Raw genomic sequence first — 60,948 nt, forward strand, 5'->3', positions numbered from 1 at the left:
TGTATGAGTGGATTATTCATGTGTTATAAATTATAGCATTTCGTAATGTATTATAATAGTTAGTAGATAACTTAGTACATGTCTTATTAAGGATTCATGTGGTGTCACGGCCGTCAAAAGAACTGGACCGCGCAGAGTGGTGAGCGTACATTTTTCCTTTAGTAAAAATGACGCCAACAAAACAATAAATAAATACAAAACGACCGTGAAGCTTAAGGGCTATAGTGCCACAAACAAAGACAACTTCCCACACAGAAAGGAGGGGAAAGGGCTACCTAAATAGGTGTCCCAATCAGAGACAACGATAGACAGCTGTCCCTGATTGAGAACCATACCCGGCCAAAACAAAGAAATACATTAACATAGAACATAGAATGCCCACCAAATCACACCCTGACCAAACCCAAAATAGAGACATAAAAAGGTCTAAGGTGACATGTGGTTAATTCATGGTTTTATACATTGAATATGTACTGTACAATACTACCACAATCCATGATACCATTGGGACTACACTGTATCTGAAGGCTATGCAGTTAATTAATTCACAAACAAGTAAAAACTATTTCGAAAAGTGAAATTAAAAAGAAAAATACTTTTTTCAGTGTGTTCATTTGTTGTTTTTTAAAATGATGACGATATACATGAATAAAAGTAATAAAAAAACAAAATAGTGAAGAATCTACAAGGTACCATTTCAATCATTCAAAGAATATATTAATCAAAAGATACAGTCACACAGGCACTTCTGACTGGAGCCTTTCTCAAGTACCATAATCACTACCTCATTTCATTAACCATGAGTATACAAGGACTTGCCTGAGTTGTTTCTAGTAGCATCAACACCTTGTATAATAGTCATTATACACTTCTTCTCAATGAGAAGAATAATGTGGAACATTTTCATTGAAACTCCCATGAACTTTGACACTGCCATGTAAACGCTGGGAAAATGAGTGTCTCCACAGCCGTTACCCCGGGATACCACGCCATAGACATAGACAAATAGGACATTTTACATTCAAAAGTAATTGTTTGGTTTCATCAGGTTGGATAAGGCAGAGGTTTTCAAACCTCTCCTTGAGGACTCCCAGCCATTCCATGTACACTGAACCAAAATATAAATGCAACATGTAAAGTATTGGTCCCATGTTTCATGAGCTGAAATAAAAGATCCCCAAAATGTTCCATACAAAAAACGTATTTCTCTTTCATTTTGTGCAAAAATGTGTTTACATCCCTGTCAGTGAGAATTTCTCCTTTGCCAAGATAATTCATCCACCTGACAGGTGTGACATACGAAGAAGCTGATTAAACAGTGTAATAATTACACAGGTGTACCTTGTGCTGTGGACAATAAAAGGCCACTCTAAAAGGTGCAGCTTTGTCACACAACAAAATGCCACAGATGTCTTAAGATTTGAGGGAGCGTGCAATTGGCATGCTGACTGCAGGAATGTCCACCAGAGCTGTTGCCAGAGAATTTAATATTACATTTCTCTACCATAAGCAATGTCGTTTTAGAGAATTTGGCAGTATGTCCAACCGTCCTCACAATCGCAGACCATGTGTATGGCGTGGTATGGGCAAGCGGTTGTGAACAGAGTGCCCCATGGTGGTGGTGGGGTTATGGTTAAAACAGGCAAAGAACACAATTGCATTTTATCTATGGCAAATTGAATGCACAGAGATACCGTGACGAGATCCTGAGGCCCATTGTCATGCCATCACCTCATGTTTCAGCATAATAAAGCATGGCCCCATGTCGCAAGGATCTGTACACAATTCTTGGAAGCTGAAAATGTCCCAGTTCTCCCATGGCCTGCATACTCACCAGACATGTCACCGATTGAGCACAGACATTGAAGAGGAGTGGGAAAACATTCCACAGGCCACAGTCTACAGCCTGATCAACTCTATGTGAAGGATATGTGTCGTGCTGCATAAGACAAATGTGGGTCACACCAGATACTGACTGGTTTTCTGATCCATGCCTTTACCTTTTTTTAAGGTATGCATGTCTGTACTCCCAATCATGTGAAATCCATAGATTAGGGCCTAATTAATTTATTTCAATTGGCTCATCCTCTTATATGAACTGGAACTCAGCAAAATCTTTGAAATTGATGCATGTTTTGTTTATATTTTTGTTCAGTATACTGCATTTGAACTCTCTAGAACTAGCACACCTGAACCTGAACTAATTATCAAGCCCTTGACTTGGTGAGCTATACTGAACAAAAATATAAATGCAACATGCAAAAATGTCAAAGATTATACTGAGTTACAGTTCACATAAAGGAACTCAATCAATTGAATGACATTTTTAAAAAGTGGCCTTTTATTGTCCCCCAGCACAAGGTGCAACTGTGTAATGATCATGCATTTCAATCAGCTTCTTGATATGCCACACCTGTCAGATGGATGGATTATCTTGGCAACGGAGAAATGCTCACTAACAGGAACGTAAACAAATTTGTCCACAGAATTTGCAAGTCATTTTGGGGACTTTTTTCCCCCAGCTCATGAAACATGGGGCCAACACTTTACATGTTGCGTTTATAGTTTTGTTCAGTGTAGTTCAGGGCTACAACAAAAACAAAATTGTGAAACATCTGAGGAGAGGTTTGTAAAACCACAAGGTTTAGGGATATTTGTATGAGGCATTAGCAGAGGCCTATCATATACAGGCCAAGTTCCATTTCGATCCCTACAAGCCCCTTCCATGCACCCCTACCAGTTCAATAACTCACTGTAGTTCTCTTTCATAAAACATGGTGTCAGCTCTATCAGGTCCAGTACCCCCCAGCATTGTAGTCAGCACAGATCATGTTGGAGTTGTTGTTCCAGTTGAGCGACTTTCTGCTGTTGCACCTGGCCGACTACACTATGGACAGTTTGACCATCCGCAGAGTGGGGGTGATCTCTGAGAGAGGGTTACCCCCACCCCGACACCCGCCCTGCCATCACCCTGTACCCTGTCGAGGGATGGGGGCCAGGGCCAAGTAGCTACCCATCGCCATTGGTAACCCTCAGCTGCACAGGGAAGGAGAAAAGAGATAGAGCGGGGAGTTGAATTAATTTAGTTAAGTTTTGTTGATTTGACTTGAATTCATCTTAATTGAATTGAATTGACCTGAAATGCATGTACTTATTAAGTTATTACAAGGTAATTACAAGTTTACTACTGTTCGGTTCTAAATAAACAGTCAAACTCATGGATGACTAGTAAAGCTCAAACCAAGTTCATTCACCCACTGGGTCACACAGCTGCGTAAGACAAAGACATGTTTACACAAGCACTGGTATTTATACCTTCCTCCCATGCTAAGTCTCCCCCTTACACATCTGGACAGCCAGTACATATCTGTTGCTAGACAGGACTTTAGTGATGCCTGTTCTTTCTCACTTCATCTTACCCGACCTCGTCACAAATTCCTCACTCCTCCTCAACTCACGGCTGTCCTGTTGATTTGTACCAGACTGTGGCCGTTCTCCTCTCCATGGGATACTTGAGATTTAACAATGACATGTTCTGACAGAACGTACACTTTCTGCATTCCCCTCTCTCCCTCGGTAACATGAATAAGGACATTTCATATTTCAAGTTTAGAAGTCAGTAACCATGACTACACAGATACACTACCGTTCAAAAATGTGGGGTCACTTAGAAATATCCTTGTTTTTGAAAGAAAAGCTCATTTTTTGCCCATTAAAATTGATCAGGAATACAGTGTAGACATTGTTAATGTTCTAAATGACTACTGTAGCTGGAAATGGCAGATTTTTTAAATGGAATATCTACATAGGCGTACAGAGGCCCATTATCAGCAACCATAACTCCTGTGTTCCAATGGCACATTGTGTCAGCTAATCCAAGTTGATAATTTTAAAAGCCAGTTTGCGCTGTTCTGTGAAGGGAGTAGTACACAGCGTTGTACGAGATCTTCAGTTTATTGGCAATTTCTCGCATGGAATAGCCTTCATTTCTCAGAACAAGAATAGACTGACAAGTTTCAGAAGAAAGTGCTTTGATCTGGCCATTTTGAGCCTGTAATCGACCCCACAAATGCTGATGCTCCAGATACTCAATTAGTCTAAAGAAGGCCAGTTTCATTGCTTCTTTAATCAGCACTACAGTTTTCAGCTGTGCTAACATACTGTAATTGCAAAAGTTTTTTCTAATGATCAATTAGCCATTTAAAATTAGCAACTTGGATTAGCTAATACAATGTGCAATTGTGACACAGGAGTGATGGTTGCGGTAATTGGCCTCTGTACGCCTATGTAGATATCAGACAATGTGTACACTGTATTTCTAATCAATTTGATGTTATTTTAATGGGCAAAACATTTGCTTTTCTTTAAAAAACAAGGACGTTTCTATGTGACCCCAAACTTTTGAATGGTAGTGTAATGCCATACATCCCCCAGCTCAGTATCCCTGCCTATTATAGAGCAAAAGTGTCTCCATGCATTTCTCTTGACTTAATGACCCAACCTACTGAAGCTCTCTTCCTTTGGAAATCAACTAGATTCTCAGGAGTGATAGCCGCAGTGCACTCTTCAGTCCGCCAAGGAATCACCTTCCTTTTCTCACCCACTTCACTCACTGGTACATATACATTTGCAGCACTCAAAATCAAGAGAGGTCACAGAGGCAGCACATACATCAATCAACCTCTCGGAAGACAACTGTCGAACAGACTTTAAGCAGTGATCACCAAACTTTTACCAGTCTGCTTTGTGAAAGCCCCATCTTCTGAATGGTACTCTATCTGGAATCGTACATCACAGTTCATGGTACACCAAATCAGGAAATGATCACTTCCAACAGTAGAATCATTCCTTCCATCATTCACACATAGACACAATAGAGTCAGAAGCCATTGTGAGGTCCAGGCAGGATCTAACCCCTCTAACAGCATCAACTCCTGTACCACGTCCGTCGTTAATTAAGACATACTAATGCTTTTGTTTCCATCCTATCTTCCACAATAGTACCATCAGCATCTGTATGTGTGCTTCCCCAGAAACTACTATGTGCATTAAAGTCGCAGCAAGAGAGCCCAATTCTCCTGATATTTCATCAAACATCTCTACAGATAGTGGACGACAAGGGTTGTACAAATTGTGTAACTAAATATTACCTCTGGCACTGTAGATTTCCGCCATCACACATTCATATTCAGATGGGACAGTTATACTATGATATACAAGGCCTTCTCTTATGAACGTAGCACAGCCACCACCCTGTCCAATTGATCTATCAGTTCTGATTGAACAACAAACAGGAATAATAAAATCAAGATGTGGTCTAAGCCATGTTTCTTGAACACATATCACATCAGGTTTGTTCTGTAAATCTATTTACATATTTCTTAAACTCCTGACCGTAAGCAATAAGGCTTTTGGCATTCCACTGAAGGATGACAAAAACCATGACTCTAATTATCATACTGAGACATTCCATCATTAGCATTATTAGGAGTCGACATACCAACAATCATGGTGACAGTAACATCTGTTACTCCTAAAAACTCTGTTGCTGCTTCCACAGTGATCTTCAACTAGACAGTTGTTCTTTCCACAAACGCAGTCAGGTTGATAACCTTTCCAATGAAGGCTACAAAGTAAATTTGATTAACTATTAAGGTGTCTTTGAAACAACACATTCGTGAGAGCAAGATTTCTGAACAGGTCTCGTAACCATGTCAGGACTAGCATAAGCAACCTTTCCTACAGTAGATCCACTTATTCCAGGAGTAATCCTATTATCTACATCATTCTGCCTAATAGTTCCACCAATCTGCCTGGCAGCCTCTGCATAAGAGACATTATGAGTGATTTTCTATCTTTGGGCCTCTCTAGCTTCTTTCTGCACCTGGCATCTACCAAATGCTGCACTGTGTTCCCCCCACGATTACAACATTTACCGTTGACATTGTTCCCACATTCACCACAATCATGTTCCCCTACACATTTGGCACGTCTTTTCCTTCCTTTGCACAGAGCCGCTACATGTCCCATTCTTTGGAATTTAAAACACCTTAATGGAGGTGGGACAAACTCTTTAACAGTGAAACCCAGGAAGCCCATCCAACAAATTTACAAAACTTAGTGACAGAACTCCGAGCTCCCACAGATTGAACATCTACACGTGTATTTTTGATCCACAGCAGAATACTCATAGTTGTAAATGGACTTCCAATAATTCTGAAAATAAATTATGCTTGCAAATATTATAGAATGTATTAAAATGTCAAGTTACAAGTTTGCAACCGTTGTTAAATCTTTCACAAATCACAAGATTGCAAAATTAAATTACACAGTTGCAAACCTGAAAGTGCGACCACGAAATTCAAAATACAAACTCACATAGTTTTGCAGTCATTATAATCCAATCATTTTCTCGTCTGGATCCTCTAATGTCTAGAAAACACAATTTTTACAAGCCCCATGTTATGGAATAGGGGCACACTTAACAATGGCAGAAAGAGGAGATTGAGCTGCAGCAACTGCAACAAACGGTAAGTCTAGCATAAACACACTGCGAGCTATTAAGTATTCAAAATTAATATTGCACTGGTGCATCAATCAACTCTACAGGGAACTGACCCTCTGGGATCACTCCCTCAGGACTTCCTGGATCCACAGCACCAAGCCTGAGTTGACATTTAGGTCACTAAGGCATTTCAGTATCAGGAAAGGTTGCACTGAGGAAATGGCAGAGGAAAAGTCCATGAATAAGACAATATACATGTTTATAACGTTTTAAGGCAACAATATTCATGTTTCGGAGAAGATCTATTGACAGCATGGAAGATATTTGTCAATTCGTCTATTCTAAGATTTTTTTTGTTTGTTATCGGAATTACATGAGGGGAATCACAGCTTTCTTAATATTGAGCGTTGAGACGCTTTTTTTAAACCAGAGTAGGCCTATGTAGCATTGGTTTATTAACAGTCCCATTCATCAACTGCTTGTCAGGCATTAGCGTTACCAGCCTCAGAAATTGCAACCCAAATAAATGCTTCACAGAGTTCAAGTAACAGACACATATCTGAATCACATCTGATTCACGCAGTCTCCTATTCAGAGAAGACTGCGTGAATCAGGCCTTCATGGTCGAATTGCTGCAAAGAAACCACTACTAAAGGACACCAATAATAAGAAGAGACTTGCTTGGGCCAAGAAACACGAGCAATGGACATTAGGCCAGTGGAAATCTGTCCTTTGGTCTGATGAGTCAAAATTTGAGATTTTTGTAGGTGAATGGATGAGCTCTGCATGTGTGGTTCCCACCGTGAAGCATGAAGGAGGAGGTGTGATGGTGTTCAGGGTGCATTGCTGGTGACATTGCCAGGGAATTATTTTGAATTCAAGGCACACTTAGCCAGCATCGCTACCACAGCATTCTGCAGCTATACACCCTCCCATCTGGTTTGCACTTAGTGGGACTATAATTAGTTTTTTAACAGGACAATGACCCAACACACCTCCTGGCTGTGTAAGGGCTATTTGACCAAGAAGGTGCTCAGCATATGTGGGAACTCCATCAAAGACTGTTGGAAAAGCATTCCAGGTGAATCTGGTTGAGAGGATGCCAAGCGTTTGCAACTCTGTGGCTCATTTTTAAGAATCTCAAATATAAAATATATTTTGATTTGTTAAACACTTTTTTGGTTACAATGTGTGTTTTTGTGTTGTTGTTTTTTTCAGAGTTTTCACAATTGTTTTTATAAAGAAAAACCCTTGAATGAGTAGGTGTGTCCAAACTTTTGACTGGTACTGTATGTGAAAGTTGTGTGATTATGTGATATGATGTATCAAGCTGATTGAAATTTGGATAATAAGATGATTGATTGAAATTTGGATATTAAGTATTATGCATAATGGGTTACTAGAGATAAAGTAAGACAAAATTGAGTATAATGGGTTACTAGAGATCTGATGAAGTAACAATAGAAAAAAGTATAATAATACACACTTTGCCCACCCACACTTAGAGTGGTGTAAAAAGTATTCTGAGAAATGTTCAGAGTGGTCTCTTTATGGATCCTTTGTATGATAAGGTTAAAGCATTTTACGGGACTTGACTTACCCCTAACCAATAAAAACTATAAATTCTTATGAGATTGCCTCCACCCTGTTATTAGATTTGGAAATCATCCCCATACCGTGTTAAAAATCCGCAATAATGTTCTGTGTTCACCTACTCAACTGTTTAACTTTCTAGGTAGAGACTTATTATGGACAGAGCACCATGCCATCTACAGGAGACTGATAGAAGTGCCAGCCCAGTTAAAAGATATTGATCCCTCCAAGGCATTACATATGAATCTTAAAATAATAGACATTCAATAAGTGTGAAGTAACAAAATGAATGATAATTGGCTTTCAGATAGCACTCTAATAATGCAATGTCTTAGTAATTTGAATAATTACATGTTTCAATACTAGGTCACATGATGAACAGAGGGATTGAGCATTGGGACTGATATTAAATGAGGCCGCCATCTGGTGTTTGGGTCAGAGATAAGCTTCCTGTGGAACAATAGATAGCCGCCAGTACACACTAAACTCAAACAGGCAGTGGGGGAATTTGGGACAGAGGTATGAATAATTGAAAAAGACACGTTTTTGACAATTTACTACTCAATTATATAGTTTGGGTAGCACCGGTGATTTAAGTAAGAATGTCATGTCATCTAAAACAATAATCTGTTTCCATTACATGGAACTGTGTCCAGAATAAGTACATCCAAGTAAATGTTTTAATACTGAATATTGAGCTGATAAGCCAGCACCAACTCTTTGAAGGTCCTAGCAGATTTGTTAAACAACATGTTTCCTATTTTGACTAGTTTATGTCCCCGGGACAGTTTGTACAGAACTGTATGTCAATGGAACAGGTCAAAATGACAATGATTACAAGAGAGGGGCTCTGGGTTTGTTTACTTTAGAAGGTGCATATTCAGCTTGACGGGTAAGGCCTGGCCATTTTATTAGTTTTTTTACCCTGGGATTTTTACCACACACATGCCAGCACCCACACACAACCCACCTGTTAAGGAATATTTGTTAGTGGTTAATACTCTGTTTGATTTATTGTGTGGGATCTTTTTATTTTTGTTTCAGTGGGTTTTTTACAGTTTAGAATGGATGCAACTTAAAAGGGTACACAAATGAAATTCTCTGAAGTTTGTCAGAGTTTTGGTTGCACATATATACATTCTCGTGATAAGACATGTACTGAAAAAACCCATGTAACCCTGATACACAAAATGTTTGAAATATATTTAAATAATGTCTGGGGTACAGGGAAAGAAACACTCACTTAATAGGGCTGACTGACCTCTGTTCTGACTTTCTGGTGAGGCCTGATCACCCTCACTAGAAAGACTAGAGACACTGAGTGAGATTTAAATGGGCTATGTAAACACTAATAATTGGAAGAAGTTTATAATGTATCAATAGTCCTATTTGTGATTCTGAGAGAGAGAATGAGGGACACCTGTCTCTAGTCCATTCTGGGAATGGTGCAGGATACCCAGCCAGCACATAACGTTCCGAGAACCATATGTTTCTTAGGTGGGAATTTAGTACATCAGCATAAGGTTTCCTACAGGTTTCCTTGTGGTTCTTTTTAAAGTTATGTTGTTCTGTGGAAATTTCAATACTTCGGCAAACTTTACAATATTATTCATGATACATACAGTTGAAGTAAGAAGTTTACATACACCTTCGCCAAATACAGTTTTTCACAATTCCTGACATTTTATCCTAGTAAAAATTCCCTGTCTTAGGTCAGTTAGGATCACCACTTTATTTTAAGAATGTGAAATGTCAGAATAAACCATTATTCATTATAATCATTATATCATAGAGAATGATTTATTTCAGCTTTAATTTCTTTCATTACATTTCCAGTGTGTCAGAAGTTTACATACGCTCAATTAGTATTTGGTAGCATTGCCTTTAAATTGTTTAACTTGGGTCAAACATTTTGGGTACCCATCCACAAGCTTCCCACAATAAGTTAGGTGAATTTTGTCCCATTCCTCCTGACAGAGCTGGTGTAACTGAATCAGGTTTGTAGGCCTCCTTGCTCGCACACGATTTGTCAGTTCTGCCACACACATTTTCTATAGGATTTAGGTCAGGGTTTGTGATGGCCACTCCAATACCTTGACTTTGTTGTCCTTAAGCCATTTTGCCACAACTTTGGAAGTATGCTTGGGGTCATTGTTCATTTGGAAGACCCATTTGCGACCAAGCTTCCACTGATGTCTTGAGAGGTTGCTTCAATATATCCACATAATTGTCCTCCCTCATGTTACCATCTATTTTGTGAAGTGCACCAGTCCCTCATGCAGCAAAGCACTCCCACAACATAATGTTGCCACCCCGTGTTTCACGGTTGGGATGGTGTTCTTCGGCTTGCAAGCCTCCGCCTTTTTCCTCCAAACATAATGATAGTCATTATGGCCAAACAGTTCTATTTTTGACCAGAGGACATTTCTCCATTTCCCCATGTGCAGTTGCAGTTGCAACCCGTAGTCTGTCTTTTTTTTAATGGCGGTTTTGGAACAGTGGCTTCTTACTTGCTGAGCGGCCTTTCAGGTTATGTTGATATAGGACTCGTTTTACTGTGGATATAGATACTTTTGTACCTGTTTCCTCCAGCATCTTCAAAAAGGTCCTTTGCTGTTGTTCTGGGATTGATTCCGCACCAAAGTACGTTCATCTCTAGGAGACCGAACGCGTCTCCTCCCTGAGCGGAATGACGGCTGCGTGGTCCCATGATGTTTATACTTGCGTACTACTGTTTGTACAGATGAACATGGTACCTTCAGCCGTTTGAAAATTGCTCCAAAGGATGAACCAGACTTGTGGAGGTCTACAATTATTTTTCTGAGGTCTTGGCTGATTTCTTTTGATTTTCCCATGATGTTAAGCAAAGAGGCACTGCGTTTGAAGGTAGGCCTTGAAATACATCCACAGGTACTCCTCCAATTGACTCAAATTATGATGTCAAATTAGCCTATCAGAAGCTTCTAAAGGCATGACATACTTTTCTGGAATTTTCCAAGCTGTTTAAAGGCACAGTCAACTTAGTGTGTGTAAACTTCTGACCCACTGGAATTGTGATACAGTGAATTATAAGTGAAATAATCTGTCTAAACAATTGTTGGAAAAATTACTTATGTCATGCACAAAGTAGATGTCCTAACCGACTTGCCAAAACTATAGTTTGATAAGAAATTTGTGGAGTGGTTGAAAAACGAGTTAATGACTCCAACCTAAGTGTATGTAAACTTCCGACTTCAACTGTATGTTGATGTTGGGGATGGTGCTGGAGATGATAAACAGCTTTGTACGAGTAATAAAAACATAGCTAGCTCCATCCTGGTGGTGCACTGGACTAATTCCATGGATAGAGAACAGAAGATCCTGTATTCTAAATCTCATTGATGCCATGCCACAAAAAAATATATACATATATTTGCATGGTTAATGTCGAAGCAAATTTGTTTCCATGTGTCATATCTGTGCTTGGAGTTCTAAACAGTTAAAATAAGCTAACAGTGTTCCTGAAAGTCTTATAGAAACATGGTTTTAGAAAGTTATTTAAATTACCTTCAAAGAACCTAAATGTTTTGCTCTCAGAATGCTAATAAAACGTTGCAGGAAAACCTTCAGGGAACTGTAGTAAAATGAACCTCCCTGCAACCTAAACATGTACTTTCCCAGAACAGGTGAAATGTTCACTTCTGTTCTCAGAAAACTTATGGCTTTGTTCCCAGAACTAATGGGAAACCAAAAACATTCATTCCCACAACATCCAAGGAACCAAATGTGGTAGATTGGACCATTCAGTTTCTTCAGAAAGTATTCATACACCTTGACTTATTCCAGATCATTTTTTTTCTCTCACCCATTTACACACAATATCCCAAGACAACCAAGTTACATGTTCTTAGACATTTTGGCAAATATATTGAAAATGAAATCCAGAAAAATACATTTACATAAGTCAATACTTTGTAGAAGCACCTTTGACAGCGATCACAGCTGTGCATTGTTCTGGGTAAGTCACCAGCTTTCCACACCTGGATTGTGCAACATTTACACATTATTCTTTTCAAAATTCATCCAGCTCTGTCGAATTGGTTGTTGATCACTGCTTGACAACCATTTCCAGATCTTGCCATAGATTTTCAAGTAGATTTAAGTCAAAACTGTAACTCAGACACTCAGGAACATTCACTGTTTTCACAGTAAGCAACTCCAGTGTAGATTTGGCCTTGTGTTTTAGGTTATGAATGGTGAATTCATCTCCCAGTGTTTGGTGGAAAGCAGACTGAACCAGGTTTTCCTCTAGGGTTTTGCCTGTGCTTAGCTCCATTCCGTTTATTTTTTTTATCCTGAAAAACTCCCCAGTCCTTAACGATTACAAGCATACCCATATGCAGTCATCTATGCTTGAAAGTATGGAGAGCGGTACTCAGTAATGTGTTGTATTGGATTGGATTTGCCCTGAACATAACTTTTTGTCCTGACCACAAAGTGTTAACTGCTTAGCCCCATTTTATTGCAGTATTACTTTAGTGCCTTGTTACAAACAGGATGCATATTTTGGAAGATTTTTATTCTGTACAGGCTTAATTATTTTCACTGTCAATTACATTAGTATTGTGAAGTAACTACAATGCTGATCCATCCTAATTTTTCTCCAATCACATCCATTGAACTCTGTTTAAACTTTTTAAAGTCACCCTTGGCCTCATGGTGAAATCCCTGAGTGGTTTCCTTCCTCTCTGGCAAATGAGTTAGGAAGGATGCCTGTATCTTTGTAGTGACTGGGTGTATTGGTACACCATCCAAAGTGTAATTATTAACTTCACCCTGCTCAAAGGGATGTACCCTTCTTCGAGAGGCACTGGAAAACCTCCCTGGTCTTTCTGGTTGAATCTGTTTGAAATTCACTGCTCGACTGAGGGACCTTACAGATGTGTCGGGTACAGAGATGATATAGCCATTCATGTTAAATCATGTTAACCCACTTAGGTCGATGTCCGCGCCCCCACGGAAATCTACTTAGCATAATAAATAAAAAATCCCTGAAGAAGACCGAAGTGTCGAAATGTTGTTATAAATATCACCTGGGAGCATGAGCAGCAGTGCACAGCGTGTGAATACTTTCTGAAGGCACTACAGTGGGGAGAACAAGTATTTGATACACTGCCGATTTGGCAGGTTTTCCTACTTACAAAGCATGTAGAGGTCTGTAATTTTTATCATAGGTACACTTCAACTGTGAGAGACGTAATCTAAATAAAAAATCCAGAAAATCATATTGTATGATTTTTAATTAATTAATTTTCATTTTATTGCATGACATAAGTATTTGATCACCTACCAACTAGTAAGAATTCCGGCTCTCACAGACCTGTTAGTTTTTCTTTAAGAAACCCTCCTGTTCTCCACTCATTACCTGTATTAACTGCACCTGTTTGAACTCGTTACCTGTATAAAAGACACCTGTCCACACACTCAATCAAACAGACTCTAACCTCTCCACAATGGCCAAGACCAAAGAGCTGTGTAAGGACATCAGGGTTAAATTGTAGACCTGCACAAGGCTGGGATGGGCTACAGGACAATAGGCAAGCAGCTTGGTGAGAAGGCACCAACTGTTGGTGCAATTATTAGAAAATGGAAGAAGTTCAAGATGATGGTCAATCACCCTCGGTCTGGGGCTCCATGCAAGATCTCACCTCGTGGAGCATCAATGATCATGAGGAAGGTGAGGGATCAGCCCAGAACTACACGGCAGGACCTGGTCAATGACCTGAAGAAAGCTGGGACCACAGTCTCAAAGAAAACCATTAGTAACACACTACGCAGTCATGGATTAAAATCCTGCAGCGCAAACAAGGTCCCCCTGCTCAAGCCAGCGCATGTCCAGGCCTGTCTGAAGTTTGCCAATGACCATCTGGATGATCCAGAGGAGGAATGGGAGAAGGTCATGTGGTCTGATGAGACAAAAAAATTGCTTTTTGGTTTAAACTCCACTCGTCGTGTTTGGAGGAAGAAGAAGGATGAGTACAACCCCAAGAACACCATCCCAACCGTGAAGCATGGAGGTGGAAACATCATTCTTTGGGGATGCTTTTCTGCAAAGGGGACAGGACGACTGCACCGTATTGAGGGGAGGATGGATGGGGCCATGTATCGCGAGATCTTGGCCAATAACCTCCTTCCTTCAGTAAGAGCATTGGCTGGGTCTTCCAGCATGACAACAACCCGAAACACACAGCCAGTGCAACTAAGGAGTGGCTCCGTAAGAAGCATCTCAAGGTCCTGGAGTGGCCTAGCTAGTCTCCAGACCTGAACCCAATAGAAAATCTTTGGAGGGAGCTGAAAGTCCGTATTGCCCAGCGACACCCCCGAAACCTGAAGGATCTGGAGAACTACAGGAAACGTATGATCTCTGTAATTGCAAACCAAGGTTTCTGTACCAAATATTAGGTTATACTTTTCTGATGTATCAAATACTTATGTCATGCAATAAAATGCAAATGAATTACTTAATCATACAATGTGATTTTCTGGACTTTTGTTTTAGATTCCGTCTCTCGCAGTTGAAGTGTACCTATGATAAAAATTACAGACCTCTACATGCTTTGTAAGTAGAAAAACCTGCAAAATCGGGCAGTGTATCAAATACTTGTTCTCCCCACTGTATATATTTGTCTTAACATCGTTGTTTTTCTTTTATACACATTTTGGGATTATGTGGATATTGTATTGAGATATTGCTGCATTGTTTGAGCTAGAAACATAAGCATTTCCCTGCACCTGTGATATCTTCAAAACTGTGTAAGTAACCAACAAAAGTTTGATTTGAAATAGTGTTGGACACACGTACGCATCCCAGGCCACCACACAGACAAGGTTAAAGGTTCAAGGCTATTCAAAGATTTTTAATTTATAAAATATCAGGTTCACAACATTCACCCACACACTCCACACTGTCCAAACGCTCAGTCCCAGTGATAAGTTCATGCTGCTGGAGGTCCACCACCCATCAGTCGCTCATTGGCCATCCAACATTCACCCATTGGTAGTCGGTGGCCAGTCGTTCCTCGCCATCTGTTGTCCTCAACAGTCGGTTGGCTCCCAGCTCATGGTCTGGTCCAGTGAAGGCGACAGAGGACGAGAGGAAAACATGTATTGAGCAGTGTAGAGGCTGCTGGGAGGAGCTATAGGAGGACATGCTCATTGTAATAGCTGGAATGCCATAAATAGAACGAAGTCAAAGACATCAAACACATGGAAACCACATAAGACTCTGTTCCAATTATTCCATTCCATTTATTACAATGAGCCCGTCCTCCTATAGTTCCTCCCACCAGCCTCCTCTAGAGCAGGGAACCATTCTGAACAGACGTATTCGACCAGACTCGCACACGTTTGGTCCCCCTCTGGCTGCAAGGTCATCGTCGGCTGGTTGTGATGTGGTGTGGTCCCAGTGACGGTAGCGGCAGTAGTGTGGTGAGGTAATCTTTGATATGTACACCTCACATGCAACTCGTAATAAGACTACGCAATTAGCCTATTAAAATGTTTATCTAACTCCATAAAGATGATTTAGCAACATGCAAGAGACTAGTTGAGTTACAAGAAGTTGGAAGGTCAAGAAATGTCTGAGTGGAATTCTAAAAAGTGTATTTAATTACTTTGTAAAATGAAGCATTAACAAGCATTACAAGGGGGAGGAGAGAGACAGAAAGTGAGAGATGCATCTGATTTCAGCAGGTCAGGAACAAAGAGAAACAGACAATGAGGCCCTTTATAATATCTGAATATTCCAAATCTGAGTTGCTGACCAATAGCATTACTTTAAAGTGAACCTCTAATCAGATATCAGACCTACAGGATGCAATGACAACAGAACCTCTGCTACCCAGAGGCGAGACAGTGAGGGTGGTGAGATGAGGCATTCCTAAGACAACACAAAGGAATCCTTGCATGCAGCTGATGAGTGACTTCGGGGACGGGGCTACAGTAGCAGCATGAGGGGTTCGGAGTTGGTGTTATCCCTACAGCAGCAGACCAAGAGTCTTCTTTTTCGTTGGGGTTTTATGGCGGACGACATCCCAACTGTGCAGGATGAAAATAGGATAAGGATAAATAAGGATAAAAATACTAATTAACTATCTGAAAACACACTAATCAAAATGCTCCCCTACTTCCTCGGTTAAAACAATACTCCATGAATGATCCCTACACAGACTCAGGAGCCTGGGAGGGCGTCACATCTTCCGTGGCCAATATCCCTTGCAAATCTTCCGGTCTGAATTCCTGAGAGCCCCAGATGCTTTTCTGCCGCAGCCAAAACGATGACCAATTTTGTTGCACTTCCTTGATACTTGAGCCGTGCAGTTAATCGCAGTTGCAATGAACACCACAAAATCCACTTTCTTTACATACAGCTTGTCCTGTTCTTTTGGTTGACACATTCACTAAAGGCTGTGGTGCATCCCTGACCATTATCTTCAACACGAGTGTCACTAGCTCCCTCAACTCTGTTAATTGTCTCCGCATAAGAGATCCGATGGACCGCCCTCACTTTTGCCACCCTTTATTCATTTTATTTAACTAGACAAGTCAGTTAAGAACAAATTCTTATTTACAATGACGGCCTACCCCGGCCAAACCCTAACGACGCTGGGCCAATTGTGCGCTGCCCCAGCTCAACCCCCGTCATCCTTACAGGGCACTCCCACAAAGACTGGGTCATGGTCCCCACTACAATTACAACACGGCCACTCTTCACTCTTATCTTCAGTATACGCCTTCCGTCTGCACACATTTGAAACATGGCCAAATTCTTTACAGTTTTTTGCATTGCAGTGGTTTGGGGATAAATCCTCATACTTAGTACCTCATATATCCTATCTTTACATGCATAGGGAGGTGTTCACTATATATATATATTTTTAAATAGCCCAGACAAACTTTCTTATTTTTCTCCATGCAGGTCATGCGACGGGCACTAACCACACCTGGGACTCTCGTCACAGGAAATCTCTTCTTCATTTCCACCAACAACCCACAGATGACTCCCTTAGCAGGTGCCTTAGTCCAGAGTTGGAAACACAATACTTTGGATGACACGATTCTCGTGATGCCCACTGCCTTCTTCCTCTTTCCCTCAGACACACAATTGAATCAACTCAAGTCCACTCTTGGTCACTCTGATTGATCCCACTTTTCCCAGCACAAGATTCACCTCCAAACAGATCTCCCTGGTAAACATCCTTATCCAAACGTATCCTTGGTCCGACACACACGAGACTCTTTTCGCCCTCGACATCAACTTCCGCCATGATCTCTCGCTAGTTCAGCTTCTCAGGCCAAGAGTGAACTGGATGCTCCATTTTAAGATTCTCAGGCAGACCTGGGCAAACTCCCGTCTTCAAGCCAAGACGGAGGAGTCTACAAAAAATCTATTAGAAAACACAAAAGGAGGAAGAGGCACAGCACACCATAGAAATTCATGCAAATTAGAATAAGGTAGACATAATAAAAGATCACTGAAAACTCGAAATAAGTAATAAACACACAAAAAGGGGTCTCGTTTCCGATTGGGGGAAAAACAAGGGAGGGTAGCACGTGAGGGGGACACACTGTCACCTTTCACCTTCACTGTAAGGAAGACACTTGGGACACGACACGGCTTGCACACAGTCAGCTAGTTTGTATTGTGGTCCCTGTCCACGTCTTTCCAGATTTGTGACAACTCAACCTCCTCCTTGGATCAAAATGAGGGGCGTGCAAACGTGATAACAGCAATTAATTAACCCAATAATGCCACTGTCCTTTTCCCCTCCTCTCTCTCACACTGACACTCATACATCCGACCAAACAACACAATAAACAAACAAGCCTGGAGACTGAGGCGACATATTCAGTTCCACCTCTCTAAAGAATCTATTTTTCTCCTCACTAATAGCAGACAATGAATGACAGAACACAAACAATCAAAGGTGAGTTCCTAGAAAGGACAGGGAGGAATAATAAAAGGAGAATATGGCTGTCTTTGTGATGTACTAGGTCAGTCTCCGTTTTGTGCCTGTCACATAACCATCTCAGACCCAGGGGCATTTTCATTAGGCACCAAACGGGAGAAAACAGACTGAAACAGGGAGGACCTACCTGCACTTGTCTAATAGGAAACAAAAACGTTTGTTTATCGCTGCAAAACATTTTGCTACGGTGTGCCCCGATGAACAGAACAGGTAGATAGATACGGTGTAAGGTAGGTAGATATGGTGTAAGGTGGACAAAAGCACTAACAATAGGGGGGAGCAGGTGTGGTTACAATATAAAAGGCGGTGGAGGTTTTTCAGGTGTTGTGTCTGGGGTGTGAGAGGAGTGTGCATGAACCTGTCTGCAGTGCTTGGCTTAATCTCGTAAAGGTGAGTAGGCTTGAAGACAATATAACTTCTGTTGTTTGGTCTTGGGTGAAATCTTACAGAATTGTAGAATACTGAACACATTATTGATATAATATTGAATGCACCACAGATAGATCCCAATTACTGTATTTTCTAGATGCACGGAGTCTGAGCATGCCCAGAATGTTCTATTATCTCCCAAATGTGATACTTTATGGATGTGGTCGTATGGTTTTATGGATATGAGAATTGCAGGTAGCACACTGTAATAACTCCATGTAATAAACCATTTATAATGTAAATACTTTATTGCTCATTACTCCATTCATAATATGTTTAATATAGGTCCTTATGAACAATTGACTACTCATTAAGTCGTGTTGCGTGGCCTCATCTAAAGTGTGGGCTATTTATGCTTCAGAAATGTTTTGAGCGACCCGGGTGTCATTTCTCACAAAAGAAAGATGGACATGCCATTGGTAGACATTCCAGCAGCACCTGATGCTCGTTAAGGTCTCAGAATAGTCATGATGATGTTGTGAACCTCGAAGGCAAACTGATCATAAAAAAAGGAAGATGTAGCCGACACAAAACAGATGATAGAAATGTTACATGGGTAACATTTAGACGCTTCCAGGGCTTCAGTCGTTTAACCACAGACTATTTTCACACGTGGCTTTGTTTGGCAGCACATTTACTGGACCTTTATAAAGGTACAAGCTCTTTAAACATACCAGGAAAGCAGTATATGGACTGCTCTTAATGTCTTGTGGACAGATTGTGCATATTCTCCTCTTATTCTGCTTTGTTTTAAATGCAGGTTGGCAACCAAAATTTGCATTACTGCCACCAACTGGACTGGAGTGTAAATCTATTACACTTTGTGATACAAAAAAACAAATAAATGGAAAAACAATTACCCTGCCAGCTAACCTTTCACGTATTAACCTTTCTACACCTGCATTGCTTGCTGTTTGTGGTTTTAGGCTGGGTTTCTGTACAGCACTTTGAGATATCAGCTGATGTACGAAGGGCTATATAAATAATTTGATTTGATTTGATATTAAATAAACTAAATAAAACCCACCACCTCATTCCACTATTTTGACCCTTTCTGATCCAACAGCCTGGGAGGACGGGATACTACAATTCAACACTCCTTGTAACTCCTCTGCAGTAAAATCTCGTAATCCCAAGTACCTCTCACAGCTGCCGCCACCACCACACCTATTTCCTGTGATTTATGTTCCATTTCGGTGTTACAGTTCATAGCCATGGCAATGAACACTAATATTTCATCAACCACTCTGCCACCGGGCCTGCATCGCACCAAATGGCAGGCGTCACTGACACCGAGAATCTTCAACTTGAGTTGCTCAACCTCCACCCACACCCCAGTAAATCACTCCTTCCAATAGCGCCCTTTTGCTGAAAGCAAAGTAAGTAACAGGTATTTTCACAGTTTACGTGGCGCAGAGCACCTGCTTCCTCTGGGTGGAAGAAACAGTCCCCTTCGGGTTACCTTCACCGATTCAACAGTGCCCAAATCCCTTTTCACCCAACCTGAAACCACGTATGGGTCCACTTGAAAAAAAAAAAAACTCCTGCCGGACCAGATTCTTCACAGCACCTCAAGTACTTCATCCTCATTCTCTTCTAATTCACCTCCAGAGCTACTGGAGAAGAGCTCATTCTGTTTGGGCTTGAAGTCTATCTTCCTTCGATGCCCCACATCTCTGTCATTACTGCTAGCTTCATCTGAAAACACGTAACCTACTTCCAGCCATCTCTTCATTAACCCCAAACCTGGGTTTATCATCACTGATTAATTGGATATATTAATTGGCGAGGGAGGTGCTTCGCATGTGTGGTGAAATTAGCGAAAGTGGGGGGCGGCTTTGACAGAGTTCCCTTTTGCGAGGGTGGAGACGCCAACTCCCAACCAGTGTTGGGAAGTAGTGAATGACATGTTGTTCAACTAGCAATTAAACTTTATTTTGCAGAAGCTTAGTGGTAGTTGAACTTAATTCAAATCTTGGTAGTGTTTTCAGTAGTTAATAGTTGTTTTTGTTACTATGTAGCGGGGAAGCTAACTACTGGAACTACACACTAAGAGAAGGGTGAATAGGCAAGAATTTCCTTTCTTTTTCGGCATTTCTCTTTTTCGGCATTTCTCTTTTTCGGCATGCCTAATCCTCACTGGAACATAGTTTTTGTGTTTAATAGACACATTTTCTTAACATCTGACTCTAGAGTGATCTGTTCATTCAATATGCAGTCTGACATTTCTGACTAAGATATGATACATTTTTCACAGGAGGTTGGTGGCACCTTAATTGGGGAGGACTGGCTCGTGGTAACGACTAGAGCAGAATAGGTGGAATGGTATCAAATACATCAAACACATGGTTTACATGTGTTTTGATGCCATTCTGTTTGCTCAGTTCCAGTCATTACTACGAGCCGTCCTCCCTTCAGCAGCCTCCACTGAATTTTTCGGATGTAGTATGCTACTTTTTTTTTTTAAGTAGCTCTAACTATATTTTTCTTAAGAGTCGCTTTGGTGTATCTTAATTAACTTCTTCTAGTGTGAAGTAATTGGTAGTTTGAAAAACTATGATTTCACTTATGGACTCTGAACTTTACACACAATTTTAGTTCTGGGTTAACCAAGATTACACTGCTCTAAAGAGTGACTGCTTATGTTAGCCTTTTCGGACAAAAAACCCCGCTATTTTACTCAGCAAAGAGGGTGTCTGAAGTTACACATCCCACTATTACAACAGCGTGACTATTTTGGAGAAAAAAAAGTTCAATATATTTTCTTGAAACATCCTCTGTATTGTGTGCTTATTGTTTAACCATTGATAAGTTCTAGGAGCATAAAGTACTGCTGGAATGTTTAGCAATGGAATGTCCATCTTTTTGTAAGAAATTACATTATAAATTATTTTGTGACCAAAGTGACCAAAGTATAAATAGCCCACACTTTAGATGAGGCTACCCAAAAGTACTTTACTAATGATTAGCAAATGTTTTATAAGGACCTATATTAAACATCTTATGAATGAACTTGTGAATCAATATTAAATACTTTAAAAGCTGTTTATACTATAAATGTGTGAATAAGGTTACTAACGTTTACAATTAAATGGTCCATAAATAAATAAACTATTTACTAACCAAATATAAATGCTTTAATACGTGGAGTTTTTATTATGTGCTACCGAATTGCACAAATATGTTATGTCTACATTAGTGGTACATTTAGAAATATATAGTCTTTAATGTGGCATGTTCCTGAATGTTTAATGGCAGTAAAAATATGGAGTAAAATATTTCCCAGTGTGCTTTTCTGTCTGCTTTAGAACCGACCAATCCAGTCCAAATAGACCAGACAAGCCAGATCAGACCAGATAACCATGGCAGAATCATGTCATGTATCACTGATCCTACTGGTCATCCTCACAATCAGAGGTATAGAACCAATGTATGATACTGGGCATAGAAATTGTTCGGCAGATGTCAATCTTACCTTTAAGAACCTCCTCTCTCTCTCCCCTCCTACCGTTCTTCATCTCCCACTCTCGCTCCACCTCTCTTCCCTCCTCACACCCTATCCTCTCTTCCTCCCTCCCCCCACCTCTCCTTCTGACCACCTACCCCTCCCTCACTACCCCCCCTCCCCACCACCACTCTCTCTTGCCCCCTTTCCTTTGTCCCTCCTCCACCATCCCTCCCCCTCTCCTTTTAGGAGTACTGGGCCAGAGGATCATTGGGGGTCTGGAGGTAACACCCTACTCTATAACCTACCAAGCATCCATCCAGTACAACAAATTACACTACTGTGGAGGGACCCTCATACACCCTCAGTGGGTGGTGTCTGCTGCCCACTGCTGGAGACCGTGAGTAATTCAACTTCTATTTCACCTTGTACAGTTTCTTTGATGGACAGTAGCTTCCCACAGCCACTGTGTCTCGAGCTCTGTGAGTCTGGCTAATCTGGTCCACCAGCTGGCTCTCTCTCCGAACCTATGCGGTAACAATTGAGCCTGGGGACGGGGTTAGAGTCCTCTGGCAAGTGAGACAACCACTTGTACTACACCCACTAGATTTGGGGTTATGATGGGATAGAGTAGGGCATTTCTAATGTATATTCTTCAAGAATCAATAGATATACTATTTATTGAAATAACCATTGAACAGCAGGACATCTTACAGAGTGTGTATTTAGAATTAAGTGGAATGATTCATGCTAGTTGCCAGATTGGAGTCCTAACTTCCGCTTCTCTCGATCCACAGGGCATACCTGATCAAAGTGGTACTGAGTGAGCACAGTCTATCCAGAGTGGAAGGCCTTGAGCAGGAGTTCAACGTCTCCAATGTGCTGGTCAACTACATGTATAACTACAGGACGTTCGACAACGACATCATGCTGCTCAAAGTAAGATGATACGATGGACAGTAGCTTTGGTTTCCCTGTACTCCCTCTCTGTATATTATCTATTGGTCTGATTAATTGATGGATAAATTAATGAACAAGTGAATCAATTCTCTCTCCCTCTCCATCCCTCCATCAGCTGGAGAGGCCCGTGAATCTCAACGCCAACATCAAGCCCGCCATCCTGCCCAGAGTGGACATGCCCCCGTTACAACAGGGAATGACCTGTACGGTAAGCGGCTGGGGGGTCACCAATATCTTCAGCTACTACCTGTCCCCAGTGCTCCAAGCTGTGGATGTTGACGTTATCACCAACTGCCAGAACTACTACTACTTCAGGATCACAGACAACATGCTCTGTGCCGGCTCTCCCTTCGGAGGGAAGGACTCCTGTCAGGTGAGAGAGAAGAGATCTGTGGCTCTATTTCAGTGTCCATAATACAGACTACTATACTACTTAGAATTAAGTAATGTATCGACATACTGTACATTCTAAGTATAATGCTAGTATGGAGACAGGAATGTGTAGCCTGTCTCTGAATGTCAGACTGTAAGGTACTTTATGTCGTGACGTATGCAGACCTGGGTTCAAATACTATCATCAAATGTATTTATATAGCCCTTCGTACATCAGCTGATATCTGTGTGCTGTACAGAAACCCAGCCTAAAACTCCAAACAGCAAACAATGCAGGTGTAAAAGCACATATTTCAATAATTAAGTAGTTGAATATTGGAATGTATTTGAAAATACACTTGGAAAGTATTTGAAAATACTCAAATACACTCTCATGCAATTAATACAGGTAATTGAAAATAGTATTTAAAAAAAACATTAAAAAGTTACCCTTTAAGATAAAACTATAGTAAATATTTTCACGGGACCAAATAAATCATTTATTAAAACACACTGTTTTGCAATGGTCTACAGCAGCCTTAGCAGCACTCTGTAGCATAGCACCATGGTGTAGCCGGAGGATAGCTAGCAGTCTGTCCTCCTCTGGGTACACTCCTCTGGGTACATTGACTTTAATAAAAAACCTAGGAGGCTCATGGTTCTCACCCCCTTCCATATTTACACAGTAATTACGACAACTTCCGGAGGACATCCTCCAACCCATCAGATCTCTTGCAGCATGAACTGACATGTTGTCCACCCAATCAAAGGATCAGAGAATTAATGTAGTACTGAAAGCATAAGTTACAGCTAGCTAGCACTGCATAAAATGTGGTGAGTAAACTCAGCAATAAAAGAAACATCCCTTTTTCAGTACCCAGTTTTTCAAAGATAATTTGTAAAAAAAAATAATAACTTCACAGATCATTGTAAAGGGTTTAAACACTGTTTCCCATGCTTGTTCTATGAACCATAAACAATTAATGAACATGCACCTGTGGAACGGTCGTTAAGACACAGCTTACAGACAGTAGGCAATTAAGGTCACAGTTATGAAAACTTAGGACACTAAAAGAGGCCTTTCTACTGACTCTGAAAAACACCAAAATAAAGATGCCCAGGGTCCCTGCTCATCTGCGTGAACGTACCTTAGGCATGCTGCAAGGAGGCATGAGGACTGCAGATGTGGCCAGGGCAATAAATGGCAATGTCCGTACTGTGAGACCCCTAAAACAGCGCTACAGGGAGAGAGGACGGACAGCTGATCGCCCTCGCAGTGGCAGACCACGTGTAACAACACCTGCACAGGATCGATACATCCGAACAGCACACCAGCGGGACAGGTACAGGATGGCAACAACAACAACTTCCCGAGTTACACCAGGAATGCACAATCCTTCTATCAGTGCTCAGACTGTCCGCAATAGGCTGAGAGATGCTGGACTGAGGGCTTGTAGGCCTGTTGTAAGCCAGGTCCTACCAGACAACACCGGCAACAACGTCGCATATGGGCACAAACCCACCGTCGCTGAACCAGACAGGACTGGCAAAAACTGCTCTTCTCTGACGTGTCACGGTTTTGTCTCACCAGGGGTGATGGTCGGATTGCGTTTATCGTCGAAGGAATGAGCGTTGTACCGAGGCCTGTACTCCGGAGCAGGATCGATTTGGAGGTGGAGGGTCCGTCATGGTCTGGGGCAGTGTGTCACAGCATCATCGGACTGAGCTTGTCGTCATTGCAGGCTATCTCAACGCTGTGCGTTACAGGGAAGATATCCCCCTACCTCATGTAGTACCCTTCCTGCAGGGTCATCCTGACATGACCCTCCAGCATGACAATGCCACCAGCCATACTGCTTGTTCTGTGCGTGATTTCCTGCAAGACAGGAATGTCAGTGTTCTGCCATGGCCAGCGAAGAGCACGGATCTCAATCCCATTGAGCACGTCTGGGACCTGTTGGATCGGAGGGTGAGGGCTAGGGCCATTCCCCCCAGAAATGTCCGGGAACTCGCAGGTGCCTTGGTGGAAGAGTGGGGTAATATCTCACAGCAAGAACTGGCAAATCTGGTGCAGTCCATGAGGAGGAGATGCACTGCAGTAATTAATGCAGCTGGTGGCCACACCAGATACTAATTGTTACTTTTGATTTTGACCCACCCTTTGTTCAGGGACACATTATTCCATTTCTGTTAGTCACATGTCTGTGGAAATGGTTTGGTTTATGTCTCAGTTGCTGAATCTTATGTTACTACAAATATTTACACATGTTAAGTTTGATGAAAATAAACAGTTGACAGTGAGGACATTTATTTTTTTGCTGAGTTTAATTGAATCAAAGAGAAAGACAATAATTGAACAGATTTGAACAAGTTAATTTCTTCCAAAATTAAGGAGAAGCAAGATAGAGAGAATGCTAGCTATATTTCGTAGTATATTTGTTTTCCACCTTCACTTAGCTAGCATCAATGCAGCTAGCTAGTATAGCCTACTCAAAGAGAGCTTAAACAGAGAGGGATGCTATGTTAACTAGGTTGCTATACAACACTGGAACTCTTCCGAGTCAGCTTTTGGTTTAATCCATTTTTTGCTACTGGGACTCGACAGAGTAACTGCTAAACTGCTTTCTGACTGTAGAGGGTTTACTAACGTGTTAGTTTTAGTAGCTATGTTGACTATGAGATGACTAATGGTTACACCCTTGACCAGCTAGACGCAGGTAAGTGTGCAAAGTTTTATTGAATGTGTTACTGTCTGACACCTTGATTACTCAACCTGTGCACTCATGTAAACTTTCATTCATCGGCTAGGTTGTAGCAACCTCATGATGGATAGAGGGAAAATACGAGTATCATGTAGTAGCCTGAACCTATCGATGTTACATTGAGCTGGGTGAATGGAATATGAATGACAGTCATCCAATATGGTGTTATAGAAATAAGGCCATGTTCATGTTCCTCCCTCATAGTAAACGGCACCGACCGCCCCTATCCACTAACCCTAGCTCTACCCCTAGCCTTAACCCTTGCCCTTATTCTAACCCTAAGCCTAACCCTCACCTGAACCTTAACCCTTATTCTAAAGCTAACCCTAACCTTAGCAAGCAGTTGCTTATCAACAGATAGTTTGTTGATAGTATGACCATCTGTAGTGCATCTACAGACAAAAATCCAGACTATCCAAATAAAGTGTGACCATAAATAATTATATAAAAACACATGTATTTGAACCCAGGTCTGGACATATGTTGTGATGTGCTTATGCCAAGTATATCTGTACGGCAAGCAAATTTCTTGATGCGGATATTAAAGCACATCAATTCCATCAGGGTGACTCAGGCGGCCCTCTGATCTGTAATGGGCACTTTGAGGGCATCGTGTCCTGGGGCATCAGCTGTGCCAACCCCTACTTCCCTGGCGTTTACACCAAGGTCAGGAAGTACATCAGCTGGATCAAGTGGATCATGCAGAACAACAGCTAGCGACGCTGTCTCCTCCTTTGTAAGGTTCACAATGGGATACCATGTACAGAAACTGTTAGTGTATCGATATGGGACATAGATACCGAACTACCCACTGTAAACCATTACCACCAGTTTTCTTTACTACATAGAAAACACGGAAAAAAAAAATACACTCAGGTCTATCATCTCTCTTATGGCTACTGAATGCTGTACTGAATATGTCAAAAGTGAGTGATAGTCTTTTTGCTGATCAAAAGCATCTAGGTAATAGTGTTATCAGCAGACAGATGGATTTACTGTATAGATGTGATCAACCTTACAGCCCATGTAATCATTTGTTGAATAAGAAAAACCCACGTACACTTTACAGCCATTGAAAAACATGGTTTCTTTTGTCCGGTCACCAAAACAGAAAGAGAGTTTAAGACACACTAAAGCATCTGTGTCTGCACTGTTAGTTGACATATTTCCCTCTATATCATATTTGCATTAATATGTTATTTTGTATGTCTTGTCAAACACATACAGTGAGGGGAAAAAAAGTATTTGATCCCCTGCTGATTTTGTACGTTTGCCCACTGACAGAGAAATGATCAGTCTATCATTTTCATGGTAGGTTTATTTGAACAGTGAGAGACAGAATAACAAAAAAATCCAGAAAAACGCATGTCAAAAATGTTATAAATTGATTTGCATTTTAATGAAGGAAATAAGTATTTGACCCCATCTCAATCAGAAAGATTTCTGGCTCCCAGGTGTCTTTTCTACAGGTAATGAGCTGAGATTAGGAGCACACTCTTAAAGGGAGTGCTCCTAATATCAGTTTGTTACCTGTATAAAAGACACCTGTCCACAGAAGCAATCAATCAATCAGATTCCAAACTCTCCACCATGGCCAAGACCAAAGAGCTCTCCAAGGATGTCAGGGACAAGATTGCAGACCTACACAAGGCTGGAATGGGCTACAAGACCATCGCCAAGCAGCTTGGTGAGAAGGTGACAACAGTTGGTGCAATTATTCGCAATGGAAGAAACACAAAATAACTGTCAATCTTCCTCGGCCTGGGGGCTCCATGCAAGATCTCACCTCGTGGAGTTGCAATGATCATGAGAACGGTTAGGAATCAGCCCAGAACTACACGGGAGGATCTTGTCAATGATCTCAAGGCAGCTGGGACCATAGTCACCAAGAAAACAACCGGCCTCGACCGGGAGGTCCGTGGGGCGATGCACAATTGGCCTAGCGAGGTCCGGGTTAGAGAGGGCTTGGCCGGTAGGGATATCCTTGTCTCATCGCGCACCAGCGACTCCTGTGGCGGGCCGGGCGCAGTGCACGCTAAACTAAGGTTGCCAGGTGCACGGTGTTTCCTCCGACACATTGGTGCGGCCGGCTTCCGGGTTGGATGCGCGCTGTGTTAAGAATCAGTGCGGCATGGTTGGGTTGTGTATCGGAGGACGCATGACTTTCAACCTTAGTCTCTCCCGAGCCCGTCCGGGAGTTGTAGCGATGAGACAAGATAGTACCTATTAACAATTGGATACCACAAAATTGGGGAGAAAAAGGGGTAAAATTCAAACAAAAAAAACAACCCCAAAACAAAAAAAAATCCTCCTGAACTACAAGAAACGTCTGACCTCTGATTGCCAACAAGGGTTTTGCCACCAAGTACTGAGTCATGTTTTGCAGAGGGAGGGTCAAATACTTATTTCCCTCATTAAAATGCAAATCAATTTATAACATTTTTGACATGCGTTTTTCTGGATTTTTGTTGTTGTTATTCTGTTTAAATAAACCTACCAGTAACATTATAGACTCATCATTTCTTTGTCAGTGGGCAAATGTACAAAATCAACAGGGGATCCAATTTTTTTCCCCCCTCACTGTCCTTCTTATCCATTTCATCTGTGGATAAATAACGTTTGTAAGGTTATTTGTGGTTTTCTCTGTGTTTTCCCAGTAAAACAATAAAGATAATTATTTTTACCAAGCGGTCTCTTCACTAATCACTAGCTACTCATCTACAAAAAAATATATATTTTACCAGCACAACAAACCTCCTTCTGTGAACTTTATACACTGCCACAAAGAAAACATTTACAGTAAGCTAAGGCAACAATATGCAACATCCTACTGGTTGTGCAACAAGCTCACTCAGCTCAGCACGCAGCTGACTCACCCCCTTACCTCTACACACACACCCTACCCACCCAGATTCATCAGAGAGGGGGAGGATATACAAGTAACAGGGATTGGCTATAAAGAAATAAACCACCCCCCAGCTACCCTCCCCCAATTTATTACAGTACAAGACATACTCATACCTCCACAGAAAGTCAGAGAAACTCAACAAGAACAGACACAGGCACCAACACCCACAGATTCACACCACAGACAGACTCAGAGCCAGTATGGGAGACCTGCAGATCGAGATGCTCCATGGTAAGGACCAGGGATCGCAGCTCCTCCACCACCCAGACAGGGTAACGGTAGAAGGGCTTATCCATCAGTCTCTGGAGGCCAAGGAGTTTTCCTACTGTCCCTACAGCAATTTCAGGGTCGGGGCTGCCCTCCTGGCCCACGATGACAGAGTGTTCACAGGTGAGATATCATCCATCACTTCAAATCTATTGATTGAGTTTACTTGATCTTCTTAAAAGAAAATACCTACAGCTGACAATCAGTATACGTTTAGTTCGATCTATTTGACCAGGTAAGTTGACTGGGAACGCGTTGTCGTTTAGCTACAACATTGAACTGGGAAGACTTAGTGGAGAAGGATCCAACGTTAGATGTACGTGTTACAGTAAAGTAAAAAATGTACAGATCGTCTACATTTTAATCAAGAATTTTAGAATAGACCAGGAAATAGGCATATCCCACACTCTGAAAAATACATTATTACCCTGTAACATTTACACTGTAAAATGTGTGACAAAGATTGCTTCTAATCACGAGCAGGAATATGTACGTGTGTAAAATCCAATGTTTCAACGTTCCTGAACCAAGGAATAACCACATATGAAGCAGGCCTGTGATGTTCAGAATTATGTAACTGTCTGTGTTCTACAGTTCTGTAGATTATTCACACTTGTTCCCTCAGCGTTGGAATTTACTCAGTCAGAAATTAATCAGTTAATCCGTTAGAATCTAGTCAGAAAGGAATTTAGCTCAAGTGGGCAAGAAGCCTTTTTGTGCACAAGCATAACTAGGTTATTTAACAATACATGAACAGTCAGTAAATTCAAAGGACTTCAATAACTTTGTTGAGTACACTGTGCTCTCGACTGACTGGTTTTGCATAACCTATTAATGATTAATTAGTGGAAAACTATCGAAACCAAGTAATCTCCTTGGAATAAAAACACATTTTTTGCAAAAGGATGCTTGTTATTTTCAAATCAACCAATCCATCAATTGACCAATCATATAAGATCTTTAGAGGGAACAGGGGAGACGTCTTCAGCTCTGTCTGCTTTGCCTTTGTTTTAAGCCCTTTGAAACCAAGTGAAAAGCGCTGTGCATGACAGTAAATGTGATCTGTCGTCTCTTCAGGTTGCAATGTGGAGAACGCGTGTAACAACCTGGGTGTGTGTGCAGAGAGGAACGCCATCGCTAAAGCAGTGTCAGAGGGACGCCGTAGCTTCAAGGCCATCGCTATCGCCAGGTAGTTCTACACAGTGTACAAATGATTAAGAACGCCTGCTCTTTCCTATGACATAGACTTAACAGAAAACGAAAGGTGTTTTTTCATAAATAACAACTGGTCTCAAGCTTTTGCTCACCTGATTTTTTATTTTACCTTTATTTAACTAGGCAAGTCAGTTAAGAACAAATACTTATTTTCAATGACGGCCTAGGAACAGTGGGTTAACTGCCTGTTCAGGGGCAGAACGACAGATTCGTACCTTGTCAGCTCAGGGGTTTGAACTCGCAACCTTCCGGTTACTAGTCACACGCTCTAACCACTAGGCTACCCTGCCGCCCCTGATAAAGAATATCTCATGGTAAACTGCAGACTTATCTACCAAGAGAGATCTCATCCATAATTACACAGCTGTCTACATTCCTCCACAAGCCAACACCACTCTGGCACTCAACAAACTGTATGGGGCAATAAACAAACAAGAAACCGCTCACCTCAGCATTTCTGGTGGGTGGTGAATAACACAGGGAGACTTAAAATCAATACTACCTCACTTAGCTCCTCTATTGGTGCGGGATAAAACTCTAGACCACTTTTATTCTCCCACAGAAACGCATACAAGACCCTCCCTTGTCCTTCCTTCGGCAAATTTGACCATGACTCCATTCTCCTGCTTCCTGAATACAAACAAAAGCTCAAACAGGAAGTAGCAGTGATAGACTCAATACGGAAGTGGTCAGGCGAAGCAGACGCGAGGCTACAAGACTGTTTACTAGTACAGACTGGGATATGTTTTGGAATTAATCCAATAACATTGAGTCATTTACCACAACAGTCACAGGCTTCATCAATAAGTGCATAGACGATGTCGTCCCCCACAGTGACTATAAGAACGTGTCCCAACCAAAAAGCATTTGTTGCAGGCAACATCCGCTCTGAGCTAAAGCCTAGAGCTACCACTTACAATGCTACGGGGACATGCTTTCCTTCAGCCACAAGAGCATTAGTGAGGTCTGGCACTGATGTTGGGCAATTAGACCTGGCTCTCAGTTGGTGTTCCAATTCATCCCAAAGGTGTTCAATGGGGTTGAGGTCAGGGCTCTGTGCAGGCCAGTCAAGTTCTTCTAGAGTCAACAATCCATTTCTGTAAGGACCTCGCTTTGCACAGAGGAGCACTGTCACGCTGAAAAAGAAAAGGGCCTTACCCAAACTGTTGCCACAAAGTTGGAAGCACAGAATTGTCTAGAATGTCATTGTAGCGTTAATATTTCTCTTCACTGGAACTAAGGGGCCTAGCCCGAACCTTGAAAAACAGCCCCAGACCATTATTCCTCATCCACGAAACTTTACAGTTAGCGCTCTGCATTGGGGCAGGTAGCGTTTTCCTGGCATCCACAAAACCCAGATTCGTCCGTCAGACTGCCAGATGCTGAAGCGTGACTCATCACTCCATATGAAGCGTTTCCACTGCTCCAGAGTCCAATGGTGGCGAGCTTTACACCACTCCAGCCAACGTTTGACATGGCAGAAATTTGACTTGTTAAAAAAGTGGCATCCTATGATGGTGCCATGTTAAAAGTCTTCAGTCAGCTCTTCAGTAAGGCCATTCTAATGCCAATATTTATCAATGGAGATTGCGTGGCTGTGTGCTCGATTTTATACACCTGTCAGCAATGGGTGTGGCTGAAACAGATAAATCCACTAATTTGAAGGGGGTGTCCACATACCTGTGTATATACAGTGCATTCAGAACGTATATAGACCCTTAGACTTTATCCAGATGTTATGTTACAGCCTTATTCTAAAATGGATTAAAAAAATAATTCCTCATCAATCTACACACAATAATGACAAAGCAAAAAACAGAAATATAAATACCTTATTTACGCAACTATTCAGACCCGTTGCTATGAGACTCGAAATTGAGCTCAGGTGCATCCGGTTTCCATTGATCGTCCTTGAGACGTTTCTACAACTTGGAGTCCACCTAAATTCAATTGATTGGACATGATTTGGAAAGGTCTCACAGTTGACAGTGCACGTCAGAGCAAAAACCAAGCAATGAGGTCGACGCAATTGTCCGTAGAGCTCCGAGACAGGACTATGTCAAGGCACAGATCTGGGGAAGGGTACCAAAACATTTCTGTAGCATTGAAGGTCCACAAGAACACAGTGACATCAATCATTCTCAAAATGGAAGAAGTTTAGAACAACCGAGTCTCTCCCTAGAGCTGGCCGACCGACCAAAGTGAGCAATCGGGGGAGAAAGGCCTTGGTCAGGGAGGTGTCAGGGAAGAACCTGATGGTCTCTAACAGAGCTCCAGAGTTCTGTTGAAATGGGAGAAACTTCCAGAAAGACAACCATCTCTGCAGCACTCCACCAATCAGGCCTTTATGGTAGAGTGGCCAGACGGATGCCACTCCTAAGTAAAAAGGCACATGACAGCACGCTTGGAGTTTGCCAAAAAAGGCACCTAAAGGACTCTCAGAACATGAGAAACAAGATTCTCTGGTCTGATGAAATCAAGATTGAACACTTTGGCCTGAATACCAAGCGTCACGTCTGGAGGAAACCTGGCACCATCACTACGGTGAAGCATGGTGGTGGCAGCATCATGCTGTGGGGATGTTTTTCAGCAGTAGGGACTTGGAGACTATTCAGGATGGAGGGAAAGATGAATGGGAAAAGTACAGAGATATCCTTGATGAAAACCTGCTCCAGAGTGCTCAGGACCAGGAAGGTTCACCTTCCAACAGGACAACGACCCTAAGCACACAGCCAAGACAATGCAGGAGTGGCTTCGGGATAAGTCTCTGAATGTCCTTGAGTGGCCCAGCCAGAACCAGGACTTGAACCCGATCAAACATCACTGGAGACATGAAAATAGCTGTGAAGCGACTCTCCACATCCAACCTGACAGAGCTTGAGAGGATCTGCAGAGAAGAATGAGAGATACTCCCCAAACACAGGTGTGCCAAACTTGTGGCGTCATACCCAAGAAGACCAAAGGCTGTAATCGCTGCCAAAGGCCCTTCAACAAAGTACAGAGTAAAGGGTCTGAATACTTATGTAAATGTGATATTTCCATGATTTAAAAATTCGCAACCATTTTTTTTTAACAGTTTTTGCTTTGTCATTATGGGGTTTTGGGTAGATTGATGAGGAAAAAATGTGTTTAATCCATTTTAGATTAAGGCTGTAACGTCACTAAATGTGGAAAAATTCAAGGGGTCTAAATACTTACCGAATGCACTGTATCATGGATCTCCCTCGAGTACCTCTGCACATTGACCCGATACTGGTACTCCCTGTATGTAGCTCCATTCTTGAGTATTTTATTCCTTATGTTAGTTACTATTTTAGATTTTTTTTAAATTACAACTCTGCATCGTTGGTAAGGTTAATAAGCCAGCATTTCACTGTAACCTCAAAGACTTGTATGCGGCGGATGTGGTAAATACATTTTGATATGTGTACATTCCTCATCTCAATAATTCAAGTCTAATGCTGACTCCTAGTGTCAGGATAGTGTTATAACATATTGGTAACTATCAATGTTCTTATACAAATGTGTTCGAGGCAGGTTGACATTTATCGTCACGAGTCTCGCCCTGGAGGCAGAACTAAGCAGTTTCCGCTAGATTGGCCAGCTGCAGTCAAAATTGGCTATATTGTAAAAATTAATTTAAGAAAAAAAAACAAATTGGTTGATATTTAGGGTTAACAGTGTGGTTAAGGTTACAGTTGGGTTTAAAATGAGATTATATATGACTTTGCGGTTGTGCCAGCTAGTGACCACTCTGCAGAGCTGCCTCCAGTATGAGTCATGAGCCAATAAATGCCAACCTGCGTGTTGCATAGTGCAGTGCAAGGACAATAGCATTCTTCTCATTGACGGTGTTGTAAAATGTCTTCATATCAATTTGTTTGCAGTGATTTACATGACCAGTTCATCTCACCATGCGGTGGCTGCAGACAGTTCATGAGAGAGGTAAGCATCATTCAAGCCTGGTATCCTAGAAGGAAGAGAAATTGTCTGTCATTCATCTATAGTGTAGGTGTAGTAAGTCTACTTCTGTTACAATGCCTACATTCTGATGACCAAAGTAGTTAGAGAGCAGGAAACTTAATGTAAAGTTTTGCTGATGCTCCATATACAACGTGTTTTTCTCCAGTTTGGGGCCAACTGGGACGTGTACCTGACCAAGCCAGACGGCTCATTCATAGAGATGAAAGTCAGCGAGCTGCTTCCTGTCTCCTTCGGTCCAGAAGACCTATCCATGAAGAAAGTCGTCAAGATCCCCAACGAGTATTAACCCGTTATAACAACCACTGGAGGGGGGGGGGGGGGGATAAGCAGGTGTGTCCAATTTTATACTTAAGTTTAAAATTATCTATATATTTTACACAAATCTTTGATATAAGGTAGATTGGGGGTAACGGGATGGAGAACTCCAATCCAGAAAAATGACATTTTATGTAGCACGTGAGGACTGGACAGTAGTGCTATGTCAACAATGTATATTTATGCATTTTCATTGTTCATGTGTAATCGAGATTTCAGTATGTTATTGACAGTACATTGATCAATTTGTATCCATGTATAATATTTTGTCACACTTTGCTGGTATCTTTATTCCACATCAATCTATTACTGTGAGTGATAAAGATTTAGAAAATGTTTATTAATGTTAGGAAGCATAGTTACATCAAATAAATAACAGCACATCAAATAATTCTATATTTCACATAATTTCATACTAATCGTTTAAAATGGACTACAGTACTACAGACTCTCCCAAACAGTTCAACTCCTCAAACTTACGTTGGATTAAATCTCTCCTCAGCACCAATATTGGACATGAGAAACGCATTCAAATGAAAAGGCAGGCAAAGTGAAATATCGACGTAGTTTATATCTATTAAATTAGCGAGCGGGAAATCATTCTGTAGCAAGAATGCAAGTGAAGGACATCTTATGCAAACCTTGTGTGCAAGTGTGACCGACTGGGTTTGAACCATGGACCATACGGTTTCAAGCACAGACTGTTTAGCTCGCTAAGCTAAAGCCTTAACCAAAGTCTTCAGGTCTCAGGCAAGGTTTACTCACCATCACAAGCCTGGTTCACAAGCACATCATGAGGTACAGGAAGGAAAGAGTTGTGGAATAAAGTTGATGGAGCGTTGCAAATCTCACGGTGACAAAACACAGAATATTCTTCTGACAAAGACATGCAATAAAATCCATAGCGGTATATTTAAGGGCACGGACTCAAAACGAAAGTAAAATTAAAGAAACGAGACAGAAGGATGATTCAACCTTTCCGCCTGATCTGCAAAGGGGAATAAATATTTATAAAAAGAGTTGTACGGAGATCTCCAGCTTGGGGACCTGGCCCTGAGCAGCAGCAGAGAACACCAAGGGCTCTATTCAACCAGCTAGGAACAGTTTATCACTCCCAAGTCCTAACCATTAGGAAAGAATAAGACAAACTGACCTTAGTCCAGTGTTACTGTGGTAAAAGTTCAGTAAGCATGAAATAGGAGGAAATGTCGTGAAAATGGAGGTCATACCTGAATTTGTGCTACAAAAACAAGTTATTTTCCTGTTTCTAACATGTATTCCTTTGAACAGGACCCTAGTTTAAAACTGTACATGAGATCTTTTTTTGCTTCACATCATTTTGTTCAGTACATGGATCCTAACCTACGTAACCCCCCCCCCCCACATGGAAACAACACTTGACTCCATTCCATTGATTCCATTCCAACCATCACAATGAGCCTGTCCTCCTATAGCTCACCCCACACCAGCCTCCTCTGAATTGCACATAATATACTCCCCCCCCCACCCCCTTTCTTTAAATCCTAAGAGCCGGTGGTTATTGAATAGGGTCCTTGGTGTTTATTTACAACAAAATATCTAAACATACAGTAGTCAGTGCAACACGTCAATTGTCTCAAGCCCTAATTCCGGGTTAACAGCTTCCTATGAAAGACAATGGCAAGATCAGTGCATTTGAAGCTTCACCTACTACAGTCCCTAAAGCTAAAGTAAAAAATGATTGTTGTGATAGGGTAAATGGAGCTTCAGTTTCTTGCCTGGTCCCGGATCAGTTTGTGCCGTCTGGCCAACTCCTATGACCATTGTCACACCTGAAGTTGGCATTCGCAAGAATGCACAAACAGATCTGGGACAAGGTTAGTATACTTTATAGGGTTATATTAATCTTCTTTATTATTCATTGGCTTTGCATAATGACTACTGGCTACGTTTAAGCTGCAGAAATCTCATTTACACTTCATATGGGTCCGGTCGGGTCCAGTCCAGTGTGGTTCCTCAGTTCTGGGGAGCGGGGCTGGAGCTTGGGGAGGTGGTGTCCAACCCAGGCCAGCCAGGGACACTGTGCCTGGGCAGAGTCCCCTCCATCAGCCTCTCCATCCACAGCCCCAGCCTGTCCAGCTTATGGTGCACCTCCAGACTGGTAGCCCTGGAGGCCCGCCCACCACCCCTCCCACCCCTACCCGACAAACCCCCCTCCTCCCTGGACCTTGAACGTGAGCTCGACTGGGATCGCGACCTTGACCGAGACTTTCTCCTGGAGCCTTCGTCAAATGATGAAGATGATGAGCTTGAGCTCTCTCCGCCAGTGTCCGTGTCCCCAGTGAAGACAGGTCTGAAGAGACAAAAGTACTTCTTGTGTCCATTGAGTGCCAGAACATGGCCTGTGAAGTCTCTGGGACGACCTGAGAAGGAGAGGAGTATTCATCCCCCTCTCCTCCTCCCCCTTCCTCCTCCTCTCCATGGGTCAGGACCCGGGCTGCAGTAGGACAAGACTCCAAGAGAGATGGCATCCACTGGCTGTGTTTGTCTGCATTCAGGAAGGAGAAGTGTAGGGTCTGGGTCCTGAGGGTGGGCATAGAGAGACAGACACAATCACAGACAGAGACAGAGTGGGTGTGGCACAAAAATACACTAATCACTAGCGCAAGTGTGGCATAATACAATATAACACAGAATGCATTTAATTTCTGAAACAAAATAAAGTGTTGAGGTTATTTTCTAAAGCAGTACATTTTCTGTAACCATTATTTATACATTTTTGTCTAATTAATTTATATATGACAAAAATGTATATATTTTGCACGAGAGGCTAAGCAGTGTGTAGCATCTTACCCGGAGAAGGAGAAAACCTCTTTGGCGTACTTCCTGAGCAGAGCATTCTTGGAAGCGTCAGTGAGGACTAGGACCACATTGATGTGACCAGGTCTCAGCTTGACCAAGTTACTGATGTAGGTGATGTTTGTCAGCTCTGTCACCTCCACAAAGTCCTTCTTAGGAGGACGACTGGCAGGGTGGGGAGAGAGGAGAGGGTGAATACTCGTTATGTTACCGAAGAGAAATATCCTTGCGCATGCATGCATGCATTATTTTATTGTTACCTGGAAGTATTGGCTCTACCAGGTGAGTCTTCAGTCTTTGCTGGGTTCTTTGGCTTTGGTTTTTGGGGACGCTTCTCTTCACCCGAGTCACTAGTGACGAAGAAACGGTGAGAGAGCAGCTGTATGTCTGTCCGCTATCAGAAGACATATGACTTATCGCTCGACTACTGACACTGACTGAAAAGTCTGTTTAAGGTTGAGTTAACTCTCCAAACATACAAATATGCAGCATCAGGTGCTTTCCAAGTATATTTCAGAAAGACAAATGGGATTCTACATGTTTCTATTATAAATACTATAAATACTGTCTCAACAAATCCTGATAAAATAATATATGTTGGGCTTGTGGAGCCTACAAAGAAGAATTAATGAGTTAGCTATTGATTTCCTGGTTCACAAAAAAAGCTCAACTTAGATATAGTTAGTCAACACATACGGAATCATGTAGTAATCAAAAAGGTGTCAGACAAATCAAAACATATTTCATATGTGAGATTCTTCAAAGTAGCCACCTTTTGCCTTGAGGACAGCTTTGCACAGGCTTGGCATTCTCTCAACGAGCTGCATGAAGAATGCTTTTCCAACAGTCTTGAAGGAGTTAACACATATCATGAGCACTTGTTTCCTTACCTCTGCGGTCTAACTCATCCCAAACCATCTCAATTGGGTTTAGTACGGGTGATTGTGGAGGCCAGGTCATCTGATGCCTCACTCTCCTTCCTGGTCAAATAGCCCTTACACAACCTGGAGGTGTGTTTGGGTCATTGTCCTGTTGAAAAACAAATGATAGTCCCACTAAGAGCAAACCAGATGGGATGGCGTATCGCCTCAGAATGCTGTGTTAGCCATATTGGTTACGTGTGCCTTGAATTTGAAATAAATCCCAGACAGTTGTCAACAGCAAAGCACTCCACACCATCACACCTCCTCCTCCATGCTTCATGGTGGAAACCACACATGCGGAGATCATCCGTTCACCTGCGTCTAACAAAGACACGGCGGTTGGAACCAAAAATCTTACATTTGGACTCATCAGACCAAATGACAGATTTCCACTGGTATAATATCCATCGCTCGTGTTTCCTGGCCCAAGCAAGTCTCTTCTTACTGGTGTTCTTTAGTAGTGGTTTCTTTGCAGCAATTCGACCATGAAGGAAGGCCTGATTCACGCAGTTTCCTCTGAACAGTTGATGTTGAGATGTGTCTGTTACTTGAACTCTGTGAAGCATTTATTTGAGCTGCAATCTGATGTGCAGTTAACTCTACTGAACTTATCCTCTGCAGCAGAAGTAACTCTGGGTCTTCCATTCCTGTGGCGGTCCTCATGAGATAGTTTCATAGAGCATGATGGTTTTTGCGACTGCACTTCAAGAAACTTTCAAAGTTCTTGAAATTTTCCGGATTCACTGACCTTCATGTCTTAAAGTAATGACGGACTGTGGTTTCTCTTTGCTTATTTGACCTGTTCTTGCCATAATATGGACTTTTACCAAATAGGGCCGTCTTCTGTATACCACCCTTACCTTGTCACAACACAACTGATTGGCTGAAACGCATTAAGGAAAGAAATTCCACAAATTAACTTTTAACAAGGCACACCTGTTAATTGAAATGCATTCCAGGTGACTACCTCATGGAGCTGGTTGAGAGAATGCCAAGAGTGTGCAAAGCTGTCCTCAAGGCAAAGGGTGGCTACTTTGAAGAATCTCAAATATATTTTGATTTGATAAACACTTTTTTGGTTACTACATGATTCCATGTGTTATTTCATAGTTTTTATGTCTTCACTATTATTCTACAATGTAGAAAATAGTAATAAAAAAAGAAAAGCCCTGGAATAAGCAGGTGTGTCCAAGCTTTTGACTGGTACTGTATGCGTTTTTGGTTAAGTCATTTAGACCATGACTATATCAAGCTATTTCAAGCTTATTTTTCATGTATATATTTACATATTTAGGCCAGTTAGCAGTCCTACGGTATGTAAACTAACTTTGATTCCCATGCTCACCTGAAGGCCTGGATGATGACAGTACCAAAGAGGATGAACAGAGCAGAAAAGATGAGAGACAGGATGGGCATCATCTCCCGCCTAGAAGACAAACATCAACAAGTTTAGATGATAGATTTATAGTATATGATACTTCACTCTCAATTATTTTGTTCTACCATAAAACACCAACAAAAGGTTTAATAAATTTGTTGCAGAATTGTGTCAATCACCATCTAACCCAGAGGTAGATAAACCTTTTTGGTCTACATCAACAACCATGTGAAAAAAAACTATAATCAACAGCCAATGTTTACTTATATTTCTTTTGGGCTATGACAGTCAACTGCAAAACATTGCCAGTATTTCTGATTGTCTCCTCAACTCACTCACAATACTTTTACAACTATGATTAGGGCTGTGGAGGTCATAAAAATGTGTCAGACAGTTATTGTCATGCAAAAGTCTGCCGGTCTCACTGTAATTGACCATTAATTAACATAAAATTTGAAACAGGTTCTGTAAGCTAGATTTAGAGTTATTTGGCAACTTAGTTCTGAACAATGTTCCCTCTAAGCTGCGCACTTGCGCGGACACGCAGGAGCCCCGAGACTGCAGCGCAGCTCCCAGGGACTGCAGAGCAGAGTGCAGAAGAAATATCAGCCCACGGAGAGAAGCACGAGATTGAACTCAACTTTCTAGAGTTTTCCCTGTCAGTTAATATAAATGTTATCGATTGAACGCATTATTAGCCAGTTTCAATGCAACATACCAAAACAAAACAAACTTACGTAAGAGATTTTACACAGACCAGTGTGGCATAACAACATTTTTTTCATAACCAATCCATTTGCCTATATGCAAATAAGCAATAGGCATATATGGATCTGTGTCATTTACTTTGAACTGGACTGTGTTTACAGTGGTGGTTGTGAATAGATGCACTTGTTTTGAGATCAAAGCAAGAGCTAAATGTAGCCATGTGTGCACATTTTGTTCATATCCTTTGCCAGCTAAGAGTTATTAGCCCAGTTATAGAACATTTGTAGTCAGCAATAGGGGAGTGGTTGCTTCCTACAAGAACAAAAAAGGTGTAGATTTCTAGACATCTTTGAAAAGCGGGTCAAGTAAAGAGCCTTTTTTTTGTCTTAAAGGGGCAGTGTTGTATTTTGAGACAGGCTTGAATAAGCTAAGTAGCCAATAGGCAGAGGGTAGCATACTTTGTCTGATTCTCTGTAATAATGGTATGGGAATAATAATGCATTTTATTTTGTAAAGTGGTTTCTTGCGTCAAACAATATTTTCAGTCACCTTATCTGAAGTAGATAAATAGGTACGGGTCAAGTCCTGCGTGTTGTTTTCAAAAGTCTCATAGGCCTACATTGAACACCACACATTGGTTGCTGTTGTAGGCTGAATGATAGTACAGCCATGTTAAAATGTTATGGGATGCATTTTCTACACTGTTTTTGATGGTAGGCCACTCTGGTAGGCCTACATTATGATCAAAAAGCCATAGTAGCCTACTTGGCCACTGTTAAAACTAACTTAAAGCGGGTACAGCCTCAGTGTTGACAGTCAACGCATGCTGGAATTTTCACAACGTTTTAATTCATGGTTGTTTTCATGCAATGGAGTAACTTTCATAGAACTCTCTTCATTCTGTTTGAACTGAGAGGAGACTTTGAAGCTTGGATTGGCAACTGATTAAGTGATGGCTTGGTGATAAACTTTCCAGCCACATTCCATTCTGTGATCAGTGGTGCATGTGAGACATATGTCTCTGGTCGGACTAAGCCTGCGTTCATAGATAAGATGTGTGTGTGACCCGAGATAGCCTGAAGGAATAGAACAAACATTTCAGTGTTGGCTCTCATCCATGCTCATGGGAAACTTCGAGGAGTAAATTAACACCTCTGTGCAGATAAACGACAGGATGAACCCAGAATGGTTTATGGTGCCCAATCTGCATATGGGGGTTCAGCCATGATTAAAGCATTTTAAGCACTCGGCAACACACACTTCAGAGTGTGGGGTCGCCGGTTTCATTATTGCAATAATTTATATTAAATCAAGATGATTGTTTGAAGAAATGACAAAGTCTCGCTCACTTGATTTGAATATTCCACCACAGCTCCATGACGCAGCTGCATATGCTATTGTTGATTTGAGAAAGTCGGGGGAGCTTGGTTGCTTGCCTCAGGCTGCTCCTCTCATCAAGTGATGATATTTTCACCCGTCAGACTACTCTCAATTGAATTTTGTCTTTACTAATATGTCAAATTAGTCTAGATTTAGAAATGACCCATTATCAAATTGGCAGGAACAGGGGGAAAATAGACATGTCATCTGTATGCACTCAAATAGCGAATGGAGGCCGCAGGCTTTTCTGACTGTCCGTTTTCCAATGATGCTCGATGGGCTACTTCGGTAGCTGAGAAATAATAGAACATTCATTTCACTCCATGCGTCAACCGCTTTGAGGAGCATGCGCTCGCTGTAAGACAGGTGACATACCGCCCAAACTCCGTATGCCATGGGCTCTCCAACCTTGCTCCTGTAGCTACCCAGTGCTTAATTTGTGAAACCAAGTAAAAATCTGTTTGGGAACATCGATAGTAACTTGTTTTGCACAACAAGGCACATTTCACTGTTGACAGACCCTCTGCGCCCTTGAGAAAGGAATAAAAGAGAGGTGTTGGAAACGCATGGCGGTGAGATATTCTGTAGCTACATCTCATGTCAGCCTATTGATTATGAAAATATTACAAAAACTCATTACTAGGCTATTCAGAATCAGATACAAATTCACTACAATTGTAAGCTCACTGTAAGCCGCCCTGCATAATCAATGAACCAGCAGCATCGACTAGGGCTACACTTTCTAATATGCAGTAGGCTACAGTTGAAGTTGGAAGTTTACATACACTTAGGTTGGATTCATTAAAACTCGTTTTTCAAACACTCCGCACATTTCTTGTTAACAAACTGTAGTCTTGGCAAGTCGGTTAGAACATCTACTTTGTGCATGACAAGTCATTTTTCCAACAATTGTTTACAGACAGATTATTTCAGTTAATTACAACTCCAGTGGGTCAGAAGTTCACATACACTAAGTTGACTGTGCCTTAAAACAGCTTGGAAAATTCCAGAAAATTATGTCATGGCTTTAGAAGCTTCTGATAAATTATGTCAATTAGCCTGAGTCAATTGAAGGTGTATTTGTGGATGTATTTCAAGGTCTACCTTCAAACTCAGTGCCTCTTTGCTTGACATCATGAGAAAATCTAAAGAAATCAGCCAAGACCTCAGAAAACAATTGTAGACCTCGACAAGTCTGGTTCATCCTTGGGAGCAATTTCCAAATGACTGAAGGTACCACGTTCATCTTTACAAACAATAGTACGCAAGTATAAAAGGAAAAAGGGGGAAGCTTGCAAGCCAAAGAACACCATCCCAACCGTGAAGCACAGGGGTGGCAGAATCATGTTGTGGGGGTGTTTGGCTGCAGGAGGGACTGGTGCACTTCTCAAAATAGATGGCTTTATGAGAAAGGAAAATTACGTGGATATAGTGAAGCAACATCTCAAGACATCAGTCAGGAAGTTAAAGCTTGATCGCAAATGGGTCTTCCAAATGGACAAAGATCCCAAGCATCCTTCCAAAGTTGTGGCAAAATGGCTTAAGGACAACAAAGTCAAGGTATTGGAGTGGCCATCACAAAGCCCTGACCTCAATCCTATAGAAAATGTGTGGGCAGAACTGAAATTACATGTGCGAGCAAGGAGGCCTACAAACCTGACTAAGTTACACCAGCTCTGTTAGGAGGAATGGGCCAAAATTCACCCAACTTATTGTGGGAAGCTTGTGGAAGTCTACCCAAAACGTTTGACCCAAGTTAAACAATTTAACAGCAATGCTACCAAATACTAACTGAGTGTATGTAAACACCTGACACACTGGGAATGTGATGAAAGAAATAAAAGCTGAAATAATTCTCTCTACTATTATTATGCTAGTGAGGTAGGTTTATTCGAGGTAGGTTTCATCATGTTTTCGAGCACGATTTCTGCTTTTGTGCTGGCGAGTTGCCTCGGCTTCACTTAATGTAGTAGCCACCGAACTAACGGAGGATGGTAGTGTAAGGAAACAGTCCATTTTGCAGCAACGTAGCGGACCTAGCCATTCACTGTCGGGATGATACATGTGCCGCCTTCTCCCATGATCTAAGGGTGCTCTCAGTGGTTGAATTATGTATTTTAGATTTGAATCATTTTAAAATTTGGATTTCTAAGGTGAACCACATTACAATGACTTTGCGATACAAAGACAATATTAAATATATATATATATTTAAATTTCATCCGTCTTTTGGACATTTTCCCGTGACCCCATTTTTATATCAGGCAACTGCCGTACGGGGTCACATCCCCTAGTTTTTGGAACCGCTGACCTAACCCAATTGAAAACGGATCAAATACAGAAATATCTTACCAGTTGGAGAAGAGAAGGTCATCATAGATTTGAAGGAAATAATCGTAAGCTGCATTGATCCACTGAATCAGAAACATCTAGAGTTGGGGAAGAAGAGAGAAATTGCGGTTTAGTTCAGGTAGGTAGGTGTGTGTGTGTGTGTACCAGGTGTGCATGTGTGTGTGACTCACAGGGGTCAGTTCATTGTTTAGTTCAGGTAGTGTAGGATCCTACAATTAACTGCCAAAATAATGGTTAACACTTGAGTAAAAAAGGTACACAGAATATTGAAAGCAGGTGATTCCACATGTGTGGTTCCTGAGTTAATTAAGCAATTATAACCCATCATGCTTAGGGTCATGTATACAAATTCTGGGCAAACCATTATTTTGGCTACCATGGCTATAGGATGACAATGCGCCCATCCACAGGGCACAAAGTCACTGAATGGTTTGATGAGCATGAAATGATATAAACCATATGCCATGCCGTCTCAGTCACCAGATCACAACTCAAGTGAACACTTATGGGAGATTCTGGAGGGGCGCCCAAGACAGCGTTTCCTACCTCGATCAACAAAAACACCAAATTATGGAATTGCTCGTGGAATAATGGGTATCGCATCCCAGATACTTGTAGCATCTATGCCAAGGTGCATTGAAACTGTTCTGGCTCGTAGTGGCCCAACGTCCTATTTCCTTTATTTTGGCAGTTACCTGTAGCTCAGGTAGGCAGGTGTATGTGTGTACCAGGTGTGTGAGTGCGAGACTCACGGGGGACAATTCGTTGTTTAGTTCAGGTAGCGTGGCGTCATAGCTCAGGTAGGAGGGGTCTCTCTGCAGGAGCTCCAGCTGCTCGTGGAGGTGGGTCTTATCATCGTCACTGCCGTTCCATCCACCAATCACAGACCGGTACACAGCCTTACCTCCCGGGCTCCGCCTCTCCAGTATCACCACCTGTCATGGTGCAATCAAACACGATCGCATAATGTGTGCGTACTGTACGATACACCTTATTGCCCATTTGTGTGGGTGTGTATTGTAAGCAAAGCATGTGTTTATTACTAACCTGTGCGAACAGTGGGGCCTGGTTGTGGAGCAAGGCCTGACACAGTGGTTGTTGCTGTCTCTGGTAGACATATGTGAAGCGCAGGACGTCTTTAGTGTTAGACGAGGCGAAGGTCAGGAAGGCCTGGTTACCAGGGACAAACCCTGGCTCCTCACCAGTGATCAGCAGCACACAGTACCTGAGGGAGAGAGAGAGAAAGAGAAGGGGGAAGGAAGAAGGTTTACTTTATTTTCCTTAAGGATCAGAAACGTGTCTTCCTGCTTTGTTCCAATAACCACACTAGCATACCACTTAGAACTCAGAATGCATGCCAATACAATATTTAATTCTTAGGATTATCCCAACGCAGACATACAGTATATCCGAGAGTCTTTATTGCAGTCACACTGCAAAGATGATAAGATCTCACAACACGTATAGAAGTGTTGAACATCTCAGGAACCACAAAAAAAGTTACATAGAAATCTTCTGCTATGTGCAGTGCACAGTGAGGCTGCAATAAAACGACCTAAGACAGAGGCGAGCTCTGTCCACATTAGCATACCACTTAGAATTAAGAATACATGCCTAAAACATGAGTTCATTCTAAGTCAGGCCTGGGCAAACGATGGCCCTTGGGCCATATGTTGCCCGCGACCTGATTCAATACAGCCAGTGGAATCCTGCTCAGATTAAAGAATTTGTGATAGTAAAGCTTTGAAAAAAGTATTTGTTATTCAAATTAGACGCCCAATGAAAACTCGCCTTTGTGTAATGATTTTAACTACCATGGCTTGTGGGACATTTATCTTGAAGGCACGTATAAATAACAACTGCACGAGGACCGACAGTGACTGACACACGTAACAGTTACAAATAGTAGCTAGCTAGAAATTGCGCAAAAATGAGCTTTATCAAAGAAAAGGAAAGTAGACAATGAATGTAGGGTGTTCCAGCAAGAGTGGACGTTGAAATATTTATTTATTGAGGTATCAGGGAAAGCTATGTGCTTAGTGTGCAAAGAGAGCATCACTGTCTTGAAAGACTACAACTTGTCCCGACACTTCCAGACAAAGCATGCAGAGAAATATAGGAATGTGTCTTCTGAGCAGAGGGCAAGTACATTGAAAGAGTTGCTTTCTTGCGAGAGCTAGCCATGTACTGTCCCACAAAATTGCTAAACATAGCAAGCCATTCTGAGGGTGAATTCATTAAAGAATGTTTAATTGACTCAGCAGCAATACTTTGCACCGACAAAAAAGAGCTGTTTGAAAATGTTTCCCTGTCAAGGCGAACAGTGACAGGGCGTGTTGAGGACGTCGCAGAGAATATGGAACAACAGTTTTCCTGCATTGCATTATTCATCAGGAGGTGCTCTGTAAATGTGTTCTGAAAATGAGCCATGTGGATACAGTCACTAAAGTGGTAAACTTCATAAGAGCAAAATCTTTAAACTACAGGCAGTTTGTCTCACTGTTGGAAGAGAGTCGGGTCATGCAGATCTCCCCTACCACGCAAACGAGAGATGGCGGAGTTTGGGGAAGGTGCTTAAAAAGGATGGGCGACCTGAAGTCGGAGATTTCCTTTCTTTTGCAAAAAGATTTCCCTCAACTGCAAGATCAAGAATGGTTGGCTGATTATGCCTTCACCGTGGACATCATGGCCCTCATGAATGAACGGAATTCCAAACTACAAGGGAAAAGCCTTTTTGCACATCAGATGTACAGCCAGCCTTGTCAAAGCCTTCAGGGGAAAATTACTCCTCCTGACCCGCCAAGTAGAAGCCAACAATCGCACCCACCTTCCGACACTACTAGTCTGTTCCCCATCAGATGACCAGTGGGAGAAGTTGTACATCGCTGCTGCGTGCTTTGAACGGTCAGTTTTCCCGTCATTTTGAGGATTTGAAGTATTGGAAAATTACATCCTGTTGGCTTCCTCTCCTTTCTCCTTCAATGTGGAACACGCACCCACTGGCCTGCAACTTGAGCTTATCGATTTTCAGTCTGATGCAGTGATTGGAGAACTATTCAAAACAATGTCACTGACGAGGTTCTACGCATCTCTCGATGAACAAAACCTTTCAAAGATTAGGAGTCATGCTCAGAACATGTTTGTACTGTTTGGGTCAACCTATGTATGTGAACAGACATCTTCAGTGATGAAATATAACAAGTCAAGGCACAGATCCTCTCTTACCGACTCCCACCTCTCAGCAATCCAGCGCAAAGTGACGAAACTATACCTGACTCTACTGCTCTAGTCAATGCCCAGCAGAGACTTTTCCCTCTGTGTAGTTCATTGCATGATTAATAATGAAATACCTTCAAAAAGGAAAATATGGATGTGTTTTATTTCTGTGCATGTTAAAGTAAAATAAGTGGCATATCTGGATGTGATTTACAGAAGAGATATGTCAACAAAATCATACACATGATGTATAATCCTGTTATATGATTCTGGCCCGCGATGGCAAAAATATATTCTAATGTGGCCCTCCATGGAAAATCACTTCCCAGGCCTGTTCTAAGTGGTATTAGTGTGGATATTAAAGCCCAGTGCAGTCAAAAACGTGATTTTCTTTCTTAAGTTTATTAGGTACACTCACCTACCGGGTAGGACGTCTTTTCCTCCAGAACAGCCCAAATTATTTGGGGCGTGGATTCTACATGGTGTGGCGTTCAAACGTTGCTCAATTGTTATCAAGGGACCGAACGTGTGCCACGGAAACATTCCCCACAACATTACACCATTGACACCAGGCTGGATGGGTCCATGGCCTCATGCTGCTTACACCAAATCCAGACTCTGCCATCAGCATTACGCAAACAGGATTTGTCGAACCAGGCAATGTTTTTCTGCTCCTCAATTGACCAGTGTTGGTGATTACACTTCTTGTTTTTAGCTGATAGGAGTGGAACGCAGTGTAGTTGTCTGCTGCAATAGATGCCGTTCTGCACATCACTGTTTTACTACGCAGTTATTTTCCTGTTTGTGGCTAGCCTGTTAGCTTGCACGATTCTTGCCATTCTCCTTCGACCTCTCATCAACAAGCTGTTTTCGCCCACAGGACTGTATGTTTATTTATTTTTTGTCGCATCATTCTTGGTAAACCCTGGACACTGTCGTGCGTGAAAAGCCCAGGAGGCGGGCCGTTACTGAGATACTACATCCGGCGCGCCTGGCACTGACGATCATACACACTCAGTCGCTTATGGCACTCATTCGAACATTCAATCGAACAGTAACTGAATGCCTCGATGCCAGTCTGCCTGCTTTATATAGCAAGCCACGGCCATGTGACTCACTGTTTCTAGGAGGGAACCATTTGTGAACAGGGTGGTGTACCAAATAAACTGTATATTTTATTGAATATTTCCACAGTGAGGTTGGAATAATACTGTGAAATTTGAAAAAAAAAATGAAAATTCCCTTTCAGTGTGAGTGCTGTTTGAAAAGACATCCTAAAATTTCACCCAGTTTTGAAGGGATGGAGTTTTGGGCCAAGCCTGGTGACGTCACCAGGCGGTAAGTTAATTAATAGAAAATAAGAAAGAGAGTTCCAAACCTCTCTGCGAATAACAGCTAGTTTTCAGTTTCCCCCTCCCCACTCAGACTACTCCCATATAGTCCTCGCAAAATTATTGTTTGAGAAATTGAGCTTTGCTAAGAAGCTATTCTTGTTAATTTTTGACCATTTTAATAGAAATCACAATGAGGTACTAAATTGTTATCCAGAAATTATTTGATATGGAGATAGAAACGGCTGCATTGGACCTTTAAGATCAGAGGCCGGATTTAGTTGGTTCTTACTTCCTGCGCCGGTGGAACTGCTTGATGGGGCAGAGCTCATCGAACAGATGCTGGTTGACCAACCGAGGGACACACAGGTACTTGTTGTTGGACACAAACTCCTCCATGATCTGTCTCTTCATCCCTTTAGCCTGGAGGGGGGGGGGGGGGTAGAGAGAGAGCAATGATCAGGTATTCAACTGGCAGTCTTGTGGTTCTGACCCATTCATCTCAGAATAAGTCATCTAGAGCCAGCGCATGCAACTATTTCAAGACTGGTCCATGAGTTTACCTGTATAATATCAGCAGGTTGCTCAGTGTTCTCCTTGAACAGCAGCATTGTGGGAGCATAGCTGTTGATGTTGAACTGATGTAGTAGTCTGGATGTCTCTGTCAGTCCCTGGTCCACGTAACCAAACCGCACATAGTCCTTAAAGGCAAACGCTGTGAGCTGGAGGGAGGGAGAGAAGGGTAAGATGTTGGACTGATGACTAGATAGATAACCATTTTCCACAGACACACTCAGTGTGTGTTACCTTGTAGAGCAGGGGCACTGCAGGCACTTGGTCAAACAGCAACACACTGGGATTGTTCTCAACATGCCAGCTGCCCAGGAAGGACACATAGTTCTTATCTGTTACCTGACAAAGAAAAATAAAACAAGATCAAATGGAACAATTTATTAAGTTCAGGAGAGATTAAAATGCTTTATATATATATATTCAATCAGTGCATTTGGAAAGTATTCAGACCCCTTGACTTTTTCCACATTGTGTAACATTGCAGCCTTGTTATAAAATGTATTAAATAAATAAAAATCCTCAATCTACAGACAATACCCCATAACGACAAAGCGAGAAACTAAAAAAAAACGTATTTACATAAGTATTCAGACCCTTTGCCATAGCAAGAAATTGAGCTCAGGTGCATCCTGTTTCCATTCTTGAGATGTTTCTAAAACTTTGAGTCCACCTGTGGTAAATTCAATTGATTGGACATGATTTGCAAAGGCACACACCTGTCTATATAAGGTCCCACAGTTGGCAGTCCATGTCATGTTTTTCCAGAGTCAGGGACTGTGAGACTAGTCAGGATCGAGGGGAAGAACAGAGCAAAGTACAAACATCCTTGATGAAAACCTGTTCCAGAACGCTCAGAACCTCAGATTGGAGAAAAGGTCTGAAGAGACCTGAAAATAGCTGTGCAGCAACGCTCCCCATCCAACTTGACAGACCTTGAGAGGATCTGCAGAGAAAATTGGGAGAAACTCCCCAAATACAGGTGTGCCAAGCTTGTAGCGTTATACCCAAGAAGACTTGAGGCTGTAATCGCTGCCAAAGGTGTTTCAAAAAAGAACTGAGTAAAGGGTCTGAATACTTATGTAAATGTGATATTTCAGTTTAAAATGTTTAATACATTTACAAAAATGTCTAAAAACCAGTTTTAACTTTGTCATTATCGCGTATTGTGTGTAGATTGATGAAGGGAAAAAAAACTATATTTTTGTTTAAAATCTTTTCTATATTTTACCTTTATTTAACCAGGCAAGTCAGTTAAGAACAAATTCTTATTTTCAATGACGGCCTAGGAAAATAATAATGTTCAGGGGCAGAACGACAGATTTGTACCTTGTCAGCTCTGGGGTTTGAACTTGCAACCTTCCGGTTACTAGTCCAACCCTCTAACCACTAGGCTACCCTGCCGCTCCATTTTAGAATAAGGCTGTAACGTAACAAATTGTGGAAAAAGTCAAGGGGTCTGAATACTTTGCAAATGCACTGTATTTTATGGCATGCAGTGCAAAAAAGGAAACCTACAATACGTATTACAGATACTGCGTAATTGTAGCAATTATACACAATATATGAGTAAAGTATTCACATATCCCTTTGCATAACTTTGGAATGAAAAGCACCGTAGCTTAAAGAGCAACTGTGCCACTTTTCAACCTCATATTCATCATCTCCAGCACCAAACCAGTGTCTACATTATGTCAAGATGGAGCATATACACTACGTTCAAAAATTTGGGGTCACATAGAAATGTCCTTGTTTTTGAAAGAATATAAATAAAATTGTCTATTAAAATAACATAAAATTGATCAGAAACACAGTGTAGACATTGTTAATGTTGTAAATGACTACTGTAGCTGGAAACGGCTGATATATGGAATATCTACATAGGCATACAAAGGCCCATTATCAGCAACCATCACTTCTGTGTTCCAATGGCACATTGTGATAGCTAATCCAAGTTTATCATTATAAAAGGCTAATTGATCATTAGAAAACCGTCAGCTATGTTAGCACAGCTGAAAACTGCAGTGCTGATTAAAGAAGCAATAACACTGGCCTTCCTTAGACGAGTTGAGTATCTGGAGCATCAGCATTTGTGGGTTTGATTACAGGCTCAAAAATGGCCAGAAACAAAGCACTTTCTTCTGAAACTCAGTCTATTCTTGTTGAGAAATGAAGGCTTTTCCATGCGAGAACTTGCCAAGAAACTGAAGATCTCGTACAACGCTAATGAGTGAAGCCTCGGAGGCAACAGGTCCACTACAAACTGTCTGAGGTGTTTCTGACTATTTATTATAATGGTGCTGATTAACTGAACACGATAGGTGGCAAAAAACATCGGAAGCCATTCATTTTCAATGGAGGGAAGTGAAATGGGCAGGAGACTGTTGGGCGATCCGAACATGGGCGAGAGAGTGTGAATAGGGCGGGACCTAAGTTGGGGAAAGCGGAATTCTCAGCGATATCGCATCAGGATTGACCAATCAAAGCCTACTATAGCTTCTAGCCTCTACTGGATTGGCTGTTGATACCTAGCATGCTCGCTAGCACCCATTATTATTACTATAAATCATACTGAATACGTTGCAATATTGTTAACAGCAGGCCTACCTTTTCCACCAGCCTCTGAGGTAGCAGGTCTTCTACAAACTGTCGCAGGTGTTCTCTGACCACGGAGTAGTGGAACACAGTCACTCGACCATTGACCACACCCAGAATGGATGGCGTGCGATGGACACCCAGCTGGTTGGCTAGGCGACGCTCGTAACCAATGTCAACAATGCCGATACCCACACCTGAGTGATGGACACCATTCATTAGGTTGTTACATACCAGTGGACAGTAGAGGGAAGCAAAGATACAGTTGTATTAAACAGATTACAATGTACTGTATGTTTTGATTCATTTGAGTCACCACTGACTAATAGGTTTCAGCCCATTTCCCCTGTTGTTCTCTTGTCAATGGTTAGTTTCTCCACCTGTTACAAACCACACATCAGTGAATAAATTTAACAACCTTCAAATCATGATTTGACCCCAACGGATTCTTAGTGAAAGACATGTACTGCATCCCAAATGGCACCCTTTTCCTACAGAGTCCACTACTTATGACCACAGCCCTATTGTCCCTGGTCAGAAGTAGTGCAGTATATAGCGAATAAGGTGCCATTTGGGACACAGTCATGGACTTCCTGGAAGTCTGCCGACTTCGTACCCAGTGGCTCTAGCTCCTGTACTGCCTCCCTCCAGACTGGCTCGATGTGAACGCAGGCGAAGCACCACTCGGAGGTGATCTTGATCAGGTAGGGCCGCTTGAAGCTGTCGGGCAGCACCTTACTGTTGAACCCTGCGTGGTCGAGCAGATACTTGCTGTCGGAGAAGTCCCGGCCTGACCTGGGGGAAGAGAAGATTTAGCCACTCTTGGAGGACAATGGAAGTTGATTAAATATGCTTCTTTACTACTAAACCCAATGCGTGTTTTGCATGTAGCCTTCGTCATGGATACCCCAGACAGAAAAATAAAGGATGCTTTGATATGGTATCTTTCAAAATGGCCTCAGGGACCAATCAATTCAGGGACCCCTCAGAGTGGGAATATATTTACGTTTTGGTCATTCAGCAGATGCTCTTACCCAGAGCGATAGTGCAATTAAGGTATGTAAAAACCAGCAAATATCACAGTCTTTGCAAAGGATACAAGACAACATGATTGGCAAATGAGTTGCAAAAATTGCGTGGCATCTTTTCCTTTGCACTGACCTAGGGAAATTGAAGAATGACTCGTCGAAATAGAAGCTGTTGTGGAAGTGTCGGTTGAAGCCCTGCTGGTGCTGACCCTGCTTGTTTTCCTCCATCTGTCCGTAGCGGTCGTAGTTAGCACGCCGCTCCACATTCCCCAGGATCTGAGGGAGGGATCCAATCAAACTTTGTTATGAACTCCTCTCCTCCTCCTGACTATAGAGTTTAAATAGAGCAGTGTTCTACAATTCAGATCCTTGGAGACCCACAGGGTCAGGATGTGCAGGCTTTTGTACAAGCCCAGCATTTACACAACACTTCAGCACCAGTATAGTCAAGCTCTTGAGCCAGGTGTTAGATTTGTGCTGTGTTAAAATCTGTAGTGCACACACCCAGTGCATGCCATGTAGCCATGTTAGTTGAATAAACAAGAATCTAAACATTTAAGATTTTTGTCTGCATGTGTGTCTGGTAAGTGAAACTAGTTTACCTCATAAGACTTAGTGATCTTGATGAACATATCTTCAGCCCCAGGATCATTGTTCTTGTCTGGGTGCCTTGAACACAGAGCAAAGAGACACTTATAGCAGAAGGACACTTAAAAACGCCCATACCAGTAGAAATACACTTTTTCGAGCTGAAAGAAAACAGCCAGAGTTAAGAACAGCTCAAATAAGCAAAGAGAAATGACAGTCCATTACCTTAAGACATGAAGATCAGTCAACCAGGAACACTTCAAGAACATTGAACGTTTAAGGTGCATTTGCAAAAACCATTAAGCACTATGCCTGTGGCAGTCCTCTCATGAGGACTGCCACAGGAAAGAAAGAAGTTACCTCTGCTGCAGAGGATAAGTTCATTATAGTTACCAGCCTCAGAAATTACAGACCAAATAAATGCTTCAGAGTTCAAGTAACAGACACATCTCAACAACTGTTCAGAAGAGACTGCGTGAATCAGGGCTTCATAGTCAAATTGCTGCAAAGAAACCACTGCTAAAGGACACCAATAAGAAGAGACTTGCTTGAGCCAAGAAACAAGAGCAATGGACATTAGGCCAGTGGAAATCTCTCCTTTGGTCTGATGTGTCCAAATTTGAGATTTTTGGTTCCTACCGCCATGAGATGCAGATTAGGCGAACGGATGACTGCCGCATGTGTAGGTCCCACCGTGAAGCATGGAGGAGGTGGTGCGATGGTGATTTTCTGGTGAAACTGTCAGTGATTTATTTAGAATTCAAGGCACACATAACCAGCATGGCTACCACAGCATTCTGCAGCAATACGCCATCCCATCTGGTTTGCGCTTAGTGGGATATAATTTGTTTTGTTTTTTTCAAGAACACACCAGGCTGTGTAAGGGCTATTTGATCAAGAAGGAAAGTGATGGAGTGCTGCATCAGATGACCTGACCGCCACAATCACCCGACCTCAACCCAATTGAGATGGTTTGGGATGAGTTAACCTGCAGAGGTTAGGAAAAGAAGCCAACAAGTGCTCAGCATATGTGGGAACTCCTTCAAGACTGTTGGAAAAGCATTCCAGGTGAAGCTGGTTGAGAGAATGCCAACAGTGTGCAAAGCTGTCATTAAGGCAAAGGGTGGCGACTTTGAAGAACGTAAAATCTAAAATATATTTAGATTAGTTTAACACTTTTTTTGGTTACTACATGATCCATGTGTTATTTCATAGTTTTGATGTCTTCACTATTATTATACAATGTTGAAAATAGTCAAAATAAAGAAAACTCTTGAATGAGTAAGTGTGTCCAAACTTTCACTGGTACTGGATATACAGTGCATTCGGAAAACATTCAGACCCTTTCACTTTTTCCACGTTGTTACATTACAGCCTTATTCTGAAAAGGATTAAATAAAAAATGGTTCTCAATCTACACACAATCCCCCATAATGAAAAAGCAAAAAAAAGCACACAATTTGGCAAATGCATTAAAAATAAAACAAATACCTTATGTCCTTGCCGTGTCTGAATCCTGGCCACCAAAACATCTGAGATTTCCATACCAAACTACAACGTTTTCCGTCAAGATGCAACTCCCCTTTGGCAGTTCTAATGTACTCCAGAGATTGCCCCCCATCTATCTTCCGAGTTCGTTCTGTTAGGTGACCTAAACTGAGATACTTTTAACACCCCAGCAGTCCTACAATCTAAACTAGACACCCTCAGTCTCACACAAATGATCAAGGAACCCACCTGGTACACCCCTAAATCCGTAAACATGGGCACCCTCATAGATATTATCCTGACCCTTACCCTTATATTATCCTGGCCCTCCAAATACACCTCTGCTGTTTTCAATCATGGTCTCAGCGATCACTGCCTCATTTGCATGCATCCGGTATGGGTCCACGGTCAAACGACCAGCCCTCATCCTTGTCAAACCCTCCCTAAAACACTTCTGCGAGCAGACCTTTCTAATCGACTTGGCCCGGGTATCCCAGAAGGATATTGACCTCATCCCGTCAGTCGAGGATGCTTGGTCGTTCTTTAAAAGTAATTTCCTCACCATCTTAAATAAGCATGCCCCTTTCAAAAATGTTTAGAACTAAGAACAGAAATAGCCCTTGGTTCACTCCAGACCTGACTGCCCTCGACTAGCACAAAAACATCCTGTGACGGACTGCACTAGAATCGAATAGTCCCCATGATATGCAACTTTTCAGGGAAGTCAGGAACCAATAAACGCAGTCAGTCAGGAAAGCAAAGGCTAGCTTTTTAAAAAGAAATTTGCATCCTGTAGCTTTAACTCCAAAACGTTTTGGAACACTAAAGTCCATGAAGAAAAAGGGCACCTCCTCCCACCTGCCCACTGTACTGAGGCTAGGTAACACTGTCACCACCGATAAATCCATGATAATCGAGAATTTCAAGAAGCATTTCTCTACAGCTGGCCATGCTTTCCTCCTGGCTACCCCAACCCCGGCCAACAGCTCCGCACCCCCCGCAGCTACTTGCCCAAGACTCCCCAGCTTCTCCTTCACACAAATCCAGATAGCAGACGTTCTGAAAGATCTGCAAAACCTGATCCTTAAAGATTGGAAAGCTGCTGCGGTCATCCCCCTCTTCAAAGGGGGTGACAATCTAGATCCAAACTGTTATCGACCTATACCCATCCTGCCCTGCCTTTCTAAAGACTTCGAAAGCCAAGATAATCAACAGATCACTGACCATTTCGAATCCCACCATACCTTCTCCACTGTGCAATCCGGTTTTCGAGCTGGTCACGGGTGCACCTCAGCCACGCTCAAGGTACTAAACGATATCACAACCGCTATCGATAAAAGACAGTACTGTGCGGCCGTCTTCATCGACCTGGCCAAGGCTTTCGACTCTGTCAATCACCGTATTCTTATCGGCAGACTCAACAGTCTTGGTTTCTCAAATGACTGCCTCGCCTGGTTCACCAACTACTTCTCAGACAGAGTCCAGTGTGACAAATCGGAGGGCCTGTTGTCCGGACAGCTGGTAGTCTATGGGGGTACCACAGGGTTCAATTCTCAGGCCGACTCTGTTCTCTGTATATATCAACGATGTCGCTCTTGCTGCGGGTGATTCCCTGATCCACCTCTACGCAGACGACACCATTCTGTATACATCTGGCCCTTCTTTGGACACTGTGTTAACTAACCTCCAAACGAGCGTCAATGCCATACAACATTCCTTCCGTGGCCTCCAACTGCTCTTAAACGCTAGTAAAACCAAATGCATACTCTTCGTTCGCTGCCCGTACCCACCCGCCCGCCCAACTACCATCACTACTCTGGACGGTTCTGACTTAGAACATGTGGACAACTACAAATACCTAGGTGTCTGGCTAGACTGTAATCTCTCCTTCCAGACTCATATTTAACATCTTCAATCCAAAATTAAATCTAGAATCGGCTACCTATTTCACAAAAAAGCCTCCTTCACTCACGCCGCCAAACATACCCTCGTAAAACAGACTATCCTACCGATCCTCGACTTCGGCGATGTCATTTACAAAATACTCCAATACTCTACTCAGAAAACTGGATGCAGTCTATCACAGTGCCATCCGTTTTGTCACCAAAGCCCCTTATACCACTCACCACTGCGACCTGTATGCTCTAGTCGGCTGGCCCTCGCTACATATTCATCGCCAGACCCACTGGCTCCAGGTCATCTATAAAAGTCCATGCTAGGTAAAGCTCCGCCTTATCTCAGCTCACTGGTCACAATAACATCACCCACCGGTAGCACGCGCTCCAGCAGGTATATCTCACTGGTCATCCCCAAAGCCAACACCTCTTTGGCCGCCTTTCCTTCCAGTTCTCTGTTGCCAATGACTGGAATTAATTGCAAAAGTCGCTGAAGCTGGAGACATATTTCCCTCACTAACTTTAAACATCAGCTATCTGAGCAGCTAACCGATCGCTGCAGCTGTACATAGCCCATCTGTAAATAGCCCACCCAATTGACTTACCTCATCCCCATATAGTTTTTATTTACTTTTCTGCTCTTTTGCACACCAGTATTTCTACTTGCACATCACCATCTGCTCATCCATCACTCCAGTGTTAATTTGCTAAATTGTAATTACTTCGCTACTATGGCCAATTTATTGCCTTACCTCCTCACGCCATTTGCAAACTTTTTTTTTCTATTGTGTTATTGACTGTACGCTTGTTTATTCCATGTCTAACTCTGTGTTGTTGTTTGTGTCGCACTGCTTTGCTTTAGCTTGGCCAGGTCGCAGTTGTAAATGAGAACTTGTTCTCAACTAGCCTAAATAAAGGTGAAAAAAAAAATGACATAAGCATTCAGATCCTTTGCCATGAGACTCGAAATTGAGATTAGGTGCATCCTGTTTCCATTGATGATCTTTAACATGTTTCTACAACTTGACTGGAGTCCACCTGTGGTAAATTCAATTGATTGGACAGGATTTGGAAAGGCACACACCTGTGTATATAAGGTCCCGCAGTTGACAGTGCATGTCAGACCAAAAACCAACCCAAGAGGTTGAAGGAATTGTCAGTAGAGCTCCCAGACAGGATTGTGTCGAGGAACAGATCTGTAGAAGGGTACCCAAAAAAAGTCTGCAGCATTGGAGGTACCCAAGAACACAGTGGCCTACATCATTCTTAAATGGAAGAAGTGTGTAACCACCAAGACTCTTCCTAAAGCTGGGTGCCTGGTCAAACTGAGCAATCGGAAGAGAAGGGAGGTGATCAAGAACCCGATCATCACTCTGACAGAGCTCCAGACTTCCTCTGTGGAAATGGAAGAAACTTCCAGAAGGACAACCATCTCTGCAGCACTCCACCAATCAGGCCTTTATGGTAGAGTGACCAGACGGTAGCCACTCCTCAGTGAAAGGCAAAGGGAACCAGGAAACAAGATTCCCTAGTCCGATGAAATCAAGATTTAACTCTCTGCCTGAATGCCAAGTGTCATGTCTGGAGGAAACCAGGCACCGCTCATCAATATGCCAATACCATCCCTACGGTGAAGTATGGTGGTGGTAGGATCATGCAGTGGGGATGTTTTTCAGCGGCAGGGACTGAGAGACTAGTCAGGATTGAGGGCAAGATGAACGGTGCAAGTACAGAGACATCCTGGATGAAAACCTGCTCCAGAGCGCTCATGACCTCAGAATGGGGTGAAGGTTCACCTTCCAACAGGACAATGACCCTAAGCACACAGCCAAGCCAATGCAGGAGTGGCTTCAGGACAAGTCTCCAACAGTCCTTGAGTGGCCCAGCCAGAGCCCAGACTTGAACCCGATCTAACATCTCTGGAGAGACCCGAAAATAACCGTGCAGCGACGCTCCCCATCCAACCTGGCAGAGCTTGAGAGGATCTGCAGAGAATGGAAGAAACTCCCCAAATACAGGTTTGCCAAACTTGTAGTGTCATACCCAAGAAGACTGAACCCAAGAAGGCAGTAATCGCTGCCAAAGGTGCTTCAACAAAAGTACTGATTAAAGGGTCTGAATACTTATGTAAATGTGATATTTCTAGAGAAAGAAAGACAGGGCTCTACAGTGCTTCCATTTTAGACGCATATGTTCCAAAATATTTTGCTGTGTGACCTGGAATTTTAATTTAGGAACAGTGCGCCTAAAAAAATGAAGGATACATTTTTTCCAACTTAGGTGCACACACGCTGCTTGTAAAAAAGGTCAGTGTAGAATTGTGCATCTGCCGGCCGAAAGTACTTAGTGGTCCCTATAACACTCTGTGCCGACAGAAACCAAGCTAATGGCCCCTACTATGCAGACCGACAATTGGTCTGGTAAGTTCGCCCTACCCTATTGACAGACATTACTAGAGACAAACACACATCCATCCGTAAGAGGCCCCACACGCACACGTTACACAAACCTATTCATAGTATGATAGACAAAAAGTAGCAGGGGGTTTCCAACTCACCATTCTCTGACCAGCCTCTTGTACACCTTCTTGACCTCTGCTTGACCGGCGCTCTTGGTGAGCCCCAGGACTCTGTAGGGGTCAAACTCCTGGCCTGTGTTCACCGTCTCCCCCAGCAGCAGAAGGAGAACGGCCAGCCAGACCATAGAGGCCTGAAGTGGCCTACACAATCCCCCCATCTCCTCTCCTCCCTGTCCCAACGTCTCTAAATCTGCAACCTGAGTCAGGAGGAAGAAATTTAAAGTAAAAAGATACATTCATATCATATGACTCAGTTCTGTTGGAACTCTAACTGAAAATATTTGTAATCACTTTCATTTCAATACAGCGGTGCAGTTCTGCGGTGTTGTTAAATGGTTTCAGTTGTGTCGTTGAGACACTTCACCTGCATCAACTCGGTCAATGAGTTTCTCTATTGAGCCACGGAGTGGCACTGAACAACAATCAAAACGTTTTGCTAAGGCTGGCATAAATGACCCCACCTGGCTAGCAGCTAGTACCAATCTATCTAGCCAAAGTTAGCTAGGTAGAATTATTGACATGATCAACATTAGCTACTACAGCTAATATAGCTAGCTGCATTTGGTCGATGTTTTGATAGATAACGTTAGATTGCTGACAGCTGGCCAAACAAAATACGAGTGAAGCTTTTATAACTAGTTAGCTATACACATTACTCTGCTAGCTAACTAAATAAGGCTTGAAAGATAATGAATGTGGCTGGCTATTCCAGCTCTTTGCCCAGCTAGCAGCAAATATTTCATCTGTATTAGCAGTTTTTGCCTTTACTCTGGCTAGCCAACGTTAGAAGGCCAAGTCATGTCTACAGTACCTATTTATCTAGACAGCGATGCAACATGAAAATATATTGCTAAATAGCTACAAAATATGTTGTAAAAAATACTAAACCTGAATCAGTCACAAAATCAACTTGTCATCATGTCGACTGATATAATTTGATTTTGGATACTAGTTCACGTTTACAGATGCTGCTGCTTCTTCACATTTGTATACAGCGCCACCTACTGTACTGGAGTGTGAGTTCTTGTTCTTCTTCTTTGGGGTTAACGACGGGTGACATCCAATATGTTGCCTGACAGGTGTTGTGCAGAAAATCTTCCTCCTGCCAGAATCCCCCCCTTCTAATTTCCTTAATTTTGTGGCTAGAATCAAATACTTATGTGGCACACACATTTGTTCTATAGAACAAACTTCACGTCAGGATAGGCAACCGAAATTAATAATGAATGTATGTGTGTTATATTAAACATAGAGGTACGGGCGACATGGGCGGCCGCCCAGGGCGGCTGAAGGTGGGGTTCGCCCAGACTATTGATGA

At 42.2% G+C, this 60,948-nt stretch overlaps 2 protein-coding genes and 1 pseudogene across 2 annotated transcripts; 2 read left to right on the top strand and 1 right to left on the bottom strand.

The window, feature by feature from the left end:
* The first annotated feature begins 21,852 nt into the window (after positions 1 to 21,852).
* Positions 21,853 to 27,434, top strand: si:dkey-33m11.8 (trypsin). The gene is made up of 5 exons (XM_029685840.2): positions 21,853 to 21,951; positions 22,229 to 22,379; positions 22,777 to 22,918; positions 23,055 to 23,312; positions 26,638 to 27,434. The coding sequence occupies exons 1-5, from the start codon at positions 21,897 to 21,899 to the stop codon at positions 26,788 to 26,790; spliced, it is 759 nt and encodes a 252-aa protein (XP_029541700.1). The 5' UTR covers positions 21,853 to 21,896; the 3' UTR covers positions 26,791 to 27,434.
* A 1,649-nt stretch (positions 27,435 to 29,083) lies between these two features.
* On the top strand, positions 29,084 to 35,153 carry LOC115135455 (cytidine deaminase-like). Its single transcript, XM_029670158.2, has 4 exons — positions 29,084 to 29,371; positions 30,326 to 30,437; positions 34,351 to 34,408; positions 34,593 to 35,153. The coding sequence occupies exons 1-4, from the start codon at positions 29,182 to 29,184 to the stop codon at positions 34,731 to 34,733; spliced, it is 501 nt and encodes a 166-aa protein (XP_029526018.1). The 5' UTR covers positions 29,084 to 29,181; the 3' UTR covers positions 34,734 to 35,153.
* Positions 35,082 to 60,609, bottom strand: LOC115135463 (dnaJ homolog subfamily C member 16-like; annotated as a pseudogene).
* Positions 60,610 to 60,948: the final 339 nt, after the last annotated feature.

The sequence above is a fragment of the Oncorhynchus nerka genome, linkage group LG2, assembly GCF_034236695.1.
Source record: "Oncorhynchus nerka isolate Pitt River linkage group LG2, Oner_Uvic_2.0, whole genome shotgun sequence".
Lineage (NCBI taxonomy): Eukaryota > Metazoa > Chordata > Actinopteri > Salmoniformes > Salmonidae > Oncorhynchus > Oncorhynchus nerka.

What these genes read in the sequence shown, in the direction of transcription:
- si:dkey-33m11.8 (XM_029685840.2), top strand. Translation starts at nt 21,897, where the DNA reads ATGGCAGAATCATGTCATGTATCACTGATCCTACTGGTCATCCTCACA. An exon ending in GCTGCCCACTGCTGGAGACC is followed by an intron (nt 22,380 to 22,776) that starts GTGAGTAATTCA and finishes CTCGATCCACAG; the next exon opens with GGCATACCTGATCAAAGTGG. An exon ending in GAGGGAAGGACTCCTGTCAG is followed by an intron (nt 23,313 to 26,637) that starts GTGAGAGAGAAG and finishes CAATTCCATCAG; the next exon opens with GGTGACTCAGGCGGCCCTCT.
- LOC115135455 (XM_029670158.2), top strand. Translation starts at nt 29,182, where the DNA reads ATGGGAGACCTGCAGATCGAGATGCTCCATGGTAAGGACCAGGGATCG. An exon ending in CGATGACAGAGTGTTCACAG is followed by an intron (nt 29,372 to 30,325) that starts GTGAGATATCAT and finishes TCGTCTCTTCAG; the next exon opens with GTTGCAATGTGGAGAACGCG. An exon ending in GCAGACAGTTCATGAGAGAG is followed by an intron (nt 34,409 to 34,592) that starts GTAAGCATCATT and finishes GTTTTTCTCCAG; the next exon opens with TTTGGGGCCAACTGGGACGT.